A 72,089-nucleotide genomic window follows, 5' to 3' on the forward strand; every position below is an offset into this window, starting at 1 on the left:
TAACACAGTAAATACATAATTTTATGTTTAAAAGTTTTGATATGCTAGTTAAATAACAACTCAGATAATTGTAATCAGTCAAATGGATTACACGAAGATTGTTACTTTCTATTGTTCTGTCAAATGGTTGGTTTATTACTCAGCTTGATGTGTCTAATGTCTTTCTCTATGGATGAAGTTGTATATATGGAACAACCACTTGGTTTGATAAACTCCTAATTTCTTAACCATGTTTGTTGGTCGAAGAAACGCTTGTACAATTTGAAACAGGCTCCACCTATGTGGCATAAATGTCTGTCTACATCTATTATCGATATAGGGTTCAAAAGTTCTAAAGTTGATACCTCATTTTACTATTTTCGAGAAAATAATATTGAACTACATTGCTTACTTTATGTGGGTGATATTCTTGTAACTAATAATAATTGACAACTTATTTTTTGATTGATCAAACAACTTCAGTCGAAATTTGCAGTTAAGGATCTTGGTAAATTATCTTACTTTCTTGGTTTAGAGGCTCATTGAAATTCTGACGTCCTTTCTCTCAATGAACAAAAAATACATTCAACATCTTTTGGATAAATCCACAATATCAGATGCAAAAGCTATCTCTACTCCTGCATGCACTTCTGCTAAACTCCAAACCTAAAATTGGTGAACCTTTGTCTGATCCGACTTTAATCGAAGTATTATGGGTGGTCTTTATATGTCACAATTACAAGGCCTGATATTTCTTACTTAGTGAACAAGGTTAGCCAGTTCATGCACCAACCGACTCTTGATCACTAGAAGGCAGTAAAACGAATTCTTCGCTACCTCCATTCAACATTGACTCATGGCCTTGGATTCGTAAATCCATTGATATTGTGGACATTTCTAATGTCGATTGGGGTGGTGATCCATATGATCGGAAATCAATTTCGGGATATCAAGTATTTGTTGGGCCGAATCAATAAATAAGGAGCAACAATGTCTTTTCTCTAATATTTTTAATTTCTATGCAACTCTCTAAAATGACATGTAATATGAAACGAATGGAGTAAATCTATTGAAAAACTATTCAATCAAACCGTTTATTCTTGTAGCGAAAGAAACTTTTATATATATATATATATATAATGGAGTTGATTTTCAAACCTTTCGACACATTCAGTAATGGGAGATACTATTTGAAGTGATTATGAACTAAGTAAGCACCCAATTAATGATAATTCAGAAAGAAAAATACATTAATTTAATTAAAGTTGTCTTGCCATCTCACATCACATCTATATATTATGATGAAGATCCAACAAGAACTGTACTTGACAGTGTCAAGTTGACACGTTTCTTTTCCATCAAAATAGGATTTCCATTTTTATAATAAATTAACAAGATTTGTGGTCCTCTTTTCTTTTTAAACTAATTTTATTAATCTTGTCTAAGAACTAAATTTAAAAACTTATAAAACTGTATAAATTATTTAAAGAATAATTTTTATTAGCATTTCTAATATATTTTCATTATTCTACCAAAATTCAATCATATCATGTATTCAAATTTTATTAATAAATGAAGCTGTCAACTATTTAATTTAATAACTTGATTGTAATATCATATTATAAAATCAATTGACTCCAAAAATAATATTTATACTATTATCTCTTAAAAATGTTAGCTAATGGCATATAGAGAACAAAGTTAGTATCAATCAGTTTGAAGTTGACTTTTGCAGATGAAGATACCCATGCAAAAAAAAAAAAAAAAAAACCCTTGAGATTGATTTGTGTTTATTCCAAGATCATCCAGAAAAAATGCACAAAATAAATAAACTAATAAAACACTGTATAATAGTATATAATATATAGTTATCATGACATAGATATACACACTTGATAAGAGTTAAAATTTCAATCTAAACTAAATTTAGGATCCGTTTGTTTTATCTACTGTTTGCTGTTTATTGTTACAGTTTGCTGTTTGCTGTTGAAAAAAGCTGCTTTTCCAAAAAGCAGGGATTCTCTGCTTTTGTAAAAGACTGCTTTTTAGGTGTAAAAGGCAAACAGTAGGTCACTAACCAAACACTTAATGCTGCTTTTCAACTGTAAAAGGCAAATAGGAGGAGCCTAACCAAACACCTAAAACTCTGCCTTTTAAAATGAAAAGGCAAACATGAGGTGAAAAGTAGGTAAACAAACACCCCTTAATCAATAAAATATTAATTAAAGATAAATCATTTCATTTAAACTAGCTAATGATATATAAGAATATTATTTATTTCGAATGTTATATTGTGTTGTAATCTATCGATAAAAAAAAAATTAATGAGAAATTGATGTTAAACCACTTCGAATGGTATTATTGAGAGAAATAAAACAATTTTCGCATTCATTTCCTCTAACATGAGCAAAAATTTGATAAACTATTGCCTTTTATAGGGTGTTAATTAATAAGCAATCAGAAAGCTCTTTCACGCGCATGGGGTGAAAATCAAATCCCAAAGGACTTGGAGCCACACCCGCACATCGTGAACGATGCGAGCCCTCTCGAGCGAGACTCCATTTAGCCCAGCCCATAATTTTTTAGTTCTCAAAGGTCAGAATTTGTTTTGACTTCTGAAACTATAGTGGTTATGCAGAGCATGATTACCATTAAAATAAAATTAATTACAGGATTAATATTGTGAATTAGTGTCGAACATTTTTTCCACACCATGCATTATGCCTAGAATGGCTTGTTGTTGTTGTTGTTGTTGTTGTTCTTGTTCAGTTTGATATACAGCGACAGAACACGTAGGCTTACTATGCAATTTTTTCTTGCTCTTTCATGCTCCTCCTCTTCTTTGCTCTTGGTGATAATTCTCTGCACACAGGTAGAATTTGACGAACTTTGTTGTTGTATCCTGAGAGATGATTGCGCTATAGCGAGAACAATCCCTTCCACTGCTTTTATGTTCTTCCAAAGGTTGAAGGTATTATATAATTCTATTAGCCTTTGTAATTTTGATTTATTAATAAGATTACTACTGTTATTTTTGTTTGTTTATTTTAGGAATGTTATTATATGTAACATTTGGTTACATTTTTGCATCCTTTTTCAACATTATTTTTTGAGGTGGAATGAGTTGCTAGTGGAGTTGGAATTGTTAAGGTACTCATACAAGAAAAAAGATCGATTGCTTAATTCAATGTGAAGTTGTGCAAGTAAAGGCAAAGTGGGGCTACTTATGATAAAGAACTCGATTCCATTATGAAAGCATTTGATACATGGGAGAATTACCTCATTGATAAGGAATTCATTCTATACACAAACCATCAGACTTTGAAGTAGTTTAGGAAGTCAAAGGAAGTTGAAGAGTTCTATGAATGTGATGTGGTCTACATTTGCAGATAAGTTCCCTCATAAACTTGTCCACAAATTTGAAACTCATAAAAAAGCATTGGAAGGTCAAAGTCGAAGGGTGAAACTGCGCAGGACCTTATAACCTTAAGGTCGACACTTTGAAGCATCTAAAATACGATTACCAGGGAGATCCGAAATTGGTAACTTCTAGGAGAAGTGTTCGTTCCATGGTCATAAAGGAGAGTTCTACCTAATAATAGATATTTGATAAAAGGTAACCAACTTTGTTTACCAAGTATTACCATCCGAGAAAATGTGATTTCAGGATCTACATGGAGGAAGCTTATCTGGACATTTGATCGAGACAACATTTGAGGCTATGAGCTCTCAATAATTCTAGCCTAACATGAGGAGGGACATACCACACTTAGTGGAGAGATGTTATACCTTCCAAACTACAAAGGGTCATGCTCGAAATGTAGGTTTACACATTTTTTGCCCATTCCAAATTGCTTTTGGGAGGGTCGTCCATGGACTTTGTGTTGGGGTTTTCTAGAACTCAAAGGGGGATGGAAACAATCTTTATAGTTGTGCGTATCTTAGAGATGTTGCATTTCCTCCATTGTAGAAAAACAATTGATGCCTCCACCATTGTAAAGTTGTTCTTTAAAGATTTAGTTTTGCTATATGGGGTTCCCAATAGCATTATTTTAGAAAGAGATACTAAGTTCTTTAGCAATTTTTGGTGTAACTCGAGAGAAATATTTGACTCATCCTTAAAGTTCAGCACCATTTCTCATCTTCAAACTAATGGTCAGATTGAAGTTGTAAGTCGAATACTGAGAAACCTTTTGGGAAAAATTTATACGGATAAGCCGGAGACTTAGGATTTTATGGTTGCTCGTGCTAAGTTAAGTTATAACATGGCGATGTATTCAGCTTTCGAAAAATCATCTTTGAACTTATGTATACCAAGGTTCCAAATGACACCCTAGATCGTGCAAATGTTTCTTCAAGTGTGAAGCTGAATGTCTCAAGTCAAATGTTAGCCCAAAAGATCTAACACATGCATGTGGAAGTATGAGAGAAGCTAGAAAAGAACATTGGAAAGGTAAAAGATAAAGTTGATAAACATTGGAATGATCTATAGTTTAAGGTTGGGGTTGAAGTGTTTATTTGAGCAAAGAACAACATCGCGGGCAGTATACTCAAATCTCAGAAGTATGGAGGGTCGAATGCTATGATGCAGAGCTTGAGAACTAGCTAGAAAATACATCATTGTCTTTTAATGTGAAGGAATTCGTGCCTACAATGCATATGAAGCCCTCGACTAGCCATCAAATAACTTGGGGACCAACTATCTTCAACAGGAGTGACTGATGCATGCATCTTTTATGAGAGATAGAGAGAAAAGGTTGTGAGAGACTTGATCTCTAAACCAAAAAGGAGAAAAGGCAATGTCATGTGACCAATAAATGATTATGGAAGGATCGGTCGGAGTGTTCGAATAATGAAGATTTGGATAAGCATGGAGGGAGGAGGGACCATGTGTTTTGCTTAAGGAAATTCAGACAGTAGTAGATTCTTCTCATAAAAATTGTTAGATATTTTGATCATTTTACTGTTTACTTATCAATAAAATATTCAGATTTTATTGTAAATACTTTTATCCGTGCTAACCAATTATTGTCATTTCATGTTTGTTGCCTAAATTTTAAACGAACCTATAAATATAAAAGTTTGAGTCTTTGTAAACATCATCAATCTTATCATCAATCAAAAACTTATCTTCAAATTCAACATTTGTTTGAAAAATGAGTTTTCTTCTATATCTTTAGAGAGTTTATCCAATTTCTTTAAATTTAGCTTGACAAACTTCATTGGCTTCAGATTAAAACTCTTTTCTGTACTGATTTTAAGACAAAACCTTCAAACAATTCATATCAATTATATAATAATTGATGAGGAAATGTGAAATATGAAAGAGAAAAATATATAGATCCGGATTACAAGTCAAGAGTGTTAAAAAAGTATAGTCTAACACACTTATCTCACACGTACGCATAACATTATATTAATAATTTTGTCTGGTGACACAAATTGAAATGATTATAAAATATTTGAAGATAGGAAGAGTGGAAAATGTTTGAAAAGATATAATAAGAGACTAAAGAATAGTGAAAAGTTACTTAATTGGTGGGGATTGGGGGCATTGACTTTTGCAAAAGAAGGGACAATTTAGGAGGTAGCAGCCAAAAGTATAGGTTGGCACACTTTCTACTAAAGTCAACTATGAATGTGGATCCAAACAAAATTGTCTACCTGTATACAGTAAGTACATCTTCTATTTGATTTCTTTTATGAATGCTATCTTTCTTTTCAAATGTTTTAGGCCATATATGTATTTAGTGTTGATATGGATTTTAATCACTAAATGAATTTGGTTATTCACCATTCACCGTTAGATTTAGATTTATTAAATTTCAGACTTAGTATGTTTTGAATCTGCACCCAAAAATTCTAATAAGTTTATATCTAATGGTGAATTATCAAATACTACATGGTCATTAAGGTTCATGTGATCAAAACCACTTCAATTTTGCATCTCTTTTCTAGTAGATTACGAGTGCTAGGCCTGGAAACAAATACAAATTAAGAAGAAATAATCTTGTAGCTAACAAAAAAATCATGTTGGGATCACTCCAATTTGGGTTGATATATATTGCCGAGACATTTCATTCGAAGTACGCTATGAGCGGAAGAAGATTATGGTGACTCCTCAAATTAGTGATAGGGAGATCAAGAGGATCCGGGGGTGGTCCATTTGACAAAATGTGGGGATTTGGAAGACCATCCAATCAAGTGTTGGGGAGTGGTTTGACAAGCTTTGCCAAGATATATCATTCGATGTCGATAGAGATTGGGAGATGAGTACCACAGAGGATGAGAACCGGCGTGAGGCACTAATTGAGATGTAGGGAAAAGTTCATGAGGAGAATCCGACAATAGGTCGAATGGCCTTATTGAATTCATTTAGAACAACACATTAGTTCGACTTGAGAGCTTGGGGTCCACTCAAAGCTAACACGTTTCATCCATACGTAGCAAGCAACTTGGGGTCAAGTTCTTTTCAAGAGAGAGTGAATGATGCGGAGCATCTCCCTCAAGGATCGAGTCTGGACGAGGGAAGTCGGAGGAGGAACGAAGCACGGACGATCAAGTGAAAAAAGAGGCAAAACAACGCCACACAGCGTGCCAAACATTCCACACGACGTGTGGAATATGATTTGATCTAGGGGAGTGGCACAAGGAGCTAGCATGAAGAAAATACACTCATAGAGTCAAAAACTGACGCACGTGACGTGTCACTTATGTGACACGGCATGTGGGGTGCTCCTGCCTAAAATGGCTGAGTTCTGAGCCCTCTGCGGCATGACTCCATCTTTGGTGATGATGCGATTCTTTTCGGCGACAAAATGTTGATTTTCAGTGACATAATATTGATCTTTAGCGACGATGAATCAGCTTTTCAGTCCAAAAAGGAAAGACACACAATGTTAGGGGACAATGAGACTAAGGCTGCCAATTACTTACATCCTTTAATTACAACTATGTCATTTAACCTTATTGTTTTTACTTTTCATTTAATTTCCTAAATATCATTTTGGCATTTCCTACTCTACTTCTTACCTTTCTTTATTAATTGTAACTCTAGTTAGGTTTTTTTTTTTTTTTTTTTTTTTTGTCTTTTGACATATAAGCTCATATTATTGTAAGGATATTCAACTTTTATCAAATCAATTTATCATCTTATTCATTGAAGCTTGTTAAGGTTTCTAACCTTCAACAATGGGGGAATCTTTGATTTTCCTACGGATTTAGGCGGTAAACCCGGGATTCATTCCTTCTAGTTTAGCTAGAGAAGAACATCTTTATTAGTTTACGATTAAAACTAACACGTCACGATTTAATCTGTATCATATTTTAAAACAATACATTAGCTCAACCAAAAAAAAAAACTAGGGCCAAATGAAGTGTTTTGATATTTATATAAACTTAATTAAGGATTGCAGTAATATACAAGTACACTTGTATAAAAAAACTTTAAGTCAACGACAAAGAATGGGAAATCAGATCTAATATCATTAATTATATTATTTTGTGAAAACAAAGTAATTAACTTAATACTAATTTCACTTCAACTCTATCGTCTACGTATAATTTCTTCTTTTGAAATGTATAGTGAATTAATAGCCGAGGGAAATTAGTTGTTATACACTTTTCAAGTCTCACCTTTAGAAACTATACCTATATATATATATATATAAAGAATTCAAACTAAATTATAAAATATTAAAAAAAAAACTATTGAAATTATCTATGAGTTGGAAACACAAACTACAACTTGAAATTATAAATATTTAGTATTCTCATTGATGTTTACATTTTTCTGATAAAACTCTTCCAATTATCTATGTATTAAAAACCTTCTAAATTGAAATTCTAAATATTTAATTTGTTCGATTAACGTGTTATACATTATATATAAACCATGCATGTCTATGATAATCTTAACCAATTTCAAGTGGTATTATTTCATATTCGTTAACCATGCCTCCAGTTTAAAATTTTATTTGTTGAGAAATTTTATTATACCAAACCCTATTTAGTAATAACCTCCCAATTGTTATACAAATAGCCCGGTCCCAAATATATTCCTATATAGAGGTTTTACTGTACGTATCTAGACTGATTTTGTGTGACTTTTCCAAAATACTCTTAACCTTTCATCTCCTCCTTTCTCCTTGGCGCACAATTTCTCTTCCCTAGGAGATTCTCAGACCTTTGATCTTCATCTCTTCCTTTATATTGCGAAATTTGCACAATTTCTCCGAATCACCATGTCTTTTTCTTCTTCTTATCTTCATCTCTTGATTCTTCATCTTCCTATTGCTAGAAAACTAAGCCATGGTTCTTCAGCTTCATGTTTCTGTTCGTCTCTTGGTTTCTTTCTTCTTGTGCGGATCGAAGAAATCGTTATTCTACGTTATTTTCATCATTTTTTTTGCATGACGGTTTTTATGGTGAAAGGTGGAAAAAATGTAAGTATCTACAGTTTTCTCTTCGTTTCTTCCAGAAAATCACTTTGTGTAATATGGTTTCGCGAAGGTCTGCGAGGAGAAATAGCTTGAAATGTGACGATTTTACTTCGTGAAAACGGATTACGCGAAGTCTGCGAAGAGAAAAGTTCATGATTTTTCCCTTCGCAGACTTCACGAAATCCTCTTTTCGAGAAGTAAAATCATCCTCTTCCTTGCACATTTCTATTCGTAGACTTCGTGAAATCCTCTTTTCGCAAAGTCAAATCGTCTTTTTTCTTCCTAAAACGATTAAATTTTTCTGAAGGTGGTTGAATACATAACATCCATTTTAGGAAGGCGGTGTACTAGAGTGTAGAGGAGATGACTTTCCTTCTAATATAAGGAGAAATTCCCATCAAGATTGGTCACATTTACTTTCAAATGATTTGTTAGGAGTTTATTGTGGTAATCTTGTTGTAAATTTTGATAATGTTATGATTTTAATGCTAGAATCCCTTGCTGTTATGCCTTTTTTGTTATATACCACTTCGCAGATTTCGCAATATGCGAAGTCTGCGAAGATAAAAATGCTTAAAAACACTTTTTTTTATCTTCGCAGACTTCGCATATTACGAAAACTGCGAATTAAAATCATCTACTAAACTAAACATTATCTTCGTAGACTTCGAAAACTGCGAACTCTGCGAAGTCGGACGGGAGGGAGAAAGACGAAAGCCTAAAAATTTTCTAAGTGTTATATATATATATATATTAAGGGTATTTTAGAAAAGTCATGCAAAATCAGTCTACATATATAGTAGGTTAAGTAAATAGGTTAAATATGTAAATGGAGACTATACAATTTTGTAATTTTCTCAAATTAAATATATACGGAATCAGGTACAAATTTTGACTTATAAAAAGTAGATTTAGGGTCTGTTTGTTTTATCTACTGTTTGATGTTGCTGTTTGCTGCTTGATGTTACGGTTTACTGTCGGAAAAAGCTGCTTTTACAAAAAAGCAGAGATTCTTTGCTTTTGTAAAATGCTGCTTTTTTCGGGTGTAAAAGGAAAACATGAGGTCACTAACCAAACACCTACTGCTATTTTTCCAGATGTAAAAGGCAAACAGGAGGTCACTAACCAAACACCTAAAACTCTCATTTTGAAGTGAAAAGGCAAATAGAAGCATGAAAAGGAGCAACCAAATACCCCTTAATCCTTATTAGACATTATAATTTCAAGCCCCATTCATAGAATATAGGTTGTTTTCTATGTGACATTTTTAAGCGTTTTAGCCAACTAATAAAATTTGAACTCGTATATTTTTGTTGACAAAAGAAAATTACTTTTCATTAATGAATTTTAAAATTACACCTTAAATTAAATTTAAAATTGTATACACAAACTATTTCTGTTAGCATAGGAATAAATTTGTGTATCTCCGCATATACTATGAGAAATAGTGTATATTATTAGAGTTATTGTAAGTCTCCCGATTTTATAAATGAAATAGCAGCTAGCTTTGGTGTAACACTAGCTGGACCGACCAGACCAAGTTGGTATTATTTTTTAAAAGAAATAAAAATGCTGTTTTCTAAAGCAAATTAATTAATTAAGGGTTAATTTTAAATAAATCCCTGTTTTTACAGATTGAAACCTATGATTTTTTTTAACAAAACAAATCTGATTGGTATCGTTAATTATTTTGGATTGATTTTATCAAATTTAATGGATAAAAACTTTAAAATGAAAATTTTCAAGAATTAAAACCACGAAATATGTTTTTTTGGCAAAGTCAATCCAAATGCACATTTTTTGCAAAGCCAATCTAAAATGACTAAAGATGTCAATGACATGGTTTATTTTATAATAAAAAACCACAGTTTTCAATTTTTGGTGTTCAAGGAATCTTTCTTAATAGATGAAATGTTTCTATTATAGCAATACATTTGAACTTTTGGCGAAACGATCTAGGCACTGTCTCGGAGAGAGGCTCGGTGAAATAGACATGTCTGTGAAGATGCGGACTACCTGCATCTGGACAGAAAGACCCTATGAACCTTCACTATTCCCTGAGATTGGCTTTGGGCCTTTCTTGCGCAGCTTAGGTGGAAGGCGAAGAAAGCCCCCTTCCGGGAGGGTCCGAGCCATCAGTGAGATACCACTCTGGAAGAGTTAGAATTCTAACCTTGTGTCAGGACCTACGGGTCAAGGGACAGTCTCGGGTAGACAGTTTCTATGAGGCGTAGGCCTCCCAAAAGGTAACGAAGGTGTGCAAAGGTTTCCTCGGACCGGACTGAGATTGGTTATTTTCTATTTCTTTGGATGAAATGTTGACCTGTAAAAACGTGAAATCACTTAGTTTTTAACCTATTAATTAATTAATTAGGTTTTTTTCCGAATGATGTCTGAATGTGGGTAAGTAATGGCACACTAGCATACCACCGACGATGAAGCTTCTATTGTTCTAGGAGCCACTGATTGAGTTGACTCCTCACAAACTAAACTACCCTTTCAACTTTATTAGTATTATGTAAAAATAAAAAAAAAAGTGAAAAGAAACAAAATTAATTTAAAATTTCATAAATATGGTAAGGCAAGAGAAGTATTATATATTATAGTTGCATTAGCCTATAAATGAAGAAGCTGAAGAGAATACCAAATTACAAAAGGAGATCGATATGATGAAGCCCACATTATTATTATGTTTCTTCCTTCTCTTCTCTCTATTCTTTGTGAGTATCCAAACCTATCTAACTCCTTATATTTCTATATTATTATATAATTAGCTCATTAATTTATTTATTTATGCAGCTGAACCATGCAAGAAACGTACCGGAGGATTACTGGAAGAGGGTGGTGAAAAATCAGCCGATGCCGGAAGCAATAAAAGGTCTGTTTGTTGAAGATTCAGATGCTGTCAAAAACACTCATTTTGTTAAAGATTTTGATACTAGGTCTATCGCCGTTATTTACCGGAGCCGGGATACTATTGATGATAAGATCAAACAAGACAAATCACCATAACTTATTAATATTAGTTAAGTATATATATAATATAATACACAGTAATTAATTATTGGCTAGGAAAAGGTATGGATCATCTGATCTGATCTGATCTTCAAGGGCTGAGCTGTATGTTTGTGAAATATATGATCAAGTAGTGTGCTTGTTTGCTATTGTGATTGATGCCTCTTTTTTTTTTTTCTTAATTTGTTTAGAACCTTTTGATGTTCATTAGTTATCCCTGCAAAATCAATACTGGGATTTTAGCCTAGAGAACTTCTAGTTGTGTATCTCAAAATCGATATGAAAAACATTATTGCTAAATTGCTATTTGTATCCATTTGGTTTTGTTTCACACAGTACCATATAAGTGTTTGATTATAATTGAAAAATATGATACTAAAATCAATTAATATCTATCACTCAAATAGGCTATACTAAAATTCCTATTGCCAGTATAGATTTTTGTATTGATGCTAGCATACCATTTCATATTTTATTGGTGTTTACACCATATTTTTAGCATACAACCTTACTATTATTATTATGAATAATCAGTTTGTGGAAACTATATAGAACATCAGTGGGAAAATAAGTGATGGAAACTGGAAGTTAAGAGCAATTATGGAAGTTGTGTTTCAAAATTTGATCCCCGGCCCTATTAGGTTGCCTCCGCCACTAACAATTAGTAACACATACGCCTGTTTATGAACTCGGGTACACGGACCCGCATCTAATGGACTGAATTTAGACAACGGTCAAATACATGAATATCATCGTTAAGTATAAAATTACAATTAAGTCATATCACGAAACTTAATTCTTAATATATTATTATTTTACACCATAATTTAAAATTCTAGACTATAATTCATAAATTATAAACCCTAGAAGATATATTCTAGACTTTTAATTTATAAATTTCAATCCTTAAAATATATTAAAGTACTGATTTGTCATAATCTAAAATTATGATTGATATAGTTGTAAATAGTTTTTAAAAGATGAATTTTTGTGTACTTTTCCCTTTAGACAATAAAAGTGACTTTAGACCCCACTTCATCTAGACCTGCTAAAGCTAATTATTAAACTTATATATTTACAAATTAAATATTATTTTTAAGTATAACTTTTAATTTTCATGTATTTTAAGAACTATGTTTTATGAATTATGAATTAGAGGTCTAAATTTTATAAATTAAGACATAAATTCATAATTTATTTGTGATATATAAAAATAATGACATATCGAGAATTAAGTTTTGTAAAATGATTTAATTGTAATTTTATAATCAGATATGATTAACAAAACAATTTGAACTAGGTTTGGGATTTGACTTTTAAATCCGAACAGACGTGAAATAACAGCAGATTGAACTGCACCTGGACAAAACAATTTTTAACAAAAGGCTTTTGAGCCCAACCCATGAACAGGTGCAGTAACACATAGGAACAACTAATTTTTCAAAAACAGGCATATCCGGCAACTAGTTTTTGCAAGGTGCCTATGAAAGAAGCTCCTTTGAATAAGTAAGAAACTTGATCCCAATATATCAGAAGCATCATATGTAAAGCTTCTTTTCTTCCCTTCCTTATTGTAATCTCATTTCTACCAATCTTTTATTGGTTATCTTTCCTTAGAAAGGGTTGTTATATCAAACAATCTTTCAAAGGATCAATTCTTCAATAGCTTTAAAAATTAAGATAGACTGTAATAACTTAAAATTTCTCAATAAACCTTGTAAAAATTAAGAGTGGAGATTCACATAATAGTTTTAAGTTGTAAAACTATCAAAGACTTCATTCTTACCTGAAAACGAATCCAAAGATAAGCTTACAAATGGTGTTCTTGTAGAAAAAACAAGACAAAAAAATTACTGAACCTCTGTAAATTTCTAACATTTAATCTCTAACTCTATCCTCGCTCATGTAAGGTTGATCAAAATTTAAGAATCATTTGGTAATTTAAAACTAGCCAAAACTGATGAATATTAATTTGATTATTGCTTCCCCATGCTAAGTGTGCATGTTCATGTGACGGAAACAAAGAACCGAATTTAAATTTATGATCCCTTCCCAATGCTGAACCTGCAAAGAACAAAAGCATGTCCTTATCCCAATCCCAACCACTGTTGATTTCAGCATATGTTCCATCTCCTCTCCATTGCACAGCGCATACGTCTCAAACAAATTCCAGCACTCAATGGAAGCTCAGAAACTGCAACAAAATTATACCACCCATCTCAACTCGGTCAAATTGCACACCAATTACGTTTTTAGCAAATAAATAATCAAGTCTTACAAGAGAAACCCACGAGCATTGTTATCCAAGAATGATCTAAACTATTTAAACTTTTTGCGAAGAGTTTCTTCATCTCAGAACACCATGCAAACGAGTGAGAGGCTCACCTAAATTAAAAATTGAACACCAAAAAATTGGGAAGTTGATAACACATAATTGAACACAAAAAAATTGGGAAGTTGATAACACATAGCAGATCACTGATGAGGTTCAGTATGTCAACGGAGAGGACGTTACTAGCATATCTAACTTCTACATGACCAACCAGTTAAGCCAATTATCATCAATGTGTTCCAAACCCACATTTACCTCTCTTTGTAGAGTTGCATATGTTTGTTTCAAGTCCTAATGATTAATGATGCAGATAACTACAACAGTTTTCGCTATGCATCTCTTGTGAAATATCAATCCCTACAATCAATTTCAAGTTTTTATGTAACAGATCTTCAACCTATAATTATCCTACTGACTAGGTTATACTCTTCAAGTATGCACACACAGCTTGAATAAAAACAAATGTTTTAAAATCCTAATACTGATAAAACAAGGAGAACACCATAAAAGAATATGGATAAGAAGCCAAAATCATTAATAGATGCATAAGCAGCAGCTATGCTATTGTCACCATTCAGGCATAGGATAAATTAAGTGTTACTGCAAGGGCCGGTGCATGTGCATTTTCTCAACGCCTTCAATAAGTGACAAAAATGAGGCTTCATTCCAACTACATGATTAGACCTTAAACTTATGTTTTAAGTTTAGGAAACATAATTTCATTTTTTCAGCAACTACAGACAAAGGTTATATTATTCCTACACTGTGCGTAGAGGTGCATTTGTTGCAAATGCGTACACTTGGGTTACATATGTATAACCCATATAACCATGTAAGGTAAAGACTACCAATATTCTCTTTAAAGAAAGAGTGCTTTAAAATGATAAATCCGGTTATTGCTTGATATTGCTGGTTAATTATTATTTTCCTTTTCTTATTTCTTTTTTCCTTTTTCTGTCAACCACTTCTTATAAAAGAAAAAAGAAAAGGTACATTAACAGAAAAGATAATTCAAACATTTTAACTCCTCGATGAAATAAAATGACAAGTGTAGAAAGGAAAGTAGTGAGTAAGTTCAAAGGAATTGTATATGAAACGAATTTATTAAACATAAAAGCACAATATTAATTATGGCAAACAATAATAATAATAATAATAGTACCATAATTGACAAAATATGTTACAGTTTTAAAAAATATAAAAGAGTTTACATGGTTCCAATGATGACAAATTAATTAAAAAAAAAAATCATCATCCAAACCGAAGAAAAAAGAAAAAAGGCCTACAAGTTGTAATAAAATCTTAAGAGTCTTAGTTTGTACAATTCTTCTTCAAAAGATATCATAAAGGCATGCAAATGCTCATTTAACTTGAGTAAATGGGTAGCCACATCTGACCTCACATGACCCACTTATTATTGGGTTAAAAGGACTCAACATATGTCTCACCATTTCATAATATAGTCCACTACGGCTTTTGCTATTTGTATATGTTCTGAGCTTTGACAATTGACACCAAATTGATAAATAATCCAACACAGATCAAAGGGCAAACAACCAAGAACTCGTTTTGAGGACATCATAGCCATTCAAATGGGCACCATACATTTATTAAAGAGACAGCAATAGCAATTCTTCTCTAATTTGCCATATCATCAGCAGCCCAAGCCCAAGCACAAAAGTGTACCAATGTTTTAAGAGGAAAGTAGATTAGAACAGTTAGGATGCTATTTTGCTAGATATTCTTTGTAAGTAAATTATCATTGATAGTTATCTATGTTTAGATGTATAGCTAAATCTGCCTTGTAAAACTATCCTAAACGATGGGTGTATTTAAGAGTGAGAAAGCAATGAAGTTATCAAGGCAAATCTCTTTAATTATGTCTTATGAAGTGAGGACTCCTCTCTAACGAGTTGTAATCAATTCTATCAAAATAGGTAGAGGCAGGAACACTCCAAAGAATCTGATAATCGAGACTTCAGGGTTCAAAGTCCCGTAATGCGATCCCAAACTAGGAATCGTGACATAATACCTTTCAACAAAATCAAAATCAGCATTAAGTAGAAAGACATATAACCTGATATAAGATCATCGGTATAATCGCTGTCAATTTTACCATGAGCCATTGCACCAACCTGAGTACATAGATCGGAATGTCATACTATAGTGATTTACAAATGGATAGCATAAAGTACAAAGAAGATAGGAAATATCAATACCACAAAAACAAGATCTTCATCATGGTTGATGGCATTCACATAATCTCTTAACTCAACTGCCTTCTTTGAACTATATGAAAGACCTAATAGCCAGAGTTTTATCTTAGAGAAATAGATAAGAGAGCTGAAAATCTCTTCTAATAGAATAGCATAAAAGGCTTACCTATCTTACGGGAGTTGACTGGTAAATATTGAGTCACCGGGTTCTCAACCAAACGCAATAGCTTCCCACCTTTACCCTTTGCTTTAATACTTAACTTCTGCAATAGCTCAGCTATAATATTTATCAATAAGCCTCACAACTCAATATAATAGGATAGAAGATAACAAGATAGATAAAAGATAGATACAAGCTATTCAAAGTATCAAGGGCCTGTATTATGATGGAGACAACTATTCTCTGAAGCTAACTTTGTGGGGTGGATTGCACATGATTCTTAATAATGTGTTCAAATTCAAGCAACAGTCATGCAGTTTTATGACATTTAATAAAGAAGAAACATAATACTCATTATATAAAGTGACAGTTTTCCAATATTGCAGAAATGTCAAAGTGTTGAAATATCATATCCATGTAAAGAAATCTGACATAAGTTACATTGGTCAAGTGAAGAAAGCAAAATATGACAACACCAGAAGAAACAAACTCACCCATCATACTACAAAATCTTCCCAAGGTCCTTGGTATTAGAGCATTTGGTTCAACCTTAATCAAAATCCCTTCACCAGTCTTAATGTATATTGCCTTTAATTTACCAGCCATACGAAGTCGGCTATCCATAATTTCACAAAGTGCCTGAAGATATCATGCATCAATAAAAAAAATATTAAGGATAACATATAAAGGTATTAGTTGAACTTTTGCAATATTAATTTCAAAAGACCAAATTTTATTTGCGTACTATGAGAGAAAAATTTACGCACACCACCATAGACAACTTTAAATAGTAGTAGGTATAAAACTAATTTCCTTTTTTGCGTTTTGCTAGAAAATAAAAGAAGACTATGACTACAGTAAAACCACCCAAAGCAGGACCATGGTCAAGCACAAAATCTGATGATTATAGCAAGAATCGAGCCTCTTCTTACGGTTTCCATGAACAACACGGGTAACCTGCACCTATTGTCCTCCAACTTTCTGAATTATAACATAACTGTCACAAGCATGGTAGGTGAAATAAAACTAAAAGTTTTAGGGGTTTGTTATTGTAAATCAATTTTTGTACCATTATGATTCAGATTGGAGGAAATTTGGTATGATTCACCTTGCACAACAGCTCCATGTCTACCCACATATTCATGCTTTCATATTCAAACAAGTTAACTACACTTAGTAAACAAGTTCTATTTATTTTGATGGGGTTTTTCATAAAAAAAGAACTACCTGACAACAAATCTCAAGGCACCACCAAGAATTTCAATGTATTGCCCACATATTGCAATTGAGCTTCTTAAAAGTAGGACCATGCAGGTAACAGAAGTAACTACTAACCTCGTGAACTATGTCTGGTCTATAATCATAGGGATTCATGTTCTTTTTCCGCAAAAAAGTACCGTGCTCATCTGGATTTAGAATCTGGAACTTCTGAGAAAGAAAATGAGTTGGCAATCACGTAAAGAGACTGAGCAAAAATTAGGTATCAAAACAACCTAATATAGGTTTCCCCAATCATATACCTACAGTATACAAAATCAATAAGCTATAACTTACTCTTCCAACAAAAGCAAGGGTCAAAGAAGCTTTCTCAAGAACAAAGATAACTCCAGATTTTGAGCTTTCAACAGAAGGGGCTAAGGGGATCCCTGGAAGCTCAATCATTTCATCTTTATTGTTTCCTTTGTGCCGTTTTGATTGACTGCTTTCTTTTACCAACTCAAGTCCCCTGTTTTCCTCTTCTTCAGCTTTTCTAATGACTTCCTCATTCGTAGTTTTCGAATCAGACACTTCTATTGAGCAGGCCTGTAACAACTTCCTCCCCATTTTCTTTTTCCTTTTGAATCCTATGCAAAGATATTCTGTATTGGCAAACGAACAAAGCTGTCAGATTCAGTGATCAAAATTAAATAAATAAATACCCTGAATTCTAATGATGCTCTGGTTTTCTCTTCATATACCCCATGAGAAAGAGTGAAAGTTACAAGAGAACTGCAGCTTGAAATACACAACATATTCAAAGATTGCTCTTTCAACCAAGAGAGAATATAAAAACAAATTAAAAGAAAATTCTCTTCAAACAAAGCAGCTCTCAATTAGCTGCTGGACAGGTGTTGCAGAGTTCATAGGAGTTCATAAGAAAGCAGTATAGTCATTCAGAACCAATAAGAAGCTCTCCATACGCGAAGAGCTTCAAAAATGTATTAGAAAAAAAGAAAAATTATGGCTGCTGATTTGCAAGAAATAAGTTATCAACTGAATTAACTAGACCAAGAAATACCAAAAACAACAACTAAAAATACAAAAATAAAAACATGAACTAACAGGAGTTTTACAAAGGAAAAAAAAATACCGGATGCCTCAAGGAAATTAGTAGAATACTACATAACACAATTTCACCTACAAATAAAAATCAATAACAAAATGTACTACCAAAAAACATTGCGAGTCATGAACACATCAAAAAATAAAATTAACAATAAGAATAAGAATAAGAATTTCTTTTTTGATCTAAAAACTAGCACATTCCAACTAAATAACTCTAAAGCAACTACAACCTCAAATCCTAACAATCATAATTCATAACTTCACAAATTGAAGACTAATAACATAAACCAAGAACTCGGACAAGGCAGCGAGCTAACCAAAATCGCACTAATTAGGTGGAAGTGACAGCAACTGAAAATTTAGCTGGTGTTGTGACGGTCCTTGCTGAGAGGGAGAGGGAGAGAGAGAGAGACTGAAAACCAAGAAAGAGTGAATGACACTGAGAATAACGATTAATGAGAAACAGAGAAGGGTTAGGGCAAAAATCTATATATACCTAACGGGGAGATGACGATATCCGCGTACCCGCCCCGGGCCGGACTGGGTGTGGAGCGAATAATCCCCAATCCAGAGTATCTACTATATTAATATAGGGTTAAAGCTCAAATTGACCCTTAACTTATATCCTAAATATCAATTGCATCCTTAATTTTCTATAATCGTTAATCAGGTGCTTAACCTAAATTTAAGAGGGGTTATGCTATGCTCCCATCTTCCTTTCCAATTTTTTTCTTTTTCCACCATTCTTTTCTCATTTTCTGTCCAAATTTCATCTTCGGTTGAGTTTCAAATTGTCCTCTCTTGAAGATCTACTTTGAGTAGGAAGAAGGAAGGAAGTTTGTCTTCCTTCTTCCTACCACATCGGGTTAGATTTTATGCGTTTTACTTTATTGTTTTTTTCTTTTTAGTCAGTTTCCATATATTTTACCGGATCTCTTCATCCATTTGAATTGTATCTGCTCCCTGTTATTCTTTCATTTATATCATTTTCAAATTTAGCAAGTACGGAAACGGTTTATCTTATACGTGGATCAATATATCTACGTGGTTGCATCAAAAGAAAGGACTCCGATCCGAATATTCGGAATGGCCTAAATGCTGAAGACTGGATTGCATCTACTTTTCTGCAGATTTCGATTTACGATAAATATATGTTTTGTTGTTGTTTTGTGTTTTTTTATGCCTTTATGGCATTTTTTGCTCTCTGTAGCCGTTTTAGTCTCTTTGTAGATCCTGTAAGAATTGATTTCTTACTATTCTTTTCTTATTGTACTTGTTGTGTCTTAATCTAATGAAGTTATAAGCATTTTCATCAAAAAAAAAAAGGGGTTATGCTATACGTCGCCCCTATTTTACTTACCATCGCCTCCTGTTTGACATTTTTGCCCTTTTCATTTTTCATTCAAAAAAGTGAAATTCTCTCAACCACGAAGAAAAATCATGCCTCCAAAACAAGGAAAAATAATTGAACATCTAAATTTCGTATTTACCAATAATCTGAAATTTAACGAATTGAACTTAAAAAGAAATTTTTTTTCGTTGAATTTGCTCTAAATGGGTAGCCCATACGGTCCGGTACATGGACCGGTAGCATGAACTACCCTATTTTACCTAGGCAAAATAGGGTAGCCTACCCGTTTTGCCTAGGTAAAAATGGGTAGGCTACCCGTTTTCCTTTAAGGAAAATGGATTTATTTATTCATTTATTTTAATTATAATAAATATTAATTATAGATAAATTACGTATTAACGCGTGCAATACATAATTTACGTATTTTTTATTTTCAATCAATAATTTATATATACGTTTTTTCTATCCAGTCAATACATAATTTACGTATAATTAAATTTAAGTTCTAAAAGGTAAATAAATATAATTTACCAAATAAAAATTAATTGGACACTTCAATACGTATTTTTTATTTCCAATCAATACATAATTTATCTATAATTAATATTTATTATAATTAAAAAAATAAAAAAATAAACCCGTTTTTCTTAGGAAAACGGGTAGGCTACCCTATTTTACCTAGGCAAAACGGGTAGGCTACCCTATTTTGCCTAGGCAAAACGGGCCTAGGCAAAATAGGGTAGCCTACCCGTTTTGCCTAGGTAAAATAGGGTAGTTCATGCTACCGGTCCATGGGCCGGACCGTATGGACTACCCGTTTAGAACAAATTCAACGAAAAAAAATGTCAAACAGGAGGCGACGGTAAGTAAAATATGGGCGACGAATAGCAATCCACTTTAAGAGATGCTAAGTGGTTGAAGTTAATTTTTAAAAGGCTAAATTTCAAATAAAACCCCTATAGTATCACTAATTTTCAGATAAAGGATCGTGATTTAGTTTTTTTTTAAAACAAGAACTGAGGTTTTCTACTTTAGCAAAATAAGGATTTTTTCGATTGATACTATTAAAATCACTCTTGACGACTTCAAAAATGACATTTTTTTAAAAAACTACTAATATTCTAAGCAACTTTAATTCTTCAACTTTTTTATTTTGAGATTATTTAGATGATGTTTGGTAAAGAGAAAGAAAGTTAATGTTTAGAGAGAGAAAGTTCCAAAAAAGATGATTTTCGAAAATCGAAAATGTAGTTCCATAGCAAATATGACATTGAACAACTTTAATTCTTGAAAATTTTCATTTTCAGGTCGTTAAAGATGGTTTTAATAGCATTAATCTAAAAGGTCCTTGTTTTATTAAAAGTGTGAAACCTCAATTCTCATTTTGACAAAAAGTAAACTACAGTCCTTTATCTGTAAATTAGTGAAACCACAGGGGTTTTATTTGAAATTTAGCCTTTTTAAAATCCAATCTGTTAGGATTGTACAAATTTCTTTTAGCTTCTTATATGATAATTTTTTTTCATTTGGGTGTGTTAATTAAAAAATTAAAAGTATCCAACATGAAAAACATAGACATTTTAATTTTTTATGAGTTGAACGCTAATTTTCTAAACCAAAACCTCAAATCATAACCCCTTGTCTTAAAATAAATCTCAACTAATCCTATTTTTTCTCCATTGTATCTTTTAATATTTGAAACAGAAAGTTACCAAATTATATCTTTTTCAAAATTACATCTTTTTCAAAATTCGAAATATCATTGAGCAAATTTTTGGCTTTTTCATAAGTGTAGATATTTGAATAATTCTGAATTCTGTAATTCAGAATTGTATTCACTAGATTGTTTTATTCTAGAAATGGTGGATTTCTAAACTGCTTACACACAATTCAGAAACAGTGTCGCAAACTTCTTAAAAGAGAAATATCTTATCCGCACCTCATTCCAAATTTTCTTTGATTTGATATTTTTATTTTGGTTTTTTCTACCTTCCATGCAACAACCCGACAGAACTAAAACACATTTAACAGTCACAAAAATAATTACAATTCTTTTTTGTAATTTAATTAAACTTGTATAGCCTTTTTCAGTAACACTTCTTGTTAATAAATTGTTTGAGCTCTTGAACAAAATTGAGAAAGAGGAAGGAACCAAGGTTGTCAAAACGGCTTGGTCCAACCGGATCAATTTGGTTCAACCGGATTTGATAGGTAAACTGGTCATGAGAGATCTAATATTTCACAACGTAAACTTTTGAACCGGCCAGTGAACCGTCACACCAAAAACCTGGTCACGGTTTTGCGTTGGAAAAATTCAGTTAGAGTTGTATATTTTTTTGTGAAATAAAAAATTAATTTCGAATTACATTAATTAGTTTATTATCCATCCAATTGAAGATAATTATTTCAATTAAAATTTATTAATTACAGGCATGTTAAGTCATTAATCATAAATATTGGGATTGTCAAAATGGATAAATGGATTGATCCAATTCATTTAATATATGGATTGACATAACCCAACCCATTTAATAAATGAATAGAGTGACTCGTTTAATAAATGAATGAGCATGACACAATCCATTTATTAACGAGTTATATGAGTTGACCCATTCAATCCAATTAATTAAATATAAGCAAAATCTAATTTAAATACAATTAAAATTAAAATTTAACCTATTTAACTCGTTTAACCCGATTAACTAAATATAATTAAAAATTAAATCAAAACAATGTAAAATCGTAAAAACGGAAAAAAACATTCAAAAAAAAAGAAACGTGAAAATGTGTCAAAAGCGTAACCAATATTATAAGAGATGGGTACCGACAACCGGGGGTGTTGACATCTATGCCTTCTGCCACAATCTCTAAACTCAAGTTTTTATCATTTTCTACTTTACAAATACATCTATGTTGAAGTATAGAGACTAAAAATATAATTTATCAAGGAATGGAGGACCTGGTATGAAATTTGGAGGAATTGAGATTTGTTTTTGGAAATCATGGTTTTAAATACCGGATCGGACCAGCCGGTCGAACCGGTTCAACCGGGAATTGGCCAGCCTTTCAGTCCGGTTACAATACTTAGGGGTCAATGTTATTGACCCCTTTGGAACCGGAGAAAACCGGGATCAACCCGGTGAACCGGTTTCACCCCAGTTTCTTTTGAAAATAAAAATTAATTTCCATGAATCAGTTTCTTGGTTGAGAGCTTATTACCATTCCCTATGTCATTTTATAGAAATGACTTTTGCTGAAGCCACTCTTTTGATCCGATGTGGGATTCCCCCACTATCACTTCTTTCTCTTCTTTTCTTTTTTTATTCATTTAATTATTATATATTTATATTAAAAATCCCTACATCCCTCCCACCTCCCACATCCCACATTGATATAATCAATTCATAAATATTTATGATTTAGGATAAAAAGCTCCATTGAAACTCAACTTTCGGATAATACTATTAAAATAAAAGTAATTTTAACAAAATAACACTATTTTTACATAAAATGTATTACTAAATAAATGAAACAAACCATAGTAATAATAACTAACACATAAAAAAAATATACAAATTTTAATACTAAACATAATAAAAAGTAATACTAACAAAAAATTATATTATATATTTATTTATAGATAAATATTTATATATAATTTATGACGTCATCCGGTTCAACCAGTCCGGATCAACCGGTTGAATCCATTGACCTCTGAACCCTTTGTCCCACCGGTTCGATGTCCGGTCCGGTTTTTAAAACCATGTTCGAAATAGCATAGACAAAATAAACTCTCCACTCTCGCATATTACACTATGCACTAATTTCATTTTTTTTATTTCTTTGGCACCCAAAAACATTACATAAAATTTTATTTATAGGCATATTACATCACTCCATTTCCACATATCACAAAAACTAATAACAGCCACAATTTTGTCAAATTTATATCCACAAATCAAAGTCCATTCTCCAACTACTTATTTTGACTTCTTTTAGACTTATGGACAAAAAACATTACTTGAAAATCTAAGGCTATGTTCTTTATCGCTACAAAAACTGAACTGAATGCTATTGAATACTGAACTGAATTGAACTGAACTGAACTGAATTTAACTGAATGCTATTGAACTTAACTGAATGCTACTGAACTTAACTGAATGTTACGGAACTTAACCGAACTTAACAATAATGATGATATTAGACTTTAAAATAATTTTAATGATAATATTGGACATTAATAAACTTATAATAATAATAATAATAATAATAATGGTTCTAATAAATTTAATAATATCAATAACAAATAAATATATTATTAAAGATAAAACTAAATTGGATATCAAATAAAAGCTTGGGTTGATAAAATCTTGGCTCGATAAAAGCCTATGAAATTAAATAAAAATGAGTCTAATTTAAATTAAAAATACAAATTACATACAAACACAAATTTACATATAATTTAAAGCCTATGAAATTAAATAAAAAATTTCATATGAATATAAACTCTTAACTTTTTATTCTAATTAAGGGTTAAAGTGCAAAAATAACGTTTTGGGTCAGGGGTAATTTTATCCCTAATGTTTAAAATGGTGCAATTTTATCCCTAACATTGATAAATTCGGTAAATTTTAGAAACAATTCATAATATGAATGCAATTCCTAATTTTTAAATATGGATGCATACTTTAGTTTTAATTTTTTTATTAAACGATATATACTTTAATAAACTGTCATTTCTTGACTTTTATCTAATTTATAGATAATGATAAAGTATAAATAATAATAATAATAATAATAATAAATTATAGATAAATAATAATAATTATTATAATATAATAAATAATGATAAATTACTGAATGCTGAAACTGAATGCTGAACTGAACTGATTGTTACTGAAATTAAGTGATAAAGAACAGGACCTAACTATGGCATGCCAACATTTATTTCTTGTCTTCTTTTTCTTTAATATATTTTTTATTATATATATATATATATATATATATATATATATAATTTTATAATAAAATTAAGTTTATTTTATTTTAACAATCTACACTTCAAAGAACCCATTTCTGGAATTTAGACCGGAATTTTTTGGAATTTCATATTTCTAGAATTTCAAAATTTTATAAACTTCTAAATTTTCAGATTTCTGGAATTCTAAAAAATTCTAGAAATCTGAAATTCCAAAAAAAAAAATTGAGGGGGATGAGGGAGAAAAGTTAGTTAAAAATTTCTGAAAATACTCATGCTCACAAATTTGCTAACGACAAAAACTATAGGGTTATTTGTGGTGAAACTCTTAGCTTGTTGGTTGAGAGCTTACCTGTGACTGTAGAGGTCACGAGTTCGAATCACATGGGTGGGGTGGGTTAGGGGTTTTTCTTTCTCTTTAATGTAATCTTCATTTGTTTAATATAAGTGTATTGCGTACAACTTTAAAAAAAAACTATAGGGTTATTTTCGAAAAAAAATTCAAAAATATATATCTATAAAAACGTGAAACCAAATAGTTTTTTTGAAATTAACCTTTAAATATATCAAGTTTTTAACTAATTATTTCAATTTTCTCTTTTTTTAGTCTTTTTGGATTTTTGTTCATTTTTCGAAGTTTTTTTTTCATTTTTCTCAATTTTTCGTTTTTTTCATGATTTGCTCTTTTTTTACAAATCATTAAAGGGATATTTACTTCACTTTTAAAAAATTATCTACAATTATGTCAAATCATAATTTTAAATTATATCAAACTAATAAAATCATTATCTTTAAGGATGAGAGTTCATAAATTCGGGTCTAGGATATATTGTCTAAGATTTAGGATTTATGAATTGGATTTTAGAATTTATAAATTATGATGTAAAAGTATACTTTATTTGTCATATATAAAAATAATGACATATTATAAATTAAGTTTGATAATATGATTTAGTTGGAATTCTATAGTTAATTATGATATTCTTATTATTAAATAGATTAATGGATTGACTCAATTAACTCGTGACTCAACCCATTTATTATATAGATTAGATGGATCAATCCGTTTATGATCCAACTCATAAATGAATTAACTCTAATCTGTTTAATTGTGAGCTAAACGAAGTGACACCTCTAGTAAATAGTAACAATAAATAATAATTAGCATTAATAGAAAATTGAATAGACATATATAACTGCCCCAATTATTCTGTCTTCCTCTCTCTCTCTCTCTTTTTTTTTGAATCAAAATATCATTAATAGAAAATTGAATAGACATATATAAAAATTTAACACAGAAAGAGAAAACCCACTGGGGATAATATCAAAGTAACACTGACTAGCAAATTGAGAGGCTGCTCTAGCAAAAGCATGAGCTAACTCGTTTGCTTGTCTTCTAATAAAACGGATAGTGTAACCGTTTTGAGATGACCCAAACTTCCAGAAGTAATAGCTTTAACAGTGGACAAGAAATCAGATTCAAATAGAATTTTATTGTAACCTGCCTCCATGGTCCATTCAAGTGCATGTAAGACCGCCCAAGCTTCCGCCTCCATAACTTCCATAATACCTTCCACCAGATTTGTCTGGGTCGAGATAAAGGCACCACGTGAATCTCTAAGTACTGCACTACCTCCTGTTTTTCCAAGAATTGTAAATATGCTTGCATCTGTGCAACAGGAAACAACATCAGTCGGTGGTCGGTGCCATAATTTCTGACAGTCGTCCTCCCTAGGTATTGCAGAAGAAATTATACTTCGCTCCCTAATCGTCTTCCAGTCCGCAAGACAACGCCTACTCCTCATAATAACTCCAACGGCTGTAGCCGATTTTTGATTCCAAAATTAGTCATTCCTCGCCTCCCACCACGACCACAGCAGCATCATAAAGATCTCTGATTTTTTTGTACCAACTAATCTGCAAAAATAGAAAAAGAAGCCAGCAAAGTTATCCGCATCAAAGCTTCATTGTTCAAGTAAATTAGCAAGGCCCGCCTCCCTCCAAATTTCCATAACTTTTGGACATAGCACAAATAAATACCAATTATCCTCCAAGTCCCGTGCACACATAACACAATCATCCTCCATGTTAATCCCCCGACTCTTGAGCCGGTGACGAGTTGGGACACAATCACGAACAAGCCTCCAACAAAAATGTCTGACTTTAAATGGCACATTAGCTTTCCATATCTTTTGCCACTCCCCCTCAACTCTAAGATGTGTACTGCTTGGTATTTCCTCCATCCCAAGGCGGTATGCACTACGAACCGAATAACACCCATTACGGGAAGCATTCCATATAAACTGGTCTTTTCTTCCAGATACACGCAGAGTTGACCAAATGATGGCCATTACATCTTGTTCCGAAAAGATTTCTTGTAATAGTTCAACATCCCATTCTATTGTTCTAGGGATAAAGAGATCGCTTACTTTTAAATTTTCCAACCCTTCAACCATTGCGGTAGAGATCGTCATAGAAGGTGAATCTCTTAACCATGGATCTTTCCATACATTGATAGACGTACCATCTCCTATTTTCCATCGCCCCCCTTTTTGCAACAATAGCTGAGAACCCCAAATACTTCGCCATATATAGCTTGGTGAGTGACCCAACCTAGCTTTTAAAAAATCCCCATTTGGATAGTATTTTGCTTTAAAAATTTTACTGACCAAAGACCCAGGGGCTGACTATAACCGCCAACCTTGTTTTCCCAGCATTGCTAAATTAAAGGCAGTGAAATCTCAGAAACCCAATCCACCATCATCTTTATGAATACATAATTTATCCCAAGCCAACCAATTTATCCCTCTTGACCCGTCTCTCTTATTACCCCACCAAAATGAATTCAACATCTTTTGAAGTTCTTCAGCAGTTGAAATAGGAAGCATAAAAACACTCATAAAATAAACCGGCAAAGCCTGACCTGCTGCTCTGATTAGAGTATCTTACCAGCTTTCGATAAGGGCTTAGATCTCCAAGATTGAATTTTCTTCCATAGTTTATCTTTTAAGAATGCAAATATCACCTTCTTGTTTCTTCCAACAAGTGAAGGTAAACCAAGGTATCGACCTGTATTGATAGGTTGAGAAACTTCCAAAATAGCTGAGATCCCCTCAACTAGCATTGGATGTACATTATTGCTACACAGTATGCCTGATTTAGAGAAATTGACAGCTTGTCCTGAAGCATGCTCATACAAATTTAGCAACTTCTTTAATTCTCTACACTCCTCAATATTCGCTTGAACAAACAGAAAAGCATCATCAGAAAACAATAAATGAGAGATTGCTGGAGCCCTTCTATTCACTTTAGCTCCATGAATAACCCCCCTTCTTTCAGCCTCCAGTATCAAAGCAGACAACCCTTCAACACATAGTAGAAATAAATAAGGCGATAGTGGATCACCTTGCCTCAAACCTCCCCGGGGGGAAAAAGGACCAACAATTTGATCATTAACTTTAATTGAATATTTAACTGATTTAACACGCAACATTATATATCCAATCCACACCTCCGAGAAGCCCAACTTCATGAGAACCTGTGACAAATAATCCCAACTCACTCTATCATATGCTTTGCTTATATCTATCTTAAGTGCAACCTCCCCCTTTTTCCTTCCAATATTTCTTTTCATACTATGAATTATTTCAAAAGCAATCAAAATATTATCATGAATTGATCTACCTTTAATGAAGGCTGATTGAGATTCAGATATGAGATTAGGAAGAACTTCTTTTAACCGATTTGCAAGAACTTTTGAGATGATTTTGTAAATCACATTGCACAAAGCAATGGGTCTCAAGTCCTTCATAGACAAAGGTTGTTCACATTTCGGGATGAGGGTAATAATTGAATCATTTAGAGTAGAAGGGAACTTACCCATCTCCAACCAAGATTTACCTGCTTGAAAAATTGAAGGACCAATCAACAGCCAAAATCGTTGAAAGAAGTCAGAATTAAAACCATCCGGGCCGGGGGACTTATCCGGGTGCATGTCAAAAAGTGCCCTTCGGAACTCATCTAGGGTAAATGGTTCAGATAATCTTTCATTATCTAGAGGTGTGACCTTTGTTTTGATTAAATTGCAGACGGATGACAAATCACTGATCCTACCTGAATCATTCCCTATTGCGTGCCCCATACCAGCATCACCAAACAAATTTTTAAAATAAGAAATTGCCTTTTGAAACTAATAATTAAACTTAATCTTTTTATACTAAGAAATTATTATTATATAGACATTTTATTTATTTACATTTTGGTATTATATTATAATTATTGATATCATTTTTATTGATATTATTAGTATTTTATATGTTAGAAAATTTTTTCAACCTTCGTTCAATTCCGATTTAACTTTAGTTTAATCTTAAACTTTTAATTTTTTAGCTTTTCTGATTCTTTAACCGGTCCAATTTTAACAACTATGGAAAAAACATTATGAAGTTTAGCAATTTTTTTGACCCACGTCTAGTTTGGAACGGGATAGGAGCATGCACGAGCTTGTGACACTTTTATCAAAAAATTCTATTTACATAATTCAAATACGTAAATCAATTTATTCAAACAAAAAACGTAAATCAATAAAAAAATTCATTGTAACATATTATAAACTCCAAAAGTTTTAACTTAAAGGTGGGTTTTGGATTTTATACGAAGCCATTATCCAACACCAACTTGGAGGTTTACATGATTCTATTTTGATCCTCCATTTTCATACCCCAAATTAAAATGGACGTAAGAGGATATATTAAGTATCTCACGTTGTTATTTTTTTTTTTTATTCCAAAGAAAATTATAAAACAGCAAAATAAAAGAAAAACAGCAGCAAAAAAATAAAAAAAACCAGCATAGCTGGGAATTAAATAAAAAAAACACCAAGATATGTTAAGTATCTCACGTTATTTAACTAGGGAACTAAATGACTTTATATATATATATATATAAAGCAATCGTATCCCTTTATTATACCTTTTGGATTACGTTAAATGATTCTTTAACATGGTATTAGAACCTCTTAGACCAAGTTGTGAGGGTTCTAATCTTCACAATTCTCATTTATTAAAAAGAACTTCAACACAAATGGATCTATGCTTGCATTCTTCAAGTCCAGTTTATATTGTGAAGATTATGTCATAGATTATAATAAAAACTAGGCTTAGACTATGTTCTTTATTACTTAATTTTAATATCAATTAGTTTAATTCAGTAATTTATCATTACTTATTATAATTATAATTTTTTTTTATTATTAGAACCATTATTATTTTTACAAGAATTTTATTTTAATTATTGATATTTTTAAAAGTTTATATTATTATTTCAGTTTCAGTAGAATTCAGTTCAGTTTAATTTTTTTCAGTAAAAAAGAATAGAGCCTTAATATATCATTTGCCCCCTGAACTGAACCTGTCCAAAAAGTTTGATTGGTCCTCTAAACTTTTAAAGAGTTCTGATAGGGCTCTGAATTTGCATAAAATGTTTAGTTAGCCCTTTGAACTTGCGTATGATGTAATAAATTAATCACTCGGTTGTAAAAAATAAGTAAGTTAAATACGGAAAATATGTTGTATGCATCTTAAAAAAGTAAAATGATCAATGTCAGGGTATGCGGTTTTAATGTTAGGGAAGAAAAAGTTTTATAGTTGAACAAGTAAGAACTTTTTAAATATGTTTTAATCTATTTTATGAATTATGTAATAACATTTTAAGGCGCGTGCAACCCATTTTCCTCATTTAACTTACTTTTTTATAACCGAGTGATTAATTAATTACATTTTACACAAGTTCAGAGGGTTAAATAAACATTTTATACAAGTTTAGAGGACTACCGGAACACTTTGAAAGTTCAGGGAGCAATCAACCTTTTTAGACAATTCAATGACAAATGATGTATTAAGCCTAAAAACTATTATTAAGCATTAACTATCAAATTAAATTTGTGTTTCAAATAGTTCTCAATAGTAAGCTCAACGGGCAAGATATTGGCCTAGTGAGCTCAGGGGCTACGAGACGTTGGAAATATTGTTCCCTTAACTTTATGAGATATTTGTTTATTCCATTCTCTTTTTATGTTTGCTATGTTAAAAATGAAAGTTTTAGATATTTCTTTATCAACGGTAAAAAGTAAGCGAGTAAATAAACCAAATGGATTAGTTGTAGTTTCTTCTTATCTATTGGTTATTCTTTTATATATATATATATATATATATATAATGTCTTCCCATATCATAAACATGTAATTAAATTAAACTTCATTTCCAGTTTTAATTATTAACGAACCTTTCAACATCACATAATCAATTCACATTATTTGATACAAATAATGAAGATATATACGAAGCATAGACAAATCATTGGCAACAACTTATGATTGCAATAATCTGCTGTATACTATTATTAACACAAACACATGGATTTCATTACAGCAATTAGCACAGTAATACATAACTTTTCATACAAAAACATATGGGAACACATACACGAAACGCAAAAACACTATTAAAAAGAAGTATCCGTGCAATTAATTAATTAAGTAGAAGTTAAACTAGGTAGAGGAACATAAACAAGAACATCCGCTCTAAAGAAATGACAAACAGGAGAAGCACCTGGTTTAGTCTCAAGAACACGAAACGAAGCATGATCTTTACTCCATTGCGAAGTATCCATATGACAAACACTAACCGCTTCAACTCTTCCTCCATTATCACCTCCTAACGAAACCATAAACAACTTATTCTCACTTTTCTGGCTATGGCAGTAAAACACTCTATACGGATACGGCAGCGTATGGCAAGCCACCATATTCGGAACTCGAATCTCCTCAGGCTCCGATAAGATCGTATAGTTATCTAAATTCACACCAGATTTCTCAATATGATTAGTTTGTAAAACTCTGAATTGAGTTTCTAATCCAAAGGTTTTATGTACAAAATCAATTGTGGATTCTAAAGAAGTTGCGCAGACTTTCGTTTCGCCTTTAATTGGATCAATTTCACACTGTTTGAGTGTGTTTTCCATGGATTTGGCTTGAGGAGAATCCGGTGAGAATGAGAATAAGCGAAGGAGATGAGGAAGATGAGTGTATGAGAAAGGAATTGAATTAGCTTCGTTTTTGGATAACAATGGCGGCGGATCTTTCATCGGAAAATAAATTGGGAGTTTCTTCCCTAATTTTAGATCATTCGGGGTGAAAAATACTAGAGATGAAGGATCTAAGTGATGCATCATATGATTATTATTTCTATGCATGTTCGGAAGCTTCAAAACGTTGGCGTTTTCTTCGGCGATCGGGTTCGTTGTAGCTCCTCCATTTCCGTTATGAGCATACTGCAGATGAGTATAGATCAGAGTAAGAATTGAATTATGAAATATAAATTAAATAAAAATACCAGAAGGAGATGGAGAAGGAAGATCTTGAATGCAATTTGTAATATGGAACCCATCTTTTCTTTCTTTTCGATGTGGTAACTATACTTTATTGAATTTTAATTATATCTCTTTCTTGCTACTTATGATTAAAACCCAGTAGTCAATTTGATATATAGTAATAACAAAATTAAAAACTTAAGAAACTTGATAAGATTAAATAATATAGTATTAAGTAAAAATTATAAACTAATAAATTATTTTTACCCTTAAAATTAATATATGTCTCAATCAATTTGCAGTGATAGATAGATGGTTTTCTGCATATAGAAAAATCCAAAACATAAAATTAAAGTGGGACACTTATATCGATCAAGGTGGATTGTAATAAAATGGGATAAGTTATCAAAAATATAGTTTTTTGTGAAGTATCAATTTGGGCTTTACGTACAAAATAACATCAATATAGGTTTAATGTTTAAAATTGTTCGATAACGGAACGAGACATGTTATTAATATTACTATGTTAAGTTCTGCCAATTGTACGTAGAGAGAGAAATCAAAACTTAACGGAGTAATAAGAATGACGTGTCCAGTCTATTATTGATGTCTAAATTGATATATTTTTTAAACGTTAAACCGATATTAATGTTATTTTATATGTGGAGCCTAAATTGATATTTTTCTAAAAACCATAGACGTATTTTTGATACCATATCCTTAATAAAATGAAAATATAAATGTTATTTTTTTTTAAATTAAAATGTTATTTTTAAGTCATGAATATGTCAAAGTAGTATCAGCAGCTAAAAATTCAAATGGCTCAGGTGCAAATATTTAAAATTTTATAAATATAATTTTTTGATAGCTTATATTTATTTTTAATTAAAAAAATGAATGGTGTGAAAATATTATAAATTTTAGAAATCAATAGTTGAAGGAAAGGTCAAATTTGTTCAAGGTTTATTAAATTTAAGTGTTTGTTTGTTTCTATTTTACGGAACTGTCTTTTATTTTTCAATACTATATAGAAAATAAAAAGTATTTAGTAAAATTTTAAATTAATTGCTTTTTACACGAAAAACAATATAAACAATAACAAGCAGTAAATAGGAACAACTGATACAAAAGTAACCTAAATTTTAAGATGATTTTAATGTTCATTTTAGGCATAAACCATATACAGTTCCTTGAACTTGCCAATTTTGGTCATTTTGCCCCCTGAATTTACGGGACGACCTACTTGCCCTCTCAACTATTTAAAAATGGTATTAGCAACCCCCTATTTTCATTATAACGGAAACAAAATGAAATTCCAACATTAGTACAAGTGTTCATGGAAGTATTGGAACCAGCCTGGATATAAATAACCTCATTTGCAGTTTGTTTTAGTAGTGCATAAACCTTATATGCAATTTTTACAAGAGAACTTGTGTATTGTCTATACTAACATCATTTGCAGCTTATTTTAGTAGTGCACAACCTTTTTTATTATGACCTTGGTGCTTGCAATGAGAAATGTTATAATTGTTTCCGTTATAATAAAAATAGGGGATTGCTAATACCACTTTTAAATAGTTGAAGGGATAAATGGGTCGTCCCGTAAGTTTAGGGGATAAAATGACTAAAAATGACAAATTCAAAAGGCTGCGTATGGTTTAAACCTTCATTTTAAAATTTAATAAACTTAAATTTAACGGTAGCTAATCCAATTCATTTTATTAGTTAGATAAACACTACTGATTTAGAAATATAATTATAATTTTTTATTTATATACAAATTTAAAAAATAATAAGTTGAGTGCGTGAATACAATTGATCCCACTCTTTGTTACGTGGCATCAACCCTGCCTAGTTCTGTATACATGTGTCATGCATGTTTAAGTCATGAAATGTATGATTACATTCTTTATTAAAGGCAAAAAGCATCCTGAGGTCCCTGATCTTTCGTTGTTTGGTGCATTAAGCCCTCGATCTTTCATTTAGACACGTTGAGCTCCTGATCTTTTATTGTTTGGTGCATTAAGCCCTTGATCTTTCATTTAGTCACATTGAGCCCTTGATCTTTCATATGTAGGTGTATTAGGTCCTTTTGTAAATCAATTCATATATGTGTGTATTAAAGGTCTGTTTGGTTCAACTATTAGCTAATAGATGTTGTTGTTGCTGTTAGCTGTTTTGCGGTTGTAGTAAGCTGTTTGTTATTAGTTGTTTAATTATTAGCGTCTTACTCCAAACCGCAAGAAACATAGCGTTTGGTTAGGTTTATATAACCGCAGCGTTTAGTATTTTCTCTAGACACTGCAGCATTTTGGAGCTTTTCACGAAAAGCTCTTTTTTAGAGCTTTTCATGGATAGTTGTTTGTAGTTAGGGATGGCAACGGGTAGGGTACCCGCGGGTAGTGCCAATCTCAAACCCTTACCCGTTTATTTTTTAATTACCCGTACTCGTCCCATTACCCTAACGGGTATATTTTTGCATCCCATACCCTTCCCATTTAATTCGCGGGTACCCACGGGTACCCTTACCCGTTAAAAATCAATAAATAAAATAAAAATATTACAAATTTAACAAAGTATAAATTTAATAAATCATTTATCTAAAAATTGAACAAATTGAACCTTAATCAATAAAAATAAGTAGCTTAGTGGTATCACTCAATGGTTGAAAAACAAAAAGTTGGAGTTTAAAATCTCAAATATTACATCTAAAAACCAATAATTTTTTTAATATATAAAAAAATTATGACGGGTAACGGGTACCGGGTACCCTGGGGGGTATTCCCATACCCATCCCATTATCCTAACGGGTAATTATTTTGATCTCATACCCTTCCCATACCCTTTTATACAGGGTACGGGTAGTCCCATTAGGGTCGGATAGTGTCGGATACCCGCGGGTACACTACCCGTTGCCATCCCTATTTGTAGTTACTTGTCATTGACAAAATTATCCTTATTATTTTCACAAAATGTGTTTCCTTTTTGACATTATTTTTTTTTCTAGAACAAAATTATCGAAAAACAAAGTTTTGTTGCATTCAATAAATTTTTTTATTTTTTATTCTTTATATAGTTTATTTTTATTAATTTGTATAATATATTTTTTATTTTATAATTTATTTGTAGATTAATTTAAAACATTTCCATATTAGAAATAAATATAAACTAACAGTAACAGTTCAGTATAATTTTGCCAAACACTAATAATTAAACAATTAATAACAAACAACCAACAGTAACAACAAACAGTTTACTACAACAGTTAACATCAACAGCAACATCTACTAGCTAACAGTTGAACCAAACATGCCCTTAATACATCCATATATAAATTGATTTACAAAAGGACATAAACACTCATATATGAAAGATCAAGGGCTCAATGTGTCTAAATGAAAGATTAAGGGCTTAATGCACCAAATAATGAAAGATTAGGGGCTCAATGTGTCTAAATGGAAGATCGAGAGCTTAATGCAACAAACAATTAAAGATCAGGGGCCTCATGATGCTTTTTGCCTTTATTAAAGGCTTAATATATCTGTGAGGATTTCATCTAATAATAATAAAACAAAAAAAATATATTTTTGTGTAATTTGTTTAGTTACCCGGTTTATAGTTTTGATTTATTTACTTTTTTTGTAGTGTTTACCGCTAATTACGGTTCTTTAATATCACTCATTGCACAATTATATCAGTCTTGATCACATGCACCTTAATGAACATGTAGAATTTGCTCATTCACCGTTAGATCTAGGCTTATTAGAATCATAAGGTGGAGATTCAAAACATCATGAGGCAGATTTAATAAGCCTATATCTAACGATGAATGAACAAATTCACTTAAGGTGCATGTGAAAATTCCTTCAATTAGATTAGCTGAAATTTGGATCTTTTCTTTGGGCTTGGTCTTGCTTGAGAGAGAGGAATCAGAAAGATTATAGTGGAGCCTCTTCGAGAGTTGTCCTTCAGTTATTGGTCAGTAACATCAAACATTGAACAAAGAAGAAAACTAGAAGTTTATTGATAGAGAAGAAGATGAAAGAGTAATCGTATACCTACCCAGGTATACAATATATACAAGAAGATTAGGAAATGGAAAGAAAGTAAAATTCTAATTTAGTCCCTATAATACTAACTTATTCTTAAACTACCCATACAACTGTAAAATAATAAAACCTAATATATATCTAATACCCCCCCTCAAGCTGGACTGTATATAGTTTTCAGTCCTAGCTTGTGTACAAGTTCTTCAAATTGAGACTTTCCCAAAGCTTTTGTTAACAGATCTGCAAGTTGTTGATTGGTAGAAACAGATAACAAGTGAATAACCCCTGCTTGCACCTTCTCTCTCACAAAATGACAATCAAGTTCTATATGTTTTGTCCTTTCATGAAAAATTGGATTGTTAGCAATGTGAATTGTTGACTGATTATCGCAGTAGATTGAAACAGCTTGTTGATGACTGATGCCTATGTAATCCAGCATGTATAAGAACCATTGAACCTCACAAGTAGTTAAAGCAAGTGCCCTGTATTCTGCTTCACTAGAACTCCTTGCAACTGTTGGTTGCTTTTTACTTTTCCAGGAAATCAATGATCCTCCAAGAAACACAGTAAAAGTTGTTACTGATCTTCTGGTGTCTATACAGCTTCCTCAATCTGAATCACTAAAAGCTTTCAGTTGCAAATTACCCTTGCTAGGATAAAATAAGCCTTGTGTTGGTGTTTTCTTGAGATACCTCAACACTCTATGAACAGCCTGCATATGAATATCTGTTGCACAGTCAAGGAATTGACTTAAACAGCTGACAGAAAAGGATATATCTAGCCTCGTTTTGGCTAAGTAAATTAATTTGCCAACAATCTTCCTGTACTGCTGTCTATCCTCTAATTGCTTCCCGGTTGTCCTGGATAGCTTAAGAGTAGACTCCATTGGTGTATCAGTAGGTTTGCAGGCCAAATAACCTGTTTCAGAAAGCAAATCCAAAATATATTTGCGTTGACAGACTGAAATACCTTCTTTCAGAAAGCAAATCCAAAATATAATCACAACTAATTAATGTTTCGGACAATTTAGAAGACCATTGTCTACTAGCCTGTTTCAAACCGTATAAAGATTTCTTTAATTTGCAAACTTGGTTCTTTCCTTCAGTTTTAAAACCAAGTGGCAAATCCATATAAACTTCCTCATTTAAATCACCATGGAGGAAAGCATTATTCACATCTAATTGAAACAAACTCCAATTGTATAAACTAGCTAAAGCTAAAACAAGTCTAACTGTAGTCATCTTTACTACAAGAGAAAAGGTGTCCAGATAATCTATACCCTCCTTTTTTGTATAACCTTTGGCAACTAAACGAGCCTTATACCTCTCAATGCTACCATCAGCCTTATATTTTACTTTAAAATCCACCTATTACCTATTGTCTGTTTATTTAGTGGTAAGGCAACAACTTCCCAAGTATTAGTATTCTCCAAAGCTTGTATTTCAGCATCCATAGCATCTCTCCAACAATGTAACTGAACTGCTTCTTTATAGGTTTTAGGTTCCGGTATGACAGAAACAGCTAACACATAATTTTTATGTGCATCAGATAATTGATCATAACTAACAACTGAAGAAATAGGATATTTAATACTAGACTCTTGAATACTAACTTGTGCAGTTAACTGATTGCAATGAAATTGTTTTAAATATTCTGGTGCTTTCCTAGTCCTTTCAGATCTTCTAACATTAACGATTGGTGCATTAGATAAAGAAGTTCCCTGGACAGGAAGAGTAGCTTGTGAAAATTGATTTTGAGTTTGGCCCTGTAATGTATCACTAGTTCTAACAAATTCATGTCATTCTTGCTGTAAATTTTCACTAGTATTTGCAGCATCTGAATTTTCTTCAATGGGACTATGTAACACATCTAAATGAACATTTGATACATCAGTATGTACAACAGAATCTATATGATCATGTTCATATGTAAAATGTGATTGGAAATCTAAATTAGGAACAAGAACAGGCCCTCCTTGTTGTGCTTTTTGCAAATAAGGAAATGAAGTTTCATAAAATGAAACCTCTCTAGAAATGACAAACTTTCTATTAACTAAATCATACAACCTATAACCTTTAGTGTTTGCTGCAAAACCTAAAAATACACATGGATGTGCACGAGCATCCATTTTAGTTGACTTAGCTGTCAAAATAGTCATAAAACTAAGACAACCAAAGACCCTTAAAAGATCATAGTTAGGTTTCTTTTGAAACAAAATTTCATAAGGAGTATGATTATCTAATAATGGTGTAGGAACTATATTAATGAGATGGACAGCATGAATAATGCATTCTGTCCAAAAATGCAATGGTAACCCTGCTTGTAATCTTAAGGACCTAGCCACATTTAAAATATGCTGGTGTTTTCGTTCCACAATACTATTCTGTTGTGGTGTATGAGGACAACTAGTTTGATGTACAATGCCTCTATCCTGATAAAACTCATGCAAATGTAACTCCAAAGCATTGTCTGACCTTAATATTCTAATACTTGTATCAAACTGTGTCTGAATATAATTGCAAAAAACTTTAATAGCAGTAGAAGCCTCTGCTTTGTTTTTGAGCATATAAACCCAAGTAAAACTACTAAAATCATCAACCACAGTAAGAAAATATCTAAAGCCAGCCAAAGAATGAATTTTAATGGGACCCCACACATCAATATGCACCAAATCAAAACGATTATCTGTAATAGATTCACTAATAGGAAAAGGAAGTCTTTTCTGTTTAGCCAAAGGACAGATAGCACAACAGTAATTCCCAGAAGTTTCAATATTCACATTTTCTTTAGACAAAAATTGTAATCTGCTATGTGACAAATGACCCAATCTAAAATGCCAAAGAGGAAAAATTAAATTCTTTGTATTTGTTGTCTTGTGCACATTATTCACATAACATTCTTTCACTTCTTTCAAGTCTTGATTAAGAACATACAGCCCATCATGTAATTCAGCTATACCAGTCTTCTTCAGTGTCATTTTGTCCTGTAAAAGACACATATTATGGGTAAACACTACCACACAATTCATGTCTTGTGTAAGTTTACTAACTGACACTAAATTAAAATGAAACTGAGGAATATAAAGAACATCATATATACAAATATCCTTAGTTAAAAAAACTTTCCCAATTTGATTAACAATTATAGTAGCACCATTAGGCAAAGACACACAAATATCAGGCACACTAACAACATCAATCGTCACACTAATGTCAGTAGCAAAATGATCTGTTGCTCCTGAATCTAAAATCCAACGTACAACTGTATTGACTTGAGTATTAAGAATAAAAGCATTTCTTATTTTGGAATTAGAAATACCTGGATAAGATGTATTTCCAAAGTCTGACTGCATAGTTGGTCCTGATTGTGTTCCTTGTGGCTGAAATGTTGCTACATTATGAGTAGAAAAGGCATTGATAGATGACTGATTAATTTGTCCTGACTCAAACAACTGCAACATGTTCATTAATGTATTATACTTTGCTGCAGGAATAGAAACTGAAGAACATAAATCTTGAACAGCTGGAGTTTGACCCAAATCTTGAACAATATCTCCACCTAAATCCTCTTCTCCAGTCACCATATTAGCTATAACCCTCTTCTTATTATTATTTGACTTAAAATTCGGAGGAAACCCGTGCTTCTTGTAGCACTGATCAACAGTATGCCATTCTTTTCCACAAAAACTGCATTTCTTGATATTCCCTCCATTGTTGGTGCCTTTACGGTAATTATTAACCCCAATATTTCTATTATTGCGTTGGGCAAAATTAATAGTGGCACCCAACGAGCCTAGAACACTCACATCAGCCCCTTCATGAATTTGCCTCTCATGTTGAATAACCATATTGAAAACCTTTTCAAGATTAGGCAATGGATCCATCATTAACACTTGAGTTTTAATCATACTAAAATTCCCATTTAACCCTCTCAAAAACTTAATGATGCAATCTTGTCTTTGTTGGTCTCTCACATGTTTAACAGCAATACACGTAGTAGAACCAGTTGGCACACAATCACAATTTTGAATTGGACGAAAATTAACTAATTCTTCCCATATTACCTGTAACTTGGTGAAATAGTCTGTAACTGAAAGATCTCCTTGCATCAATGCTGCAATTTCATCTTGCAACCCAGCTATGCGCAGATGATCTGATTGAGAGAAACGATTTTTCAAATTCTGCCAAACCTGATAAGCAGTCTCAAACCAGGTAATGCTTTGTGAAATTGAAGAAGAGACAGAACTATTGATCCAAGAAAGAACAAGTTGATTACACCTATTCCATGCTAATTGATTCACTTCCTCAACATCTGATTGCAATAGCGTACCGTCAATAAATTTGAGTTTGTTCTTCGCTGTCAAAGAACGCTTCACTGCCCTAGCCCAAGAATGATAATCTTTACTCCTTGTTAATGGTAAAGATACGAGAGATTGACTTGTATTTTCACTTGGGTGTATATAATAGAAGCTTGTCGGACATGAAGATTGATCAAGTACCGTTGCAATCGGTGTCACCGGAGGAGTCATCTTGTTGAAGGAAAATTTCAAGAATCTTCTTGAAAAAGAGATCTGAATCTTACAAAAGATTCTAGAAAATAGAGAAAATGATACAGATCTAACACAAAGATCTGTAGGAAGAAAAGTAGAATTTCTCAAAAGAAATTTCTAATAGAAGAAGAAGATCGGAAGACCATTAATGAAGAACGATCAGTGGAAACGATTTAATCTGCTCTGATACCATATCAAACATTGAACAAAGAAGAAAACTAGAAGTTTATTGATAGAGAAGAAGATGAAAGAGTAATCGTATACCTACACAGGTATACAATATATACAAGAAGATTAGGAAAGGGAAAGGAAGTAAAATTCTAATTTAGTCCCTATAATACTAACTTATTCTTAAACTACCCATACAGCTGTAAAATAATAAAACCTAATATATATCTAATAGAATTTGCTCATTCACCGTTAGATCTAGGCTTATTAGAATCATAAGGTGGAGATTCAAAACATCACGAGGCTTAGATTTAATAAGCCTATATCTAACGATGAATGAACAAATTCACTTAAGGTGCATGTGAAAATTCCTTCAATTAGATTAGCTAAAATTTGGATCTTTTCTTTGGGCTTGGTCTTGCTTGAGAGAGAGGAATCAGAAAGATTATAGTGGAGCTTCTTCGAGAGTTGTCCTTCAGTTATTGGTCAGTAACATGGAGCTTCTTCGAGAGTTGTCCTTCAGTTATTGGTCAGTAACATGGACTTACATCACCCTTACGGTTGGCGCTTATTCTGTTGTCAGGTGTTACATGATAGAGATTGGTTTACTGAGTTTGTTCATACTTTTAGGAAAGGTAACCGAGCCGCTAAATAGTTAGTGAACTTCACATATTTTTGTCTTTTAGATCACACTACAACAAATCATCACCTGCGCCACAAATTATGCCACGAGAATTCAAAATTCGTGGCATATTTATATTTAGCCACGGGAAAAATAGAGTCGACTACAAACTTATAGCCACATGATATATTTATGCCACGAGTAAATTTTTTTCGTGGCAATGAGGAATTTTGCCACGGAAATAATTTACTCGTGGCATGAATCTTTCCTTAAAACATATTTGAAATTTATTAAAAATGAAGAAACATTTAAATTTACAAAAATTAATAAACTCCCCTCGTTAATTGATATGAAACGTTTCCCCCCCAAATTGAACACAAAACCTAACAATACTAACAAATTAAAATAAACTACCCCCAAATTTACCATTCTCTCATCCCATCCTCGTAATCTATTCCCACCCTCTTCACCTTCAGACTCACCATTTATGACCTTCAATCAATGTCGGCATCCTTATTATCCACCTCTCTCCAGTCCACTTCTTGTCTCTCTTTCCTCATTACTCCCAATCAACAACGCTCGCCAGATAATGTTGAAAACCCTAATCCACCAAATTCATTTTCTGAACCAGCCCTATTCTATTCTCTTTGGTATCTGTGTCGTTGTTCTTTCTTCAACTTCTCTTCGACGATGACGAATTCCCTTCCCATTGCCATTTGTCGAGTTTAAACCCTCTACCAATTAATTCAGTTGTGGTTTCTATCCTTTTCCCTTTGAAGTGTTCTTGGTTAATCATCGTAGCTGGGTGTCCGTTGTCGATTATCTTTGTTCAAGGTAATTAGTTTTCTGTTCAAATTTGATGGCTGAAGTTTTATGAATTGATGATTTTATTCTGTTAGAAGTATTCCTTTTTGTTTTAGTCTTTTCTATACGGATAATTAGTTCCTAGTTCATGCTATCTCTTATGAAGTCATTTTAGTGCTATATTGATGTAATTGCTTTGAGGTACTTGCTCTCCTGGGCGATTGCTTGGAAAATATTGGGTGCAGTAGTTAAGAAGAAAACAACGATGAATGATGAATGTTTTGAGTCAAATAGCCGATAGTTAGGATTTTTTTAGCAAGAATTTTTCTTAGTTATCTTCCTATTATTCAATAACGAGAAATTTTACACCAGGATCCAAACGGTGCCTCAGTATTCCATTCTTGTAATTCTAGTATGTTCTTAGATTTTCTTGATATGTGGTTCCTTATTTCCCTTTCACTTCTGTAGTATTATGTATTGAAGACGATTTTAATTGTTGTCCTGAAGTACTCTTGCTAGATTTACTAGATATACTATTCATATAAGTTGGGTATAAGCGTGACTACTATCAAGTTTTTTTGCCTTATCTTTTTTGAATTGAGAACGTGATTTGGTTCCAAAACTTTATATATATATATATCTGAAACTCATTTCCTATGTGTCAAGAATGGAGGCTTAGTTGGCGAAGGATATGGTGCCATTTAATTGCTTTATGCCAATGAGGATTATTCAGGGATGCTATTTTGGGAGTAGGGAGCCCTACACCTATATTGGTTTTAGAGGGGGATAATACAATGGATATTGAGAGAGTTGTGTTGGTTCAAACTGAGCCTAGGACTAGGTTGGATGCTGTGACTTGGGGGACAATGGGTGAATGGGTTAGGGTATTGCATTGCTGCTGCCATAGCTGAGCCTGATAGGCTTGTTGTTGCCGTTTAGTTATATGGAAGTTGAGGTATTGTTATTACTATGCCAATATTCTCCTTTGAAATTTCTCAATAAGGTAGGGTTGCTTTCTATTTTTTCATTTGATATTCTCTTTTACAATTTTTTGTTTCTGTGATGGTAGAGATAGTTTTAGTATATTGATGATATAACAGTAGCATTGTTTCATAAATATATTTTAAGGAACTGCATCAGATTTTGGTATCTAACAAAAAAAATAAACCTGTGCTTTTTAGGAGTCAAGACAACATTTATTTAAACTAAAATTCTTGTGCTTAGCATGAGCAAAAGATTTCGTATCCTTTTAGTTTGGACTGGAGCTTTCAATTCTAAGAATGTAATTTGAAAACAAGAACCAGTAAGTGTTTAAGATCAACTTGTTTGATATAAAAGAGAATATGATGAAATAATTAACTTTCATGAAATTAAGTGATACACATAATACTTTCTGCTGATGAAATTATAGAGGTGATTATGACAATATTATACTCTACCTTGATCATGGCCCTTAGTATGGAAAATAGTACATGAAAGTCATGGGTAATAGTTTGATCATGATTATGTTTTTGGTTAATGTTTCACCTTGTACAAGCTAGTATTATTTATTTATTCTTTCACCCTTTACTTATGCATGTATTATTATGCAGCACTTGTCTACTTTAATGAATGCTGAAACACATTAATCTATTGTTATACTTTGCACAAATAGTCTTACATTGGAGAATCAAGCATGTGTAATTTTCTTTACTTATAATTATTTTCTTTCATGTAGCTTTCATACTTTATGAGTCTCCAATGAAATGCAATGTTGTGGCTATTAGTTATCGCACATGGAATAAACACTGATATCCTGTGAAACTTGTCCTAAGCATGGTACACATGGATCAAAATGAAGCATATAGCAATGGTTCCAAAAGTTAGTCAAGTTAAATGATGTCTCGTGATAACTTAAGAGAATATGTAAATCTTTTGTTTTTATGAGGGAATTTGAATTTATCATCTAGTTGGAAAGCTTCTTTTACTAAGCGAATTTAATTCACTATAATTCTCTGCTTTGAACTTTTGGTTTTGAGTATATGTACTCTATTAGCTATGGTTGCTTTGCTTGCTTTTGTAACATTCATTTTGATCTTCTCCTCCTTGTGAATAGGTTTGATGCTAAGGTGATGCTGGAAAAGCTGAGGAGCCGGCGGCTTGTATTTGTAGGTGATTCAGTTGGAAGGAACCAATGGGAGTCCCTACTCTATATGCTGGCTACTTCTGTTCCCGATAGTTCTTCAATCTATGAAGTGAATGAGAATCCAATTACAAAGCATTATGAATTTTTGGCTTTCATGTTCAAGGACTACAATTGCACTGTTGAGTACTATAGAGCCCACCAAGGCCGTCCTCGAGCCAAATCTCCACATAGGTCAAGATGACCTTAAGGGTGGATATATTGGATTGGACTTCCGCAAAATGGAGAACTGCAGATGTGTTGGTTTTTAACTCTGGTCATTGGTGGAATTACGAGTAGACCATAAGAGGGTAATTATCACCTATCCAATAATGAGATTTCCCAAAACGTTGTGCACATATTTCTTGTGGGCATGCATTCATTTTATGACAACTTCTACTGCAGCTCATCTAATCATTTGCATAAATACTCAAACATATTGTGAATGCATGGCTAAATGAGTTAGAAGGGCTGGATATAATGTTGGTAGCATATGCTTGATAGGAATTTGGACCTTTTTATGTCCTAAGTATTGGCAATTTGGGGATGAACGGTTGGACAGAAGCACCTAAAACATTTGTTGCTTGTTCAGTTTAGGAACTAAGGTGCTTATGACCAAGCAACTAATAAGAAAAGTAAAGGAACTCAAGGAAGCATTATTACAATCCATTTCATTTTTCATAATTTTCTTGTCAAATTAATTAAATTCTCCTCTTACTTGCATGTTTTCTTGTTCTTGTGGCAGAGCTTGTGCTATTAGGATTTGTTTCGATGCTTTTAACAGCAGGACAATGTCCAATTTCAAACATTTCTCAATTTTACTTTTTTTTCCTTACATTTCACCTATATTTTTTTATTTTCCTTTTCTCGTTACAGGTCGTGTACTCATTTTGTTTAAGATGTTTGTAAGTTGACAAATAAGCTTTCATGTATCTAGTACTTAATTATTTTTCTGATGTTCTTCTACAGCTCTTAAGCCATTCTCCAGTGATTATGCTTCTGAGTTTGTGCATGGTCACAAAATTCCATTGTCTTTGTGACTATCATTAGATTGAGGCCCCGTTTTTCTAGTTCATAGGCTACTGCATTTGCCTCTTTATTCTCACATTTAAAATGAAATGCAGGAAGACATAGTTCTGATGGTCTGGGCAACTATCTCCCTATAGTTGTTATCATAATTGGCATTTATGGTGTCAACTGCTGCCTTGCAATCAAATTCAACGGAGAAAATCGCACTCTTTGGCGAAGGAAATTTCTTTCAATATAGCTATAAGTTTGGCGTGTATTACAGACCACCAGATTCCAATTGGACAAGCTCTAGACATCAACACTTCTCCTTTAGCATTTCACGCCACAAAGCTGGTTGCGCACACTCTGCCATTTTTTGGTGAAGGATGCATCACAATTGATTTTCATCGTCTGTTCCGCACAGTACTCTAAAGACTTGCACCAATTTCTAGCTTTTGGTCTTTATTTAATAATTGATGTTAGAATGATTGATTTTTAATTAATAAAAACTTATTTTTCAGTTAAGAATGGTTAAAATTTTAGACTTTACTTATTGTTTATACTTTTGTTGTAATTGATTTTCACGTAGCTTCCTTTAATCCAAAAGTTCATATTAATTTAATAATAATAATACTAAAAAAATTAAAAATTAATTAAAAACAAATTACTAAAATTTGATCAAGTTGCCACGATTATTCTCGTGGCTTGATAAGATTTTTAGCCATGAATATTCTATTTTCTGCCATGGTTATGCTCGTGGCTAAGAAAGGAGGTTGAGAGATATCGTGGGTTGATTGCCACATGTATTTTACTTGTGCCACGATTTTACCTGTGGCAAAAGGATATGCTTAGCCACAGATTTTCTCGTGGCATGAAAACTAATTTATGCCACAACCCTTATTTTCCCGTGGCAACTACCTAGCCATGCTCACTTGCGCCACGGAAGTATAAAACTTGAATTTATGTGGCTAAATAGTACAGCCACGGAAATATTCCACTTGTGCCACGATTTTAACCATGGCCCAAGTGAAAGATCAAATGGACATTTGATATAATCACAACTAATTAATGTTTCGGGCAATTTAGAAGACCATTGTCTACTAGCCTGTTTCAAACCGTATAAAGATTTCTTTAATTTGCAAACTTGGTTCTTTCCTTCAGTTTTAAAACCAAGTGGCAAATCCATATAAACTTCCTCATTTAAATCACCATGGAGGAAAGCATTATTCACATCTAATTGAAACAAACTCCAATTGTATAAACTAGCTAAAGCTAAAACAAGTCTAACTGTAGTCATCTTTACTACAGGAGAAAAGGTGTCCAGATAATCTATACCCTCCTTTTTTGTATAACCTTTGGCAACTAAACGAGCCTTATACCTCTCAACGCTACCATCAGCCTTATATTTTACTTTAAAATCCACCTATTACCTATTGTCTGTTTATTTAGTGGTAAGGCAACAACTTCCCAAGTATTAGTATTCTCCAAAGCTTGTATTTCAGCATCCATAGCATCTCTCCAACAATGTAACTGAACTGCTTCTTTATAGGTTTTAGGTTCCGGTATGACAGAAACAGCTAACACATAATTTTTATGTGCATCAGATAATTGATCATAACTAACAACTGAAGAAATAGGATATTTAATACTAGACTCTTGAATACTAACTTGTGCAGTTAACTGATTACAATGAAATTGTTTTAAATATTCTGGTGCTTTCCTAGTCCTTTCAAATCTTCTAAAATTAACGATTGGTGCATTAGATAAAGAAGTTCCCTGGACAGGAAGAGTAGCTTGTGAAAATTGATTTTGAGTTTGGCCCTGTAATGTATCACTAGTTCTAACAAATTCATGTCATTCTTGTTGTAAATTTTCACTAGTATTTGCAGCATCTGAATTTTCTTCAATGGGACTATGTAACACATCTAAATGAACATTTGATACATCAGTATGTACAACAGAATCTATATGATCATGTTCATATGTAAAATGTGATTGGAAATCTAAATTAGGAACAAGAACAGGCCCTCCTTGTTGTGCTTTTTGCAAATAAGGAAATGAAGTTTCATAAAATGAAACCTCTCTAGAAATGACAAACTTTCTATTAACTAAATCATACAACCTATAACCTTTAGTGTTTGCTGCAAAACCTAAAAATACACATGGATGTGCACGAGCATCCATTTTAGTTGACTTAGCTATCAAAATAGTCATAAAACTAAGACAACCAAAGACCCTTAAAAGATCATAGTTAGGTTTCTTTTGAAACAAAATTTCATAAGGAGTATGATTATCTAATAATGGTGTAGGAACTATATTAATGAGATGGACAGCATGAATAATGCATTCTGTCCAAAAATGCAATGGTAACCCTACTTGTAATCTTAAGGACCTAGCCACATTTAAAATATGCTGGTGTTTTCGTTCCACAATACTATTCTGTTGTGGTGTATGAGGACAACTAGTTTGATGTACAATGCCTCTATCCTGATAAAACTCATGCAAATGTAACTCCAAAGCATTGTCTGACCTTAATATTCTAATACTTGTATCAAACTGTGCCTGAATATAATTGTAAAAAACTTTAATAGCAGTAGAAGCCTCTGCTTTGTTTTTGAGCATATAAACCCAAGTAAAACTACTAAAATCATCAACCACAGTAAGAAAATATCTAAAGCCAGCCAAAGAAGGAATTTTAATGGGACCCCACACATCAATATGCACCAAATCAAAATGATTTTCTGTAATAGATTCACTAATAGGAAAAGGAAGTCTTTTCTGTTTAGCCAAAGGACAGATAGCACAACAGTAATTCCCAGAAGTTTCAATATTCACATTTTCTTTAGACAAAAATTGTAATCTGCTATGTGACAAATGACCCAATCTAAAATGCCAAAGAGGAAAAATTAAATTCTTTGTATTTGTTGTCTTGTGCACATTATTCACATAACATTCTTTCACTTCTTTCAAGTCTTGATTAAGAACATACAACCCATCATGTAATTCAGCTATACCAGTCTTCTTCAGTGTCATTTTGTCCTGTAAAAGACACATATTATGGGTAAACACTACCACACAATTCATGTCTTGTGTAAGTTTACTAACTGACACTAAATTAAAATGAAACTGAGGAATATAAAGAACATCATATATACAAATATCCTTAGTTAAAAAAACTTTCCCAATTTGATTAACAATTATAGTAGCACCATTAGGCAAAGACACACAAATATCAGGCACACTAACAACATCAATCGTCACACTAATGTCAGTAGCAAAATGATCTGTTGCTCCTGAATCTAAAATCCAACGTACAACTGTATTGACTTGAGTATTAAGAATAAAAGCATTTCTTATTTTGGAATTAGAAATACCTGGATAAGATGTATTTCCAAAGTCTGACTGCATAGTTGGTCCTGATTGTGTTCCTTGTGGCTGAAATGTTGCTACATTATGAGTAGAAAAGGCATTGATAGATGACTGATTAATTTGTCCTGACTCAAACAACTGCAACATGTTCATTAATGTATTATACTTTGCTGCAGGAATAGAAACTGAAGAACATAAATCTTGAACAGCTGGAGTTTGACCCAAATCTTGAACAATATCTCCACCTAAATCCTCTTCTCCAGTCACCATATTAGCTATAACCCTCTTCTTATTATTATTTGACTTAAAATTCGGAGGAAACCCGTGCTTCTTGTAGCACTGATCAACAGTATGCCATTCTTTTCCACAAAAACTGCATTTCTTGATATTCCCTCCATTGTTGGTGCCTTTACGGTAATTATTAACCCCAATATTTCTATTATTGCGTTGGGCAAAATTAATAGTGGCACCCAACGAGCCTAGAACACTCACATCAGCCCCTTCATGAATTTGCCTCTCATGTTGAATAACCATATTGAAAACCTTTTCAAGATTAGGCAATGGATCCATCATTAACACTTGAGTTTTAATCATACTAAAATTCCCATTTAACCCTCTCAAAAACTTAATGATGCAATCTTGTCTTTGTTGGTCTCTCACATGTTTAACAGCAATACACGTAGTAGAACCAGTTGGCACACAATCACAATTTTGAATTGGACGAAAATTAACTAATTCTTCCCATATTATCTGTAACTTGGTGAAATAGTCTGTAACTGAAAGATCTCCTTGCATCAATGCTGCATTTTCATCTTGCAACTCAGCTATGCGCAGATGATCTGATTGAGAGAAACGATTTTTCAAATTCTGCCAAACCCGATAAGCAGTCTCAAACCAGGTAATGCTTTGTGAAATTGAAGAAGAGACAGAACTATTGATCCAAGAAAGAACAAGTTGATTACACCTATTCCATGCTAATTGATTCACTTCCTCAACATCTGATTGCAATAGCGTACCGTCAATAAATTTGAGTTTGTTCGTCGCTGTCAAAGAACGCTTCACTGCCCTAGCCCAAGAATGATAATCTTTACTCCCTGTTAATGGTAAAGATACCAGAGATTGACTTGTATTTTCACTTGGGTGTATATAATAGAAGCTTGTCGGACATGAAGATTGATCAAGTACCGTTGCAATCGGTGTCACCGGAGGAGTCATCTTGTTGAAGGAAAATTTCAAGAATCTTCTTGAAAAAGAGATCTGAATCTTACAAAAGATTCTAGAAAATAGAGAAAATGATACAGATCTAACACAAAGATCTGTAGGAAGAAAAGTAGAATTTCTCAAAAGAAATTTCTAATAGAAGAAGAAGAAGAAGATCGGAAGACCATTAATGAAGAACGATCAGCGGAAACGATTTAATCTGCTCTGATACCATATCAAACATTGAACAAAGAAGAAAACTAGAAGTTTATTGATAGAGAAGAAGATGAAAGAGTAATCGTATACCTACACAGATATACAATATATACAAGAAGATTAGGAAAGGGAAAGAAAGTAAAATTCTAATTTTGTCCCTATAATACTAACTTATTCTTAAACTACCCATACAACTGTAAAATAATAAAACCTAATATATATCTAATAGAATTTGCTCATTCACCGTTAGATCTAGGCTTATTAGAATCATAAGGTGGATATTCAAAACATCACGAGGCTTAGATTTAATAAGCCTATATCTAACGATGAATGAACAAATTCACTTAAGGTGCATGTGAAAATTCCTTCAATTAGATTAGCTGAAATTTGGATCTTTTCTTTGGGCTTGGTCTTGCTTGAGAGAGAGGAATCAGAAAGATTATAGTGGAGCTTCTTCGAGAGTTGTCCTTCAGTTATTGGTCAATAACATGGAGCTTCTTCGAGAGTTGTCCTTCAGTTATTGGTCAGTAACATGGACTTACATCACCCTTACGATTGGCGCTTATTCTGTTGTCAGGTGTTACATGATAGAGATTGGTTTACTGAGTTTGTTCATACTTTTAGGAAAGGTAACCGAGCCGCTAACTAGTTAGTGAACTTCACATATTTTTGTCTTTTAGATCATCATGAGTTTGATGTGTCTCTTACAAGTCTCTAACGGGGCGTTTGGTATTCTATCGGGATAGGGATAGAGATAAAGGTTGGGATAGAGATAAGAATAAATGGTTGGGATAAGGATAAAAATATGATAGTCGAGAATTATTATTCAATGTTTGGTACGTGGGATAGGGATAGAGATAAAATAATACATTTTACTATTTTAATCTTATTTAAACTACATAACATTAATTTTAGGGATACGATGGACTTTTTCATACTATTAAAATCGCAGGAGCTTATCCCGCCTCCTTATACTACCCCCCTCCTGGATATAAGATTTGAGGGATAAGAAGTTTATCTCTCATCCGTCTCACTCTTCTATCTCCCAAACAAACACGGGATAACTTATCTCGTGTTTTTTATCCATATCCCATCTCCTATATCCCTTCTAATAAACACCCCGTAAGAGATCCTTTCGTCTAATGACAGAGAGCCATGTTTAGTAAAATTGTTCGATTTTAAATCAGTTTTTTGTTTTTTTTTTCTTTTATTTTCTGGACCTTGAGCCTTCTCTGTTAAAAAAAAAAAAATTACTGTTCCATTTAAAAAAGTTGAATTTGATTCCCACTTTTCATCATGCTTTAAATTTATAACTAGTTCAATTATCGATATGTTCATATGCATATACTAATTTCTTAGTATTTTCCTGTAAATATATCCATCTTCCTCTATAATAAAATTCAAATCATCTTGTTACTAAAACCCACATTTTCTTGGCATACACGATATATATGTTTGAATACACGATATATATGTTAATCAAACTGGATTTTTAATATGAGTAAATGCATTGTGTAAATGCACCACGTTGAACAAAAATAAACCAATTTGATTCATTTCTCTCCAATAAATCAAATAGGGTCAAATGAACGTGAAAACATCATTTGAAACAAAAAAGGGAAATTTACATATAAATTTACATTTGAGAAAACTATCAATTATATGTCAAGGTTTAATTTTCATTTATATCAAATTAGTAATATCAGTATTTTTAATATATTTTAAGAATTAGAATTTATAAATTAGAAGTCTATAATATATTTTTTAAGATTTATATCTAGACTTAAAAAAAAAAAAAATGATTTCATCTTACTTTGTGTGGAGCTTAGTGCATGTTTTACTCATTGAAAACTCATTCCCTTAAATCATTTACTTCGGCTATTTTAGGTCATGTCTTTAGAAATTTAGCACATAAACAATTCTCATATGTAAATTTGTGATGCCATATCTAAATTATAATAATATATATGAAATTCACAAGCAAAATTATCAAAAAAAAAAAAAACATGTCATTGATTTGTAGTTTCATTAAAGCAATTAAAGATTGTTTTTTCTAATGCTTCTATTGATAATAAGAATCATAAATTCTATTTTTAGGGTGCCACCTCTATAGTTAACACCCTATTTATTACTTTTTTCATGATTTCAGGCAGCTAACATTTCCAAATATTTTTAAGTATTACAATCAATAGTTTCATCGATTAATAATAATAATATTTGAGAATGAACACGAGCGGACGCTCTCTCGTTGATTCGTGGTGATTCAAGATTTTCTAGGGTTTTGGTCTCCCTTGCACCCTAAGGCCCTTTTCCGACCACCATGGCGGGGAGGAAGGCCGCCTCGCCTCTTGATTTCTATATCGGTATCGCTGAAATGTTCAATAAAAGCAATTTTGGGAATAATTCTACGACTTCTGCGCCAAACCCTAAATCTTATGTAGAGACTACCGTTGGTTTTTCGAAGGCTCCTTCTACAAACGCAATTGTTTCGGAGGAGGAGGGTTATCGAATCGTTCGAATCTCGCAGGAGGCATATGATAAGCGGGTAACGCTATGTAAAAATTCTCTGATAGCCCATGTCACTCTATCTAACGGTGATAAGCCATGGATCCTTGACAATTTGAAAAAAAAATTTGACAATTATTTGGGGAATCAATTGCCCATGGCGTTTAATTTCGCTTGAGCGTGGATATTATCATATATTTCTTTCCTCTCCTGATCTAAAACACCATGTTGGGAGTCAGGGAATTGTTAATTTTAAATTGGGAATTCTAAGGCTGCAACCATGGGTACAAGATTTTGATCCGCTAAACCAGAAAAGCACCACGACGCAAATTTGGGTTCGTTTATATTCATTCAAGGTTTTAAAAGACGTTAGGCGCTAGTCGGACGGAGATGGCCCTTACTGATTAGTTGGCGATTGATCGGGATTAATCGGATTTGTATTTTTTATATTTATTTATCTATTTATTAAATAAATTATTATATAAATACTATTAATATATGAATTATACTATGTAAAAATAATAATATAAAATATTTAGGATAGAAAAACATACATATTTTAATATTATTTATATTAATATCCTTAAAAAAATAACAAATATATCAATAAAATAATATTTATAACAAAACGTGTCAAAATAAAATAAAATCAATATTCTTAAAAATAAATTTAATATTTTAAGTTTTTTTTTATTTTTTTGTTATGTAATATTTTTTTTTTAAATTAAAAAAGTTGACATAAAATTTAAGGACCAATTTTTTCAAAAAGACCACCTAGGACCGTCTAGAACCCGCATAGACCCGTCTTAGACCGCCTAGGCAGCCAAAAATTGGTCAACCGATTTATACCGCCTGATTAGTGAAAATCGGGACGGTGTTCTAAAAATCCCCGCCTAGGAGCCGCCTAGGCGGCCGCCTTGGTCGATTTTTAGAACACTGTATTCATTGCCCTGGGAATACTGGGATGTGCAGATTCTGACTGATATTGCTAAGGGGATTGGACTTCTTTTACGAATTGATCGTGCGACTCTACAAGGGGACTTTGGACATTACGCTCGTCTATTAGTGGATATTGACTTAACATGGGATCTTCCAAATTCTATTGGGATAGAACGAGATGGTAAAAAATTATGGATTCCTTTGGCCTATGAGAATCCACCTGCTTTCTGTAAACTTCGCTCTACTGTGGGGCACCAGGCATATTCTTAGAAACAGATGAAGCAGCCTGCGGGCTCAACAAGTGTGAAAAAAGGCACTTTATTGGGGGAAAGGAAAGTTGATCTGAAAAAGTAAATCCAGAAAAAAGTACTTGTGAAGAATCACGCAAATGGAAGGTGGTTCATGATGGAAATAATGACACCATTCCGGTTCGTAATGTTATTAATAACATTAAGCTTGCTTTATTAAATCCTGAGAGGATTCGTGACACCATTTCAGGGGAATTTGTTGACATTGAGAACGTGAGCTCCTCTGAATCTGATTCTGCAAAGGAGCAAGGTCTGAAGGATGACCGAGCTATGGTAATATGGAAGCCACAATCTCTGATCAGCAGTAATGAAGCCTTGGAATCCACTACTATTCATAACAGCTTTGCTGTTCTTGACGTATTGAAAGATGACAATCTTTCAATTAATCCATGTAATGAACTGATTGTGACTGACAATGTTAAGGAGTCGACTGAGATTCATCATTTGAACTCTACCCTCGCTATCTTTGGGCCTCTTACTGCTTGGGCAGATTATGAGGATACCGGTGACAGTCCTTGGAAAACAAAGAAAAATAAGAAACATATATAAGGGTAATTCTCCTACTGGAGGTGGCAACACTCGTCCTCGTAGGGCGAGTAGAAAGCCTGTTCGTTTTGCCCAATGAACGTCCTTTATTGGAACTGCAGGGGCATTGACAATCCCCACACTCAACGAACTTTATTTAACTATTGTTCGCAGTATAAACCAGATATATTATGTATAGCTGAACCGATGGTGCAATTTTCTAGTATTAGTTCTCATTATTGGCGTTCTTTAGGGATGTCTTGGGTCTCGGAAAATACAAAATCTTTCCTTTGGGTGTTTGTTAAATCTGCTTTAACTAATTTTTCAATTTCTTTTTGCACTAATCAACTTGTTGCTTTGAACTTTAAAACTGGTCCTATCGAACATTGAATTAATATCATTTATGGCAGTAACCATCCTTTGGAAAGATTGGCTCTTTGGAATGATCTCATTAATAGTCAGGCGACTTCTCCGAATAGCTGGTTAGTAATTGGGGATTTTAATGCGGTTTTGGGGGCGCATGAGAAAACTGGCCCATCTCCCTCTCGCCGCTCTTGCAGTGATTTTGGTGGTTTCATTGAGACTTGTAACTTAATGGTTTTGGATACTACAGGAGCACAATTCACTTGGTCTAATGGTAGATTCGGGTCTGAAAGGGTGGAGTGTCGTCTTGACAGAGCGCTTGTCTTTGAGGCTTTTCTGGATAATTGGACTTAAATATCTTGTAATGCGTTAACTCGTTCGCACTCGGACCACCATCCTCTTCTTCTTCATTGTTCCTCTGGCACTTTAAAGATTGCTCGTTTCATATTTGAGCAAATATGGCTTACACATTCTGATCTTAGGGCGGTTGTTGAGATGCACTGGAAAGGGATTCATCCCTCTTTACCCCCTATGCAGCTCCTTGGTCACAAGCTTAAAACTCTTCGGCCTATCTTGCACAAATGGAACAAGGAAGTTTTCGGATTGCTTGACGATAACATTTCTAAGGCGACTTTAGCTTTGGCAGTTATTCAGGAAAAATTGGCCAACTCTAAAATCACGAATCAGCTTCACGCCCAAGAATTGGAAGCGCATGCTAATCTGGATTTACAGATGCTTCGGAAAGAAATTTTTATTTTAAAGAAAAAAGCAGAGTCAAATGGTTAGCGGTGGGGGATAGAAATACTGCCTTTTTTCATCAGAGCGTGAAAGCTAAAAAAAACTAATTACGAGATTCAAGCTCTGTGAATTGGAGGTGAAATGGTTTTTTCTGAAGACCGAATTTCCTCTCATGTTGTGGATTTTTACACAAATTTGTTTAAAGCTGACAATATCATCCTGAGGGATTTTTCAGAGGTGAGCACTGTTATTCCTTCTCTGGTTACTGCCGAGGAAAATACTGCTCTGACTCTTTGTCCCACTGATGATGAAATTCGGTCCACTGTTTTCGCCATAGACAGTGATAGTGCTTCGGGCCCTGATGGCTTTGGGGGAAGCTTTTATAAGGCTTTTTGGGATATTGTGGGTAGTGATATTTTTTATATTATGAAAAGCTTCTTCTCCTCTAGTTCTATTACTCCTGGCCTAAATTCCAATTTGATGGTGCTTCTTCCTAAAGTAAATGGTGTTGTGGATATCGAGAAATTTCGTCCAATCATCATGAGTAATTTTTGCTTCAAACTTATTACTAAAATTCTAGCTGACCGTTTATCAGATATTGCTTGCAGAATTGTTTCTAAAAACCAATTTGGTTTTATCAAAGATCGCAGTATCCATCACTATATTGTTGCTGCATCGGAAGGAGTTAATCTACTTAAGAAACATTGTTTTGGCGGAAATATGACGCTAAAAGTGGATATCAGAAAAGCATTTGATACCATGGATTGGAATTTTATTTTATCTGTCCTGGAAGCTTTTGGGTTTGATTTAAAATTTCATGACTGGCTTCTGAATATCTTTGCCTCTTCTAGAATTTCTATCTTGACGGGAGGTGCTGCGCATGGTTATTTCGCTTGTTTGAGGGGTGTCAGGCAAGGAGATCCGTTATCACCCATTATTTTTGCCATTGGTGAGGATTATATGAGTCGTTATTTAAATCGTTTGGTTGAAACGAGAAAATTAAAGCCTGCGGAATACGTTGATGGTGTCTTATTTTCTACTCATTTTTTATATGCTGATGACACTTTATTATTCTGTAAAGCTACGGTTCAAAAAATGAAAACTCTCAGGGATTTTTTCACTCTCTATGGGAAAATCTTTGGGCAAATTATCAGCTAGGATAAATCTGAAGCCTTCTTTAGTCCTTCTATTAATGCTGCTAGAATTGCGACTCTTTTTTATATTGATCATATCCGAGCTGGCAATCTCCCGTTTATGTATTTGGGTGTTCCTCTCTTATTTGGTGCTCTGCGTAAACAAATGCTTCAACCAATTGCCGATAAAATTCTAGATACCTTTCGAGATGGAAGGGTTGTAGTCTCTCTATGGCAGCTCAGGTGTCTCTGGTTAATTCGGTGATCAATAGTTTCTTCATTCACTCCTTTATCGTTTATAAGTGGCCCTAGAGTCTTCTTAAATTTATGACAAGGGCCATTCGTAATTTCATTTGGACCGGTTGTATCTCTGAGCGGAAATTAATTACTACACCTTGGAATCTTTGTTGTCGTCCTTTAAAATTTGGGGGGCTTGGTATTCGTGATCTCCATGCTATGAATATGGTGATGTTGGAAAAATTGGCTTGGGATTTTGTTTCCTCCAACGATTTTTTAATTGTTCTTCTTAAGAAACGATTTTTAAATGCTTTAGGCTTTGTAAGGAGCTTTCCTATTTTCTCCTCTATTTGGAGTTCGATAAAAGATGTTTATAAATCCCTATTGATGGACAGCTTTTAGAGTATTGGCGATGGAGAGCAGTTGATTTTTTGGATTGGTCGCTGGTTAGTATCGACAGTGGCTGCTCAGCTGAATCTCTCTTCTAGTTTGGTTCGATCGCTTACTGATAGGGTTGCAGATTTTCTGCTTGACGACCGTTGGCATTAGCTTCCACCTATTCCTTTGGTTCTTCAGGATAATATCCTTGATGTTCGTCCTTGTAGCGGCTCGGTTGATTCTTGCATTTGGACTGTTGTGGTCGATGGGGAATTTACGGTCAAGAAATATGCTAAATCTCATGTCTCTACCAGCCAATTCCCTGGTGCAGCTTTACTTGGCACCCTTTTATTCCTATTTCGCATTCTATGCTATTTTGGCGAGCCTACAGGGGGTATGTTCCAACTCATGACATTTTAAAACGTAAATGGTTGAATATTATTTCTCGTTGCTCTTTGTGTTTATTAGCCTACGAGGATTTGGATCACCTGTTTGTTCATTTGCCATTTTTCTAAAGCGTTGTGGACCTCGATAGCTTTCATTTTCAGACTCGGATAAAATTGGATGGCACTCTCAAAGAGTTAATTAGGGATGCTATCGAGGCTACATTCAGTTTATAGATTCGTGCTTTATGGAATTCGACGATTGTGAACGTTGTTTGGCTAATCTGGCGCACTAGGAATCTGTCTTTTTTTAAAGGCGAGACTGCTAGCATTTTTCTCTATCGTTGCCGCCTTTGGGCTCTCATTCAGGAAGCAAATGTCTTTTCCCGCAGAACGGTATCGAATTGTTTAAAGGACTACACTGTTCTGAAACATCTCTCCCTTGACGCTAGACGTCCGGGCATTCCTAGGATCATTTCCGTCATTTGGCGGGCTCCTCCCCCTTGTTGGATTAAAGTTAATTCGGATGGATCTGTTTTTTACAATCCAATTGTTGCTGGAGCTGGTAGTGTTTTTCATATAGCCCGCGGTTTTCTGAGAGGCTCTTTTTCGTTTCCTGTTCAGACTTCGCTCCCTTACATTGCTGAGCTTCGGGCGACCATTTTTGCAATTAAAATTGCTTGGGATAAGGGTTGGCACTCACTATGGATTGAATGTGATTCGAGCTATGTGGTTCAGATTTTGAAATCTAGAACTCACAAGGTGCCATGGGAAGTGCGTGCCGAGTGGTTTGATTGCTTATTCCTTCTTCAACATATGCGTGTGGTCATCTCTCACATTTATCGCGAAGGAAATCGAGTTACCGATGCCTTAGCGAAGCACGGCGCGACTATTCCTGATTTGGTTTGGTGGAATATATCACCATCGTTTTGTAATTCTTTCATTTTTTAGGATTATAGTTCGGTTGAGCAATTTAGAATTTAGTTTTTCTTTGTTTTCCTCTTTCTGTTTCTTTATTCTTTTGTATACTCTTCTTTTGCTTTTTAATAATATTCGGATCCGAGTTCGGGTTTGGATTATTTGGCTTGGGGTGCCGACCTAGTCAGGATGTCCGGCTTATTATCCCTAAGCCATCACCCCATTTTTATTGAAAAAAATCAATAATTTCTTTGCACAATTGGTAGACACCATTAGGAGTAATTACAAGATTGAATTGTCGATTAGGAATTTTACTTAACAAAACAATGTATTAATTGTTTAATATCCTTATTGGGGTCAAATTTGAATTTTATTTAAATTTTTGGATGTAATTAAATTTTAAATAGAAAATGTGAAAAGCTTATGGTAATTTAATTTATAAAAGAAAACTTTGAATAAGTTTATTTTTGTTTTTATTTTTCTAAAGACACCTTAAAATGATCAACATGAGATATGATTGCTTGCATATATAATTTTTAATTGATTTGGCTTCATATATATAATTGATGTTGAAGATAGAATTATTAGAAGCATTATTTGCCGACAATAACAGAATTATTAATTTTGATCAGATTGTTTTTGTATTCTATTAATATTTGGATTTTATTTGATTTTATTTGATTGCTAAAACAGGTACTCAATTTTTGTACCTGAAAAAAAAAATGAGATTCTGCCAATTTCATGGGTCCATTATTTTTTATTTTCTAATTGTTAATTTGTCCCTATAAGGCCCTGTTCTTTATTACTTAATTTCAGTAACAATCAGTTCAGTTCAGTTCAGTTCAGTTCAGTAGTAATCAGTTCAGTTTAGTTCAGTATTCAGTTTCAGTATTCAATAATTTATCATTATTTATTATAATTATTATATATTATTATTATTTATATATAATTTATTATTATTATCATTATTTATTTATAATTTCAGCAATTTATTATAATTATTATAATTTATTATATATTAATTTATCTATTTTCATTATAATTATATTTATATATAATTTATGCTTTGTCATTATATATATTATCATTATTTATTATAATTATAATTATTTGGTGCAACTTATTTGCAAATTTTGCGAAAATTAAATAAATATTATATTAATACGTTTACATTACAATGCTCTAAAAAATTAACTGGCTCAACTACCTTAATATCTCAAATAGTGCAATTTTATCCCTAATATTAGAAGTCAATAGCAATTTTACCCTTAACATTGATAAATTGAGTCAAGATTTTGTATTCATATGAAAATTCATATTTAGACGTTAGGAGTAAAATAACCCCGGACCCAAAACGTTAAAGGTATTTTTGTACCTTAATACTTAATTGTAATAAAAAGTTAAGAGTGTGTATTCATATAAAAATTTGTATTTAATTTCATAGGCTTTAAATTATATATAAATTTGTGTTTGTATGTAATTTATATTTTTAATTTAAATTAGACTCATTTTTATTTAATGTCATAGGATTTTATCGAGCCTAGATTTTATTTGATATTTAATTTAGTTTAATCTTTAATAATATGTTTATTTAATTTAGTTTAATCTTTAATAATATGTTTATTTATTATTGATATTATTTTTTTTGGTAGAAATATTATTATTATTATTATTATTATAAGCTTATTAATGTCCAATATTATCATTAAATTATTTTAAAGTCTAATATCATCATTATTGTTACGTTCGATTAAATTCGGTTAAATTCGGTATCATTCAGTTAAGTTCAGTAGCATTCAGTTAAATTCAGTTCAGTTCAGTATTCAGTATCATTCAGTTCAGTTCAGTTCAGTTCAGTTCAGTTTTTTTCAGTAATAAAGAACAGAGCCTAAGACTTAAAAGACAAATCAATCACTTTCAACTTTTGATATGAAATCAATTAGTTATGTACATATTCTCATTTATTTGATACGAAATTAAGGATCGATAAAGGATATTAAAGGATACAGTTCTTATAAAAAAAAAAAAGAATTCAGTTCATAATTTAGTAATTTTAGTCAAATTAGTTTGGAAGTTACATGTATTATTTGTTGTTAAGTTTTAAGAATTTCACTTTATTTTAGATTGAAAATATTGAATTGAAAGGTGAAATTGATACATACAACTTATTTTTTGACAAGTTGATCCTCTTAAGTCAATTTGAAAAGCAAAATTGACCCTTTATCTAGAAATTCAGCATCTAATTTGACCAATTGAACTCCTAATTGATAATATATGATTTTTTAGTAAAACTTATACTAAAACAAATACTCTATTATTGGGAGCATCTATATATTTTAATGTAATGTATAGTGCATTTCGAAATTAATATTTACTCCCATATCTTCTACTTTATTTTTCTCTTAACACAAAATATTATTTGATAAAAACTATAAGGGAAAAAAATTTCCAATTACATCACACAATATGAATCCTCCAATTATATAATAATGTTTGTTGAGACTGTTACTGCTGTTGGCGGTGGATACCCTTACGAACCAAAAAAATATTACAAAAAAAAATCATAATAATTAACTTTCCAATAAAAAATAGCAGAAAACACTATGTTTATTTGTTTTCACAAAGTAAACATTATATAAATAAAATAGGGTAGCAGAAAACATTTTATAGATAAAAAAGTAAATAAAAAAGTAAACTCTATAAATTGTGGTAGAATATATAAAGGGCAAAAGAAATAAGTAGTTTCTAAATTTTGTCAATTTTGTCTCTTCTGCATTTTATTGTGTCCAATCTTTAACCATTCGCCTAACTTTATCATATAAGGTGGATGTCTTATAAACACAATTAGATCTCTCTTACAGAAGTATTTCCTCTTATTGTACACAGTAAGAAAAGAGTTCATCTAATGTCCATTTGACCATATGACAATTATATCTCATCTTAAATTTATCGAATTATGCAAAAATGGAAATTATAACCTTATACACGAGCATGTCATTAGACAACTGTAACTTAAAGTGTATTTACTTAAAAGCAAGACGAGACATCTTTATGATGTGCTCCGTAATATTTCATTTTTCTTATGCTTCATTGAGATTACATTTGATAGTAAAGTGGTTTTAACCTGTTTATTTCTTTACAAATCTCTTCTCAGTTTCAGCAAGGAAACTTTTATTCGTAAACACCTCATAAGTCAACATAGTGCCCTTAAAACTTGTGGAATGACACTTTTCATTATCGTCAGACTCATGTGATTTGATCTTTTCCACTTCTCATAATGAATTTTATCATTAAGAATACAAAATGTCGTTAAGACAGTGAGTTTATCAATTCTAATGTAAGTCCAGATCAACAATATTAAAAACTAGCATAATGTGCTATTTCAAAACTTAAATAACTTCATTCAATATGCAAATTGAATTGATGATATCAGATATACGGTGGTTTTCACCTAGTTAGTGACTGACCAAGTGAATTTGGTTAGTCACCATTAGATCTAAGAGGTATGAATCTAAGTCTTACGATGCTTTTAATTTCCACCACAGGATTTTGATGAGCTTAAATCTAATGGTGACCGACCAAATTCACTACTGACCAGGTGAAAATGACCGATCAGATATAATGGCAGCATATTCAACAATCGAACAGAGAAGCAAAGAAGCTTGCATATCTTTCATATATTTGAATTTAGACAGACAGAAATTAAATCATAGCAAATCTCATTACAAGATACCTAACACAACATTAATATTTGTCTTTAAAGAGAAATACTAACTTGTAAGTGGTGATCTTGTTGTAGCAATCAAATATTAACAATAAGTCATGTCAAATAATATATCTATCTTTGGACAGATTTATTGTTCACGTGAAAAACTAGATAATTGTTACGTACTTATTGACACACACACACACACACACACACACACACACACATATATATATATATATATATATATATATATATATATATATATATATATATATATATATATATATAATTCGGTCAAATATTAGTCTTTCTTTGAGCCGGATAATATCCGCATAAACACACATAATTAAATAGATGTTATATATCAAATTAATCTCCATAAGAGAGCTCATTTTAGCGGGATGTTGCTAGAACTAATCATGTAAAATATCTATAACCATGATTTGAATACAGATGCGACAAATATTCATAATTGGCCATAAAAACTTTAATAAGTTTAAAATAACTGAAAATATTGTATTGACGACATATAATTAGGCATAGCAAATTTTCGTAATAAAATTATGGCGATCGAAACTAAATAAGTGCATAAAATTATTATTCCAAAAATATTTTCTCTTCAATTCATATAAGCGCTTAATATTATATATTTGTCTCAAATAAAATCACAAAATTTATTATTAGAAATGAGTAAATACAAAAAATTAAATTATGGTTAATCTCATCATAAGATACCTAGTATAACACTAATATTCAGTCTTTAGACAAAAATATTAATTTGTAGGTGGTCATTTTATTGTAACAATCAATGATAAATTACACCCATGCCCACCGATGTTAATGGCCGTTTTGAAGCATTGAGTGACCACTAATGTTAAAAAGTGTAAAGTTCAGTAGTTGTACCGTTAAGAATTGAAGTTCAGTGATCACAATATTAAAATGGGTAAATTTCAGTAGCCATAAGTGTAATTTACCCTAACAATCAAATATGAAAATAATAAACATATCTTTACCATTAAAAATTTGGAATATTATATAAATAAAAGAGTTTAAAAACAAATTAAAATGATGATTGGTTGCATATAGTTTTCAATTGATTTGGCTTCATATATATAAATTGAAGTTAAAAGGTAGAATTATTAGAATAATGTTTCCCGACAATATCTTCATTATTAATTGTGATGAGATTTGCTTTTGTATTATATCTTCATTATTGATTGCTCAAACAGTACCCATTTCGTATCATCTGTGCCTGTCAAATAAACACGAGGTCCTGCCCTTTTCCATTAATTTAATTTGTTGTTTTCTACGTTTTTTTTTTGAAGGAAAATTAAATGATAGGATCCTATATTTTTGGTGAGCATTTCAGCGATGTATAATCTTTTTTTTTATGGGGAGTAATGAATATTTTGAATTTAAATTTGTGTTTTAATTCCACAACTAATAAGGTTGTCAGGGTTCGCACCTCGACAGTTGATCGTAGAAGCTCTGATACCATGTCATGGAACTGATTGAACTAAAAGTTCGAACTAATAGTTTTTTTAAAGCAAACTTGTAATGAGATTCATAAATGAAGCATCGTTACATCAGCAGCCAACAGAAGTTAAGAAAGGCGATTCTTAGTGCCATAAAGTAGGCGTAGCCAAAGACAAGGTCTCACAAGCTAACCTATGAACCACTTGGTTGGTTGACCTTTTAACAAAAACAATTGAACAATCTACTAGACTAAGAATCAAATGGCGACAAGACTTAATAATCATACCGAACTCTGATATATCATTATGTTCCGAGTAACAATCGGTGACTACCTCCCTTGCATCCATCTCAATGATTACTCCATCCCATCCTTTTTTCTGAACCAGGCACAAAGCTCTCAGCAAACCGAAAGCGTCTGGCATCCACGGTATGACCCTACCTTGGCAAGCTTGGGTGGATGCAAAAACTAAGTCTCCTACGTGATTCCTTACCACCACCACCCCCCCTCCCCCGATGCCGAAATTAGATAGCTTTTGACGAACAGATGCATCAATGTTGAAGTTCAAGCTTCCATTCGATGGAGGACACCCACCACAGGGGCTATGGACAGATTCTTGAGGCCTATCTTGGAGATTTGTAGCAGTGAACAGATTGAATAAATTCTTACAAAGACCAGCAACAATTCGAGGAGGTACGGTCGCATTCTCCCAAAGACTAGCATTACGTTGACACCACAATTCCCACAGACCCAAACAAAGAGCATGACATTCTTGCTCTTCTCTAGAATCCATGAAGTCTTCAAACCATTCAATGAAGAAATCACTCGTCAAAATATGAGGACCAATGCCCATCTCGAGCCAAAAACTTCTAGTATATTCGCAATCAATGAATAGATGAACCGTATGTTCCATCTCCTCTTTACATAGCCCGCACAGATTATCTGAAACTACCCCATTCATTGAGAGTCTGTCTTTAACCGGTAGGAAATTACAGCAAGCCCTCCACACCAACATTTTAACCCGGGGAGGTATCGGGAAGGTGACGCGCCTCCGTTAAGAAGGCTCACTAAAGGATAAGTGTACCCCGTCGTTATCAAGTAATAAAATCTGGACAAGTCCAGGTATCGAATCCACAGGATTTATTCCTGCAAGTATCGAGCTACTTGGTCTCAGGTGTTATCTAGGCTGTGTAGGTTTTGAGTTTGTTTTGATTAAGTTAATCTACTCCTAGTTGAATTATTCTACTCCTAGCTAAGTTATACTAATTCGAACTAAGTTATTCTACTCCTAATTAAGTTAAACTACTCCTAATTAAGTTATTCTACTCCTAGGTGATCTTTCACTAATGCAATTATCCGAAGGAACATGGTATGAACGATAATAATGAAGATAGGTTATTAGGTCAATAGATTAAAAACCTAATCTAAGTCACTTGTATTCAAGGCGATTAACCCTACTTACCCTCCTGAAGTCCCTAGTGCGTGATTCCCTTGTAAGGCCGAAACTAGGTCTAAGGCTCAGCAATTTGGGCTTAATCAACTAAGAGGTCATCAATCTCCTAGGCTCTGACTAGGTCAGATTCAGCTCGCAATATGTGCCTACTAGATTTTGGGGCTTTTGAATGAGTTAAACCAATTGAATAAAGCGTAAGACAAAGATTAAATAAATAAATCATAGAACAAAATAAGAGCTAAAATATTATTAAAGACGAAGAACATTGTCACAGGATACAATTAGCCTAGGATTCATAGACTGTATCAAAGGGTACAAACATAATTAGATGAAAGATGATAAGAAAATCCCTTTCATGGAACTTGTCTACCCTGCAGCTGGCTTCCTAGGTCTTAAGGACGGACCTTGAATAATCCTCGGTAGATGGAGCTTCGAAGGTGCTTCAATGGAGGTTGAAGGAGATGGAGGAGGTGGAGAGGATTATTCAAGGGTGAAGGCTAAAGTAATTACAAGAATGAAAGATGTTTTATTTACAATTGGAAATTCTTATTTATAGGCACGGTTCGGGCCCTCTTTCTGACCTAATTCGTATCCTTTTGCAGGTGGGAAGTCGTGGGGTCAATCGTGGCTTTGTGGGATCTGGAATCAGTCTTTTGACTGATTCCCGCAGGGCAGCTCATCGAGCTGAGCGAGCCAGCTCGCCCAAGCTGGCCCCTTAAAGGCCTGCTCGATGGGCTGGCAGTGCCAGCTCGCCGATCCGGCCCCAAAAAGGCCATTTCGACGAGCGGGATTGCCCAGAACGCCTTACGCGACTGCTCGATGTCCCGAAATGCAACTTTCACCCGAACTCGTTCCTGTTTTAGCCTGCACATGCACGAAAACTCCAAATAACATTAGTTCCGAGGCTAAATTGACCCGCCAATCGCTTATTTTGAGTAAAACACTCTGTTTGGTGTGACTTTTGGCGGATCAATTAGCTATAAAAGATAATGTAAATTTAACGTACATTCCAATTTGGCCATATTTGCCTAAAATATCCAGAAAACGAGCCTAAACAACGAAAAGTAAATAGTGTTGGTCTCGTATAACGTGACAATATTAGTTCCAAGGGAGGGGGGGTTAGGAACTATTTAAAATTTTCTCTTATGGCTGACTGTTAATTTCGAACTTAGACTTTCTCGAAGTCTTTTCGCACTGTGGGACTGAGTAAGTTTTAGATACAGACTTAGTCAATAGGTGACTAAGACTCAATCTATCCTTGAGTCAGGAGATAGCACTTTGAGTCTATTCCTGAACTCAGCTTCCCAGTTCACTCAACTCAGCTTGTGTTCTTTTTAGCGTTCAACTAGGCAGTGTTATAGCAAGCAATAATTAAGGGAGATAAGGGTTAGAAGGATATTACTCAGCAGACGTATCCTGGTTTGGCCTCTTCGCCTACGTCCAGTCCCCAGAAATCCTTCCGAGCTTTTTGAATCCTCTACTGAGCTCTTTAAAGGTAGAGCACAAACCTTTTACAATAGAAAGCTGAGTATACAAGAGTACCTTCCTCTATACCTCTACTCACTCCTATTTCTACTGCTGAGTACTATAACCGAGTACTCAGCTTCTCCTTTCTATTCTTCTAGAAATGATAAGTGTTTTTGTCCTAAACAACAATTGCTAAGACACTTTAGATGATTTAGATCACTCTAGACTTTTACACAGAATTGGAATTGGTGTAATATTTGCTTTGCTTTTCTCACAGAACTTCAAGTACCAATTTGGTCAGCATTTCGACTTAATTGAAGATCTGCATCGAATGAAGCATTTGAGAGGCCTATTTATAGTGACACTTGAAGCACAGGTGATTTCGAATTTCGAAATAACCGTTGGAGGGAAACGGCTTCCTGTCGTTTTCACTCAATACGTGCTCAGCGTCCTCGGCTAATAATATTATTGTATCTTCTGTCTTCGGCAGTGCTCAGCAGCTTTTCGTCAGACAGACCAAAATGTTTCCACATTTATAGTAAAGTCTTCCAGACAGCTTTTTGCGTCCTCTGAGCTTTACCCAAAGTAGAAATACTTTGTCTCTAAGTTTGTTCAGGTCAACTTCTTACTGGACTATCTTGTCGGTCAACTCAACAGCTTCATCTTGAAGCTATTTAGACGAAGGCTTCTCGATCCTTCTCTAAGCTGGGCTTGCGTTTTACTTAGTACGACTGCGTTTTGTCTTCTTGGGCCGTGAGGCTATGATTCATTGACTTGGGCTTGACTCTTTTTCATGGGCCTTGGGGCCATTTAACTTAATGTCTTATAAATCAAATAACTCAACATTGAACAAACACATTAGTGTGAATAAATCAAAGCATTTAAATTTAATGTGTTAGAATATATATTTTTTTATCATTAATATGAATAATTTTGTCAAATCAAAATCATGTGGAAAGGTGTTTCAACAAATAGAACATGTCCAATTTCTAACTAACTCACACAAAAGCATATAAATGCGAGAATTGCTCGCTTATTCATGAAATAACGCTAAAAACCATCCTAAAACCGTACCCAAAGATAAGGGTTTTTGACCCCTATCAGAAGGCCCAAAATCGGGTCCATTTAAGCGTCGGACTCTGAACCTCTCTATCATCCGCAATCCTGTAACCTGACCTCACTGAGTATTAACCTTTCCTCTCGTAGTGCCAAATTAGATAGTCAGTTGAATTCCTCTCCCCCAGATACGTCTGTAATATCCTTTGAATGTCTTGCTCTACAAACAGCCCTCTTACCAGCTCTAAGTCCCATTCGTCAGAATTGGGTAACCGAAGATCAACAACTGTTAGCTTTCCCAATCCTTCACCTTGCGTGGACCTTGGTCTAAAATCTAGAGCATTAACTAACCAAAGATCAGACCATACGTTAATCCTAGAACCCCCTCCAATCCGCCATCTTAAGCCTTTTACTAGCACCGATCTTGCCGACCAGATACTTCTTCAAATCACACTCGGGTTAGAACCCAATTGTGATGATAAAAAGTCTCCATGACATAAGTATTTAGCTTTGAGTATTCAATAAAATAATGTATCAGGTCTTGAAACAAGAATCCATGATTGTTTGGCCAGCATAGCATAGTTGAAGGCATGTAACTGTCTAAAATCGAGTCTGCCATGCTCCTTTCTTTCACAAAGTTTGTCCCAGGCCACACATTGTATCTTGTTTTCTCCCAACGGGGTTTGAACCCCACCAAAAGGAGTTCATCATCCTTTGCATCTCATCGCAAAGAGCGGTGGGAGGAGAAAGGTGCTCATATAATAGGTCGAGATAGCTTGTGCAATTGATTTTAACAAAATCCATTTACCTGCTTGTGAAAGTAACTTCCCTCGCCACCCGAAAAAATGGTTTGATAACCTTGTTTTCAAATAGCCGAACGCCAATTTCTTACTCAGCCCAACCATCACTGGTAGCCCTAGGTACCGGGATATGTCCATTGGCGTGTGGATACCCAAGCAATCACAAATTAACCTTTTATCCATCTCAGTGACTTTTTGGCTAAAAAATATACTGGATTTAGAGAAGTTGATAGCTTGACCTAAAACTTGCTCATACTGTAGTACGATTCCCTTAAGAGTCATAACTTCGTTTTCATTTGCACCACAAAAGAGAAGGATGTCGTATGCGAACAGTAGGTGGGATAAAACCGGGGCTCCACGGGCAACTTGACTTCCAGACAGGGTGCGAGCGTTTTGTTCCTGAGCCAAAAGACATGACAAGCCCTCATCGCACAGAATGTACATGTTTGGTGACAACGGGTCGCCTTGGCGGATGCCTCTGCCCGAAATAATAGAACCCACACTATTGCCATTCACTTGGAAGAAATAAGATACAAATTTTACACACATAAGCATCTAGCTGATCCACCTGTCAGTAAAACCCGATCTTAACAACAGCTTCGAAAGATACTCCCATCGGACACTGTCATAGACTTTTCTGATAGCAATTTTAACCGTTACTGAACCCCCTTTGCCCCACTTTTTAGACTGTATGGAATGAATTGTTTCAAAAGCGATAAGAACATTGTCAATTATGAGTCTGCCCAAGATGAAAGCAGAATGTTCTTTAGAGATAATTTCCGGGAGGATTACCTTGAGCCTATTTGCTAATACTTTTGAAATGATTTTATATAACATGTTGCACAAGACAATGGGTCGGAAATCGCTTACGGTGGCTGGAGCAGAAACTTTTGGAATGAGGACAATGTTTGTTTCGGTCAGTCTATCAGAGAAGGAACCACTCTCTAACTAGAAAATTGAGCTCGAGCTAATAGTTAATGTCCAATCATATATCTTATATTAATCTCTGGTAAAATTCACATTGTATTATATAGAAACTAATCATTTTTAACTCTAACTTTTAGGTTACACAAATGGTATTTCAGATAATTGTATTATTTAATATTCTTGACTCATTTGATCGAATTAAAAATATAAAATAGTTCTATATATTAATGAGCATGCTTCTATTGGTATACACTAATGAATTTTGAAATTGAAAATTATGGATTCCAGCTTATCCACTTAAAAAAAATATATTATATGTTCATTTATTTGATAGGGAATTGAGATGGATAAATCGTAAAAATTTTGGTTCATAAGTGTATCCACCACCGACAGTAGTGGATAAAGCGTAAAATGAATCATTAGTTTCAAAGATTAGTTTGATTGAGATGGATAAAGCTTAAGATGAATCATTAGTTTGAAAGATTAGGTTGATCCAGAATAATATAAGTAATGTAGTTTTATAATTGGGTACTTTTAGTCAAATTAGACTGCACATATAATTAGTTATGAAATTTGAATATTGTCACGTTATTTCAGACTGTTTGATTTGAAATACTAAGACAGGTTAAATTGATACATCGAATATATTTTGGGAAAGTGACCCATCAAACCAAATTAAAGAGTGAAACTAACCATTGTTGTAAAAGCTGAATAAAATTATATAATTAATTTAAATACCAAATAGCTCATTTCATGAATAGTCGTGTTTGTCGTAAACAGTCGTGTTCGTATATGAACAGTCGTATCTGTCAGTGTACAGTCGTGTTCGTCCGTGAAAAGACATATCATTTGAGTTCTATTTATATAGAATAGATTGTCAAATTCATAAGTTGTTGAAAAAGTGGTTAAAAAAACTCTTTGTCTGTTCATAATGTTTTTGTTTTCCTACTCCGGTGATAATGAATATACACGCGGTTTGAGTTCACTTGCGTAATCTGTTGTATCCTAGGAGACGATCGTCAATAGCGACGACATCTGTCTTAAGGAAACTGCTAATACAGGCTTCAGATTTGTCCAACTCTTTCTTTTTAATTTCTAGTTTTATTATTCGTATGTTTTTCTGTGTTCGATTTGTTTTTTGGTTAATCACATCCAACATTCTTAAGACAAACGTAACTGTTTGTCCAATATTCTTAAGACAGATAAAAAGTTGTTGAAAAGGTTGTTCAAAATACTCTTTGTCTATTCATAATGTTCTTGTTTTCCTACTACGGTGATAACGAGCCTACACACGGTTTGAGTTCGCTTGCGTAATCTGTTGTATCTTGGAGACGATTGTCAATAGCGACAACTTCTGTCTTAAGGAAACTACTAATACAGGCCTCAGATTTGTCTAACTCTTCCCTTTTAATTTCTAGTTTTATTGTTCGTATGTTTTTCTGTATTCGATTTGTTTTTTGGTTAATAACATCTAACATTCATAAGACAGACGTAATTGTTTGTCTAACATTTTTAAGATAATTTATTGTTTGTGACTTACAAAGAACATATACAGAAAGTTATGGGTGGAAAGGAATTTTAATTCCATCGGATTTATTGACAGAAACTTGATGATCATGGAGAATGACTTTTTTTTTTTTTTTTTTCATTATCATTATATAGGAATGGTTCTTGAAGAAGACAAAGTTTGAGCAAGTTAGTAAGAATTGAGCTTAATTAAAGTGTTCAATAATTTTTTATGTGAAAATATGGTTTATTAAATTTCTTTGGCAGCAACATTTTCACCGAAAGACATCAGGTACTGTTAGAAAATAATAGTTTAACAATTTTTTGAGATGTATATTTTATTCTATTTGATTTTAATGGAGTCTGGTTTCAAAGATTTTATTATTATTATTGTTTGAAATAATAAATGGAATCGTATAATAATATGGTGTGAATTAATCATATGATTATATGGTTTGAATTAATGTTATGCTCCATCTAATTGGATTGAAGAACTATGATTTCTATATGGTTTAATCATATAATTTTTCATGTGTTTGATTTTCAGATTTCAGTCATTATATAATTTTTTCAAAGAGGCGTCAGGTATACGTTGATGCTTGTCTTGAGGGAACGGATCATATTTGGAAAATTATATTGGGACATTTTGGACAACATAAAAAAATAGAATTTATATTTTTGTTAATTATTTGTTAAGTATCTATTTGTTTAAATAGATTATGATTTTCTGATTCTAACATGGTTTGTTTGGATTTCAGGAAGAAAAATTTGTTAATTATAGTGTTGTCTCTATTTGTTTAAACAGATTAATTGTCTTTTGGCATGTGTTGGTACATGTGTTAATTGAAGATGGATCCGGTTTTAAGAAAACGGTCACTTCAGAGGCTTTATGCCTACTTGTACCAGTGGCAACGTGTAAGCCACACTAAATGTCGAGGAAAATTCATTAGTATGAATTT

The 72,089-nt window shown here is 33.0% G+C and overlaps 3 protein-coding genes across 6 annotated transcripts; 1 reads left to right on the plus strand and 2 right to left on the minus strand.

The window, feature by feature from the left end:
• The first annotated feature begins 10,988 nt into the window (after positions 1-10,988).
• Positions 10,989-11,735, plus strand: LOC136209356 (uncharacterized). Its single transcript, XM_066000805.1, has 2 exons — positions 10,989-11,140; positions 11,220-11,735. The coding sequence occupies exons 1-2, from the start codon at positions 11,087-11,089 to the stop codon at positions 11,430-11,432; spliced, it is 267 nt and encodes an 88-aa protein (XP_065856877.1). The 5' UTR covers positions 10,989-11,086; the 3' UTR covers positions 11,433-11,735.
• Positions 11,736-13,123: 1,388 nt separating this feature from the next.
• LOC136209765 (uncharacterized) lies at positions 13,124-19,048 on the minus strand. 4 transcript variants are annotated; one of them, XR_010677658.1, is made up of 9 exons: positions 18,786-18,938; positions 17,698-18,002; positions 17,479-17,571; positions 16,638-16,782; positions 16,150-16,260; positions 15,987-16,069; positions 15,845-15,902; positions 13,727-13,820; positions 13,124-13,629 (listed from the first exon to the last, which is right to left on the minus strand). XR_010677658.1 is itself a non-coding variant. In XM_066001348.1 (9 exons), exons 3-9 carry the CDS (start codon positions 17,965-17,967, stop codon positions 13,550-13,552), a joined length of 840 nt encoding a protein of 279 aa, XP_065857420.1. In that variant the 5' UTR covers positions 17,968-18,002; positions 18,786-18,880; positions 18,965-19,048; the 3' UTR covers positions 13,124-13,549. The 4 variants fall into 4 exon arrangements, 2 of the variants coding, with proteins under 2 accessions (XP_065857420.1, XP_065857419.1); XR_010677657.1 differs by having other exon boundaries at positions 13,714-13,820; XM_066001348.1 differs by lacking the exon at positions 13,727-13,820 and adding an exon at positions 18,965-19,048 and having other exon boundaries at positions 18,786-18,880.
• Positions 19,049-31,170: 12,122 nt separating this feature from the next.
• LOC136209950 (BURP domain-containing protein BNM2A-like) lies at positions 31,171-32,347 on the minus strand. The gene is made up of 2 exons (XM_066001585.1): positions 32,189-32,347; positions 31,171-32,126 (listed from the first exon to the last, which is right to left on the minus strand). The coding sequence occupies exons 1-2, from the start codon at positions 32,240-32,242 to the stop codon at positions 31,329-31,331; spliced, it is 852 nt and encodes a 283-aa protein (XP_065857657.1). The 5' UTR covers positions 32,243-32,347; the 3' UTR covers positions 31,171-31,328.
• Between the last annotated feature and the right edge of the window lie 39,742 nt (positions 32,348-72,089).

The sequence above is a fragment of the Euphorbia lathyris genome, chromosome 10, assembly GCF_963576675.1.
Source record: "Euphorbia lathyris chromosome 10, ddEupLath1.1, whole genome shotgun sequence".
Classification (NCBI taxonomy): Eukaryota; Viridiplantae; Streptophyta; class Magnoliopsida; order Malpighiales; family Euphorbiaceae; genus Euphorbia; species Euphorbia lathyris.

What these genes read in the sequence shown, in the direction of transcription:
- LOC136209950 (XM_066001585.1), bottom strand. Translation starts at nt 32,242, where the DNA reads ATGGGTTCCATATTACAAATTGCATTCAAGATCTTCCTTCTCCATCTC. An exon ending in TCCTTCTCCATCTCCTTCTG is followed by an intron (nt 32,127 to 32,188) that starts GTATTTTTATTT and finishes ACTCATCTGCAG; the next exon opens with TATGCTCATAACGGAAATGG.
- LOC136209356 (XM_066000805.1), top strand. Translation starts at nt 11,087, where the DNA reads ATGATGAAGCCCACATTATTATTATGTTTCTTCCTTCTCTTCTCTCTA. An exon ending in TTCTCTTCTCTCTATTCTTT is followed by an intron (nt 11,141 to 11,219) that starts GTGAGTATCCAA and finishes TTATTTATGCAG; the next exon opens with CTGAACCATGCAAGAAACGT.
- LOC136209765 (XM_066001348.1), bottom strand. Translation starts at nt 17,967, where the DNA reads ATGGGGAGGAAGTTGTTACAGGCCTGCTCAATAGAAGTGTCTGATTCG. An exon ending in GACCAGACATAGTTCACGAG is followed by an intron (nt 16,783 to 17,478) that starts GTTAGTAGTTAC and finishes TGATATCTTCAG; the next exon opens with GCACTTTGTGAAATTATGGA. An exon ending in TACCGATGATCTTATATCAG is followed by an intron (nt 13,630 to 15,844) that starts GTTATATGTCTT and finishes ATTTTGTTGCAG; the next exon opens with TTTCTGAGCTTCCATTGAGT.